Source organism: Gossypium hirsutum, chromosome A10, assembly GCF_007990345.1.
Source record: "Gossypium hirsutum isolate 1008001.06 chromosome A10, Gossypium_hirsutum_v2.1, whole genome shotgun sequence".
Taxonomy (NCBI): domain Eukaryota; kingdom Viridiplantae; phylum Streptophyta; class Magnoliopsida; order Malvales; family Malvaceae; genus Gossypium; species Gossypium hirsutum.
The window spans coordinates 60,359,974-60,432,062 of NC_053433.1; positions in this window are offsets into that span (position 1 = coordinate 60,359,974).

Sequence of the window (72,089 nt, forward strand, 5' to 3'; positions counted from 1 at the left end):
GGGCCAACGGGCCCAATTCGGTAAGAACCCTCGGTAAGTGTTTCTGTTAGTACGTGAAAGGTAGGAATATGCATGAAAACCCTTTAAAACTGATAAAATTACTGAAATACCTTTATAGGTGGACACTTTACAGATTTACCCTTAGGAGTAAAATTATTGATATACCCCTAGGGTTAAGGTTGACCTGAATGCATGTTTGACTGCTATTATTTACTGCATGTCATGTTATTATTATTATATGATGCATGGGACTGGGATATTGATGGAGGAAGTACTGAAAGTGGCTTGTCCACGTACCGGACACTTTGCCTCAACTTACTAATAACTGAGCAGCAATGCTGTAACTGTGGAGTGTAGGGCTGGGTGGGTTGAGTTATTCCCCACATGGAGTGTAGGGCTGGTAGGGTGGAGTGTAGCGGTTGGTTATAGGCTAGGTTGAGCTTACATACACGAATATGTCTGATCTGTTCTGGAATAGGCCTCTGGGCCTTACTGTTATCGAAAATGGGGCTAAGGTCTAGTTTATTGTATTCTGAAAAGGGCTTTGGCCCAATACCCACTGTTATCTGAATGGGCTTAGGCCCAATGGGCTTGAGCTGACTTGGGCTTTGGATGGGTTTTCCTTACACACTGAGTTTTCCAAACTCACCCCTTTCGCTTCCATCCTTGCAGGTGAGCCCTAGTTGGTGGACTTGGATCTGGGCGGGATTCAGAGTGGCCACGAGGATTAATTTCTGTTTTTTTAAGTTTCGCAATTATTATTTTGATTACTTTGTTTCTGGTTTAAGTTGTAATAAGGCCGCTCTTTTTATCATTTTATTTATTTTGGGTTTAGGGCACGTTTTATAAAAGTTTCCTATTTTCAAAATATCACGATAACCGAGCAAAGCTTCTGCAATGTAAACATTTTCAAAGGAAATGAATATTTTAAATAGACTTAACTTAATTAAATATTCATGGACTAGTAACATGCATAAAGTGTGGCAATGGATGTGTGCATGTCTAGGATTGGATCCGTGAAGAGCTTGGTACTTAAGCAGTCCAACAGACTCACCTCCTCTTTTCTGGCTTCCTACCTGGTGCACAGCTTCCGTTCACTTTAACTTAAAACAAAACATTCTTCAAACCCTAAGAAAGATTTTTGGATAAAACATAACTTCTTTAGTAACATTCCCCATAAGACACGCTGAATTCGGCCGTAACGTCTGGGCCAGGTTTAGGGTGTTACAACATTCACATTTTTTATTACTCAAAGTAGATTCATAACTTACTAGTAATCATTAAATTATTTATAGATCATGTTTTTTGAAATTTAACAACATCTATTTGCTTATGAACTTACATCGGATAACAATAATCCGAACGGGACGATATTCGACAACTTTAGTTTTCCCCCGATCCAAATCCGATTTCTTTGGTTCTTGATCTAAACATATTCAAATTAAACTCATTCAAACATAATTTCATTCAATTTAGTCCAAAAAACACATAAATGGGCAAATTACCATTTCACCCCTAACATTTCACACTTTTTACAATTTAGTCCAAATTGCACAAAACACAAAACATGCAAAATATGAGTGCACCATGCTTAGGCCGAATCTTCCTTATGCTCATACGAGTCCATACATTTCATTTATTTTACATTTTAGTCCCTTAAATTATTATTTTTACAATTTAGCCCTAATTACTTAAATTCATCAAAAATTCTAATAGAAAAACATATTAATCCAAAACATATCTTTCATAATTCATCAATTAACATCACAAAACTCAATTATTCATCAATGGCATAACTCAAAATATTCATCAAAATCAAAATATTAAAGCATGGGCTTTGTACATTTCACTGCAACGATCTCAAAAACATAAAAATTATCAAAAACTGAGCTAGTTACATACCTTGATAATGCTACCAAATGGTCGAAACTTTCAAAGCTTATTCTTTCTCTTTTCTTTTATCATTCGATCATAGTGGAAAAAGATGAATGCATGTGTTTATTTTATGTTTTTTTATAACATATATATTATTTAATATTTTACATTTTTAACCTTTACTAATTAATATGTAACCATTATAAAATAAGGTCACAACCGTCCATCACCTTTAACTATGGCCTAATTACAACTTAAACACTTCAAATTATAAAGAAAACCACAATTTGGCCATTACAAATTAAACTATGAAATTTTCATTTTACGTGATTAAGCCCTTTTATTAAATCAGGAACTCAAACAAAAAAATTTTCGAATAAAATTTTCACGTACATAGATTCACACATAATAAACACAGAAAATAATTTTTAAATATTTTATTGACTCGGATTCATGGTCCCAAAACCACCGTTCTGAATAAGGTCTAAATCGGGTTGTTACAGCTATGTTGACAAATAAATTGCCTCCAAAGTTGAAAGACCCAAGAAGCTTCACAATACCTTGCTCAAATGGAAACTAATATATTGGGAAAGCATTGTGTAATTTAGGAGCGAGCATAAATCTTTTTCCCATGTATGTGTTAAAAAATCTGGGAATTGGTGAAGCAAGACCTACCACTGTAACCTTGTAATTGGTAAATCGATCATACGAACACCCAGAAGGTAAAATCGAGGAAGTCTTGGTAAAGGTAGATAAATTCATTTTTCTTGCTAATTTTATTGTGTTAGACTGTAAGGCTAACAAAGATGTGCATATTATTTTGGGATGACCATTCCTTGCAACATGTAGAACTGTGATTAATGTTTAAAAGGGAGAATTAACAATGAAGGTGAATGATCAACAGATCACTTTTAATGTTTTCAAGGCTTTGAAATGTGCTGGTGATATCAAAGAATATCATGTTGTAAGTTTATTAGATTCCATTGTGGAAGAGGAATTTGAGAAAGAATACCATGAAAAAGAGTATAATGAATTAGATTCAATTGATATTGATGATCTATAAGAGTGCCTTTATGCATACAACTAGTAACAGGCTTGTTGAGATCACGAAATAAACAAATTAGCAACTAAAACTATAAAAATTGCAATAACAATAACTAAAGTTGCCAATCGCCAATCCCCAGCAACGGTGCTAAAAACTTGTCATGTGTGAATATGATGTGTGAATTGTGCAAGTGTACATGTTGAATCAAGTAATAAAGTGATAAGTGAGTATCATTCCCACAAGGATTGGATGAGTGCTCTTTTTTCTAAGTTGTCATTATTGAACAAAAAGATAAATGTATCAAATGATGTTTAATGAAATTAAAATGGGATTAACACATTAAAAGTGAGAGTAATGCAGTATACTAGCAGATATTACCATTGTAACAAATCAAACAAGAGTACTAAGGTCTTTAGCAAGGTTGGAATATTGGTCATCAAGGTTGGGATTACTAAAGGATCTATTCTAACCCGTGAACAATGCTGTGGCAAAACTACGACAAACTTACTGTTTGATTAGGTACCAATGTGGTTTACTTCTGTCAAAAGCAAGACCTAGGGTTACTCATCCCTAAGGCACTATATGTTTATAGGCACAGGATTAGCAACTACTACTAAAGCTCAACCCTAAAAATCATATAAGGTAAGGCTCTATGTCTAGAGTTTACACAAGTATTTCGCTCAACACTCACTTATATTACCAAACTTCGGTCCAGGTAACCTAATCCTATCAGTGTCAACCTACCTTAAGACTTATTGAGCATTCATCAACACTCTTTTAATAATTTAAACAAAAAAAAACATTGGGTAAAGTAGTAATATGAACCATAGTAATCCATCAACATTAATTGAAGTTAAAACTTCATCCAAAGCAAACCCTAGCTGTATTAAGTTAGCTTATGGCTAGGCTACACAAATTCAAGTTGTTTTCGTATCATCAATATCCCAAAATATCAATTTAGAATAGAAGAATTGAAATAAAATGCAGAGGAAGAAATTTGGGTTTCAAAGCTCAAATCCCCCCAACTCAGCGTCTTGTTGCTCGTCTTCACCAAAGTTCACAATCAGCTCAACTTGCCCTTCTTGCCACAATGAGGCCTCTATCCAAGCTCAGAAAAGTTATATTATTTTTTTTCTCTCCCTCTCCGTCCCTCCCCTATTTTTTTCCTTTTATACTTGGGTTGTCCTCTAGGGTAAAAGCCATCAACCAATTATTATTTTTTTCCCTAATTTTGAGGTGAATATTATCCATTACATATTCATGTAGGGACCAAATGCTGAGTGCTCTCATTGTTGACTAAGTGTTTGTCATTTTCTTCACGATCATTGCCATGGCAACTTCTCATAGTGCCTCGGGAAACCACCACCCTCTGCTATCCTTCTCCTTTAAACCTTCCATTTAGCTAAAGAAGACTTTTCCACAAGAAATTAAAAGTAAAGATGCAATAAAGAATCACCATCTCAAGTTCTTAGATGCACTGCTCAATTAACTACAAATGATCATGCAATTACCTAAAATGAAGCTAATTTTACTCAAGTACAAGCAACTAATTAAGTCTAAAAGTATGAATTTTAACACTTTTTAAGAGTTATCACACATGCAAGTGAACCTAGATTTCTTGACAATCAAACCTAGCATGAGAAAGACTTGCTTTGGGTGCTACGAACTTGGTTCAGAACAAAGACTTGGTGATAGAATATTCAACAAGGAAATTCTCATGGAATACAGGTCATATCTATAAACCTGCTACCCTACTTGACTTAAGAAAGGTGTTACTTGCATGAAAAGTATACCTACATCCACCATATCTTTATTTCCTAATTTGAGTCTGGCTTAATATTTGAAAAATGAACCTCTAGTTCGTAACTTAACTAGCAAACCCTAGTACGCCAAACACCATGACAAACCAAGTATCGTCACACACACTAGCGAACCCTTGCAATGAATCTAATGAACACCTTTACCTCAACTTTGGTGTACACTGCTTCGCCAAAACACTTGGCAAACTCCTCACTGATACCTTTTTTACGAGCTCCCTAGTTTGTCGAATTACTAGTGAACCCCTAGTTCACCGAACTATTGCTGAACCCCTAGTTCATCGGAGCTCTTGCAAACCCTTACTTGCGAGGCCAAAATTTCCAAGCCCGACCTTGGGATGTTACATCAATGAGTAACACTACTCAATTACCTTGAATGATTCATCTAGTTTCCAAGGGAAACTTGAAAGACTATTGAACCGCAAAATAGCCAACATAGAATAAAATTTAATGATAAGCCATTTCTTGTTAATTAACAAATAGTTCTAAGGCAATTTTGATTGCCGCTTCATTTCTACTAAGCCATATTGACCACAGGAATGAAATAAAACAACCAAACCATAGTTGTTTTGTTATCCCATTTTATAGAGAATTGAAGCATTCTTGAATAAAATTAGAAATTATTTTAGGTAAGTAGCCGAGCAAACCCTACCAAGATTGCATATTATAGCATAAGGGTCAAACTAGTGAGTAAGAAAATAGAAAATGATCTGACGATTCAATTTTGCATCCACACCATGGGCACAAACACTAAGAATGATCAAGTTGGAGTCCTCTTAATATCAAGAATTCCTGAGTGGGAATTGTATCCAACCTCATCATCAAAAGAAAGCATTACACTATAGGAGGAACTTATAAATTCCAAATGAACCTTATCTTACTATCATTGTCTATAGCAACAAGTTTTGATATCAAACCAAAACATTTGTTAACTGAAAATCATCCTCCAGCACCATGCTTCCAAGCAATAGTGTCTTTTTTTTTCTAGGCACCAAAATCATGTTGGCACACCCTCCAATAAATCCTTAAGGTAATTATTTTCATGCTCTAAAAAATATGAGAAAATAAGAGCTCCCAATACTCATGAGAAAATGAATCATTCCTTAAATAATCACACACTTTGGCGCACTTGTCTTAAGCTAGATGGAAATGTGACAGCCCTAATTTGACCCTAGTCGGGAAGTGGTTTTGGGACCACAAAACCGAGTCACGAAAATAATTAAATGTTATATTCTATGTTTATTATATTTGGAAGTGCATGTGTGAAAGTATTGTGTCTTAATTTTGTCATTTGAATGTGGAATTAGCTAAAAAGGACTTTTTTGAGAAACTTTGACTATGTGGTAGGTGAATGTCCAAGTGATTAATTTTGTAAATTACTAAAGTAGAGGATTTGCATGTCTATTTTACCAATTTATTTAAGTGTACGATTGTGGGGTTGGTTTAATGCATCATGTGCTTAATAATAATAAATTATAAACTTAAATTATGGTATAAAATAATATATGTTATTTTATAACATAAAATAAGGTGATAAAAACCAAGTTAAGCTTTATTTTTTTCATCACTTGGCCGAAACTAAAGAAAACAAAAAGAAGAGAAGCTCTTGAATATTCGTTCATTTGGGGGAGATAAATTCAAAGTAAGTTCATGGTAGTTCGGTTGAAATTTCATGTTTTTGAGTTCCTCTCTTGGTTCTACTTTAAACCCATGAATTAATTTGTTAAATGTTGGTCAATTTTGCATTCGGTCATGATAGGAAATTGCAAAAAATTTGTATTGGATGATAGAAATTGATGAATGAAAGTTTGATGGACTATAATGTTAAAATCCATGTGATTGTAAGTTTATAAGTTTAAATTTTGAAAATTGAATTATGTGTGGCTCAATTGTTTAGAATGGGCATTTGGCTATAGTATGAAATGCAAAGAAAATTTGGTGTTGGATGTTTTAAATGATTTAGATAGTTATAAATTAAGTTTGAGGCTTGGTACTTATGTATAGATGGTCTATTTAGATAACTTGGCTTGTAAGTTTAATGGTGAAATTTATGCTTTGTGAGGATAAATGGTTTAAAAAAGAGCATTCGGCCATGATGTAAAATTTTGATGAAATGATGTTAAATGCTTTGAATATTGAGTATATATTGTTATAAGCTGAATTTAAGGTTTGTTAAATTGTCTTTGTCATTGCCGAATGTGTGTATAGTTAAAGAAAATTTGTTAAAGTGCTTAGTTAATTGATATTAGGTTAATGGTGTGTGTATAAATTTTTTAAAATATAAACTTTGTATGAGCATTAAAGGTTATATATGAATTCGGCCTTGGGAGGAATTTTAGTATAAAATGCTTGAATGTTAAATAGGTTATTACTTTAATGATCGAATATGCCAAAGGCTAATGCATGGTCTAGTTGATCAATATGTGATATGGGAACAAGAATAAATATCTATTTGATGAGCTATATATTCAGCTATATGGTTGAGATATGTTTATGAAAATATGATAAACCATATGAGTTTTGTGTTTGTGTATGTGAACTAGGTCTACAATGAATATTCGATATGAAGGTTAAAGGTTAAGTCATAGGAATTTTGGTGATATACATGTTCGGTCATTAGGGTTATATGTACTTTGGCTATGTGGGTTATGTGTTAAGGTTATTTACTTATTTGATATGTGTATTCGGTCATAAAGGTGTACATGAGGAAATATTAAATTAATTGTATTAAATTGCTTAATGTGATTAAAAATGTGTATGACCATTTTTGTATTTGAGCTAAAAGTAACTATATGACCTATTAAATTTCTTGTCATATTCAGCCATAAGCTAGCATGATGGGACTTTAATAATTTAATTTTTTTTGAATTAGCTCAAGAGTATAGAGAACCAAGGTTGGACAGGGGAAAAGAGAAAGTAGTTGAATAGCCGATCCAAGACTGTTCGAAAATATTCGAGGTAAGTTTTAAGTAGTTAAACATAAATAATATTCAATAATGACATGACATATTATGAGAATTAAGTATTACTTGTAATGTATGTATATGGCCGAATGACAAATATAATATGGAAGTAAAATGTGATATGCTTTTATGATCAAATGATAAGTGTTAGATGAATATGAGTGAGATGTTATGTGTAAACTATCAAATGATAAGTATGAATGATGAAATGAAATAAAAGTGAATAAAATGTAGGATGATATATTCGAATGATGCTAGTACCTAATTTGGTGTGATTGTGTTATATGAAACTTGTTGATTTGAATATCGTACGGTACTAATCGGGCCTTTGAGCCTAGCAGGCTATAATGCCGGTGAAATGATATCGGGCCTTTGAGCCTAGTAGGCTATGATGCCGGTGAGATACTATTTGGGCATTCGAGCCTAGCAGGCTATAATGCCGGTGAAATGATATCAGGCCTTTGAGCCTAGCAGGCTATAATGCCGGTGAGATACTATTCGGGCCTTTGAGCCTAGCAGGCTATAATGCTAGTGAAATGATATCGGGCTTCGAGCCTAGCAGGCGAAATGCCGGTGGATGAATTCAGGTTTAAAACCTAGCAGGCTAAATACCGGTGATTTGATAAAAGTCCAAGACTAAGATACCTCGTGTTAGAACGACAAATGAATACATTCAATACATTAAGTTGGCCAGGTACGTATTATGTATTTATTTGTGAGTTTGATTTGAATTGAATCATAATTGTATAATGTGATACATATGTGAATAAATGTTATAACTATATCTATGATCATGAATCATAACCGTTTGTTTGGACTGAGAAACAACAGGATTCTTTTGAGAAGCTGAAGAAAGTTCTGACTGAGGCACCTGTACTGATTCAGCCGGAGTCTGGAAAAGATTTTACCGTATGCAGTGATGCATCACATGTTGGGTTGGGCTGTGTGCTGATGCAAGAGGGTAAAGTGGTTGCTTATGCATCACGACAGCTTAAACCACATGAAGTTAACTATCGTACTCATGATTTGGAGTTGGCAGCGGTAATCTTTGCGCTTAAGATTTGGAGACATTACCTGTACGGAGAAAGGTGTATTATATACATAGATCATAAGAGTCTTAAGCACTTGCTGACTCAGAAGGAGCTGAACCTTAGGCAGAGGAGATGGATAGATTTGCTTAAGGATTATGACTGCGTGGTTGAGTATCACCCAGGCAAAGCTAATGGGGTGGCTGATGCCCTAAGACGTAGAACTGTAACTGATCTGAGAGCCATGTTTGTTCGTTTGAGTCTGTATGATGACGGTAGTCTGTTAGCAGAACTACAAGTTAGGCCGACCTGGGTGGATGAGATTAAGGAAAAATAGTCAAGGGATGAGTCTCTGGTTTCTTGATTCTGGTAGGTTAAGAATGGGGATATGTGACACCCCTAACTTGACCCTAGTCGGAAAGTGGTTTCGGGACCACAAAACCGAGTTACAAAAAAATAATTAATTGTTATATTCTATGCTTATTATTTGTGAATAAGTATGTGTGAAAATTTCATGCTTTAATTTTGTCATTTGGATGTGAAATTAGCTAAAAAGGACATATTTGAGAAACTTTAAAAATATGATAGGCAAATGTCCAAGTGATTAAAATGTTAAACTACTAAAGTTGTGGATTTGCATGCCAAAAGAAGATGAAAAAGGATGAACAAAAGTTTTCTTTTCTTTTCTTTAACTCACGGCAATGGGGGGGAAACAACCACACACTTTTTTTTTGTTTCCATTTCTTTATTACCCATACTCCTTATTTTATTTTTCCTAACATACCTCACTAACATAACATGTTTGTGACATGTTTCCACTCATAGCATGGCCGGCCACTATGCCTTAATTTGGTTAAATTGACATGCAAACCCATCATTTTCACAATATGCATTAATAGGCCACTTTGCATTTGCCTAGCACATTTCAAAATTTTCACACATAAGTCCTATTTGATAAAATTCACTTACAATCAACAAAATTCAAACACGAAATTTTCACACATGCACATGTACATATAATGAGCATCAATTATGACGGTTAATTATTTTTATGACTCGGTTTAGTGGTCCCGAAACCACTTCCCGACTAGGGTCAATTTTGGGCTGTCACATATACTTCTAGTTCGCACATGATATATGCATATCATAAAATTCATTGCATCATTCGGTCTACAGAAGGGCTAAAATTCAAGGTGAATACTTGTTAAATTGACATTAAATTTGATGTTTTGAGTTCCTAGCTTGATGCTACCTTAAACCCATGGATTTATTCTCTTGAATTGGTTATGTGGCATGTTCGGTATTGGATAGGAAATGTCAATTTTGATAGCTAAAAATGGAATTGGAATAAGGAGTGTTTGATAGACTTAGAAGATGAAATTGTAAGTGATTATGAACTTATAATCTTAATTAGGGAAAATTTATGTTTAATATGACTTAATTGCTGAGGATATCATTTAGCCATGGAAATTGAGCATGGAAAAATCTGGTGTGCGATAAATGAAGCTGAAAATTTAGTTTGAAGTGTGGTAATTGTGTTAAAGATGAACATTAAACCTTTATGTTTTATGGTCTTGTAAGTTAGGTGTAAAACCAATGGCCTTTTTATGCTTGGCATGGAATTAGTGGTTAAATGAGTTATGAACCTATTATAATTTGAAAATTTGATGGTTTTATAAAGAAGGGGGCATTCGGAAATAGAGGTTAAATTATAATAACCTCACCTTAGTGAATTGAAGTAAAATTTGACTCTTTATAGGATTAAATTACCTATGACCGAATGTGATGAAATTGTCAAGAAATAAATTTGATTAAATGAGATTCTGTTAATGGTGGGTGTATAGAATAATTGAATGCTAATTTGATTAACTCTCTAATGGTCAAATGTGTTAAACCTTAAAGCATGATTTAGTTTAACCAAGGGAGAACAGGATCGTGTTATTTTGTTTCATATGAGCTTGAAATTTTTATGCAAGAACTCGTTAAATTAAATGGTAATGCCGAATGTGAATTATGTATATTTGTAACCTTGTGTATTCAGCCATATGAATAATGTTCGTATACAAGGATAGAACTTAGTTGGAGAACTTGTATATTTGTAGGAAGGCATGTTTGAACGTGTATTGATAATTTATTTTGAAGGTTCGGCTTTATGCCTTGATAGTTGGTTTTGAAGTATATGATGTCTTGGTATAAATATATGTGCATTCGGTTACTTTCATAACATGCATTTAAAGTGTCCTTTGGATGCAATTGCTTATGCACTTGAGGGTATATGAGTTAATTTTCTTTATGGCAAATTTGGATAAGAAGCTAATTAATAATATGCTAAGGTAGTCATGTGGATAATCGGCTTTGTGAATATTATTAAAGGTGTAATTAGTTATATGCATAGGTCATTGGTAAAATTGACCACATAACTAGTATATGTATATAAGGCGACATGGTGATACCTAGGTAAATGTATTTGGGATGGTTTTAATGAAATACCGAATGTGTGCAGATGTATCGAGGTGTTGCCTTATGTATGAGTTTTATTGAGAAGATTTACCTTGTTTTTAATGATATAACAAGGTGATTAAAATAGTTTAAATTTTGTTAATTAAGCTCAAGAGCATAGAGGGGCAATTTTGGATAAAGAGAAAGTAAACGAATAGCCATGGATATCTAGTCGTCGACCACTTCCGAGGTAAGTTTTAAGTGATTAAACGTTGAGTAAATTCAATCATAATAGGACATGATGAGTTGATTTAATAAGATATGATGTGGCCATGATATGTTCTAAAAACAAATGGTAAGTTCTTAAGTGTTTGAACTTGGAAATTTAAGAACAAAATTGTAATTATCTGCTTAGGACAGCAGCAGTAACGTGATTTTAGAAAATCATTATAAATTGTACAAAAATTCTTATAAGATAAAATTTATATGCTTAGACTCCCTAATGAGTCTAGTTTCAAATGAAATAAACAAGAACGTATTTTGAGTTCTGTATAATGAGAAATTTGCTTCGTAGTGAAGAGTGGTCAGTATAGTCAAACAGTGAAACAAGGGAAACTTTAAGAAAAATCTGGTATTGATTGGCCAAACCAAAAATTATGAACATTTTATGGATAAAAGATATATGAGTCTATTTTCAGGAAAAATTTACGGCACTTCATTTGGAGTTTCGTAGCTCTATTTATGAATAATTTAATGACTGTTGCTCAGAAAAAAAATAGCTTGTGCTGAATTTACGATTATGTTGTAAACCTTGATAAAACTATTTGAGTTGCTTATAAGCTATCGATTAAATATTGGTAATCAAGTACCAAATCCGTACTAAAGTGAAGCTATGAGCCGTAAATGACTAGTATACCTAGTCAATTTTGTTACGATGAATGTGAAAGTGTATGTATATGTGATAAGGCCGAATGGCCAATGTGATGAATGTGAAAGTGTGTGTATGTGATAAGGCCGAATGGCCAATGTGATGAATGTGAAAGTGTATGTATGTGATAAGGCCGAATGTCCAATGTGATGAATGTGAAAGTGTATGTATATGTGATAAGGCCGAATGGCCAATGTGATGAATGTGAAAGTGTATGTATATGTGATAAGGTGATGAATGTGAAAGTGTATGTATGTGTGATAAGGCCGAATGGCCAATGTGATGAATGTGAAAGTGTATGTATGTGATAAGGCCGAATGGCCTATGTGATGAATGTGAAAGTATATATATATGATAAGGCCGAATGGTCAATGGGATGGAAGTGGAAGTGTATAACTGTGATAAGTCGCGAAGGACATTTGTGTCAGTACTATATCCGGGTTAAAACCCCGCAGGCTTTATGCCAGAATATTATCTTGATTAATGTCCGTAAGCTTCGTGCTCGTACTATATCCGAGCTTTAAAGACCCGACGGCTAAATGCTAGGATTCAAGTAAGACTTTGATATTGAGTATCTGCAATAAGTTACCATCAAATAAGTATTATGTATTTAAGATGTTCGGGTACATATTACTTACTCATCGGTGGAGTGATTTCGAGGTGAATTATCAGTATCAAAGAGGTAGGTAAATGTGATTAATATTATAACTCCAAATATGTGAATGATCTAATTGGTAATGGTATGCTTGTATAATGAAGTATGTGATGAAATATTCTTATGTATTAGTGCATATTCTGCCCAAAAGCCTTATGATTTGAGTATGGGTTGGGTTCAGCTAGATGTGCCAGTACAAGGTAAGGATTATGTTTTGTAAGCTTACGTATATGTGATAAGGAATATGTTTGGTTCTTTATGTGCCTACGGTAATTTAGTACTTGTCATGTTGAAATACTTAAAAATATGGATGTGATTATGAACAAGTGGAAAGGATTATTGAAAGTTGAAAATTGATGAAGAATGTGCTTTGGAAATATTTGACCATCTAGGTCATTATTATTCGAAAGTATATATGTGACAGCCAAGTGATGCGTTTATTGATATTATAGTTCGAGATGAAGCTCTAGATTAACTTCATCGAACAGTTGAAATGAATGACCAATGATAGTGAATGAGAACACTTTGTTTTGCTTAAAACTTACTAAGCTTACAAAAGCTTACTCTGTTTGATCATGTTTTGGTTTATAGGTTGTGGATTCTGACTACCAGTTCGGGGATCATCAGCACTTCGTCACACTATCTACCATTACGGCAACTATGTAATTAGACTTAGCTTATGGCATGTATAGGATAGACAATATAGTAGAATGATATTTTGACTATTGTATATAAGCCATATGAAAATGGCATCTTTTGAATGTTTACTTATAGAAGTTTAGATTTTATTCAAAAAAAAAAAAGAAAAAAGAAGAAAAAAAGGTTTAAAATTTTATTCTTCTGATCTGATTCCTAATTTCTGGTAACGCCTCATCCTATTCCGGCGACGGTTACGAGATAGGGGTGTTACATTTTATTGGTATCAGAGCTACGGTTTAGTCGATTCTAGGACTAACGTAGCACGTGTGAGTCTAGCTATACATGCCATAAAGTGATAAAATTATAGTGTGATGATTTCTGGCAGTTAAAAAGTGTTTTTCGTATAATAATAAATTTTGATCCTGAACGAGCTGTGGCAGATGGTATTGAGAGCATTGGAACATGCTTATGATGTGTCAAAATTGAGAAAAGAGTGAATTACGAATATGATATGCTATGTGAAATGTACTTGTTGATTTTGCTATGTGCCTTTTTCGAATGATGCAATGAATTTTATGATATGCATATATCATGTGCGAACTAGAAGTATATGTGACAGCCCAAAATTGACCCTAGTCGGGAAGTGGTTTCGGGACCACTAAACCGAGTCATAAAAATAATTAACCGTCATAATTGATGCTCATTATATGTACATGTGCATGTGTGAAAATTTCGTGTTTGAATTTTGTTGATTGTAAGTGAATTTTATCAAATAGGACTTATGTGAGAAAATTTTGAAATGTGCTAGGCAAATGCAAAGTGGCCTATTAATGCATATTGTGAAAATGATGGGTTTGCATGTCAATTTAACCAAATTAAGGCATAGTGGCCGGCCATGCTATGAGTGGAAACATGTCACAAACATGTTATGTTAGTGAGGTATGTTAGGAAAAATAAAATAAGGAGTATGGGTAATAAAGAAATGGAAACAAAAAAAAAGTGTGTGGTTGTTTCCCCCCCATTGCCGTGAGTTAAAGAAAAGAAAAGAAAAATAAGGAGGAAGGAGTTCTTGCTTCATGTTTGGTTTGGAAGAGGATTAGGAGGAGGTTTGGCCATACTTGTATCTAGATCAAGGTATGTTTGAAGTTGTGCCATGAGATTCATGCATGTTTTTAGTTGCTAGCTTGAGTTCTAATTAGCCCATGGTTCAAATATTTGCTATGTCATGGGGATGATATTCGGCCTAGGTGGATTTTGTGTTAATGCCATTGCATGCTAAATATGAAGCTTGTTAATGATGCATGTGATGGTGGATTGATGATTCTTGAATCTTCTTTTTAGCATTTTTGAGTGAGCACATATGTGCATTGGTTGCTAGATGGAGAAGGATCGGCTAGCAAGTTGTGTGCTAAGGCCGAATATAATTTTTGTATATTAATGAGTAATGCATGTGTTAAATTGATGGAAAGGGAGAGGATGCTTTACTAGTGTATATATGTGTGTATTAGCCAAGTTTTGAACTTGAAACAAAATGGTGTTTAGTCAATACAAGTAACCATACTTGTAGAATGTATTAAGTGTTGCAATCGGCCCCAACATAGACATGTATGTTCGGCCACATGAATAAGTACATAAGCTATGTGTATGTTCGGCCATAGGTAGCCTATTGATGGCTTTAGCTTGACTTAGAAAATTCAGCTAAGGGGAAATATTAGCTAGTATGTTGAATTCGATTCGTGATTTCGTACACATGTGACTCTAATGTCTAATGTATATATTGGCTAAGTACCTTGAGCTTCTCTTTTGATGTTTGAATGAATTGTATTAAATTGCTTGATGTGATTAAAAATACGTATGACCATTGTGTATTTGAGCTAAAAGGGTGGCCATATGACCTATCAAACTCCTTGTCATATTCGGCCATAAGCTAGCAAAATGAGACTTTAATGAGTTAAATTTGTTTGAATTAGCTCAAGAGCTTAGAGGACCCCAGTTGGATAAGGGAAAGGAAAAAGTGGTCGAGTAGCCATCGGAATCGTTCGAGAACATCCGAGGTAAGTTCTTGAGTAAAAGAGCTTAAATTATGATTTCATTAGATCATGTTTTAAGCAAATCAAAATCATGCTCTTTGTGTGGCTATTGAGCCGAAATTGCAAGAATGATAAGTGTCTTGTGTTTGAGTTTTGCTAACGAAAACGAAATACGAATGTGCCATGATTTATTGTTAAATGTGCATGGTTATTTGGATGATGTCCGGGCTAAGTCCCGAAGGCTTTGTGCTAAGTGACCATATCCGGACTAAGATCCGAAGGCATTTGTGCGAGTTACTAAATCCGGGTTAAGTCTCGAAGGCATTTGTGCGAGTTACTATAACCGGGCTATGTCCCGAAGGCATTTGAACGAGTAGCTATATCCGGTTAAATTCCGAAGGTACGTGATTTGGGAATGAATGATCTTGCTGTAAAAATTTCAGTTAATACGCTTGTAACATCTCAACATTGAGGTATGTTTCGTATGTGCTTTGAATTAGTTGAGCCCTTACAAATAAGTATTCGCTCAGTTGATAAATGAGCTACCGGCCTTTGGCTAAGTTGATCTTTGTGTATGAATAAAAGGGTTGGTAATGTGAAGTAAGTATGATATTGAAAAATTGTGCATATGAAATTATCCGTTTAGCTACATGAATGCTATACTTTTGTTGTGCTGGAATCCCTTGCTCAAAACTTACTAAGCATAAATTGCTTACTCCGTCTCCTTGATTCTCTGTTTTATAGATTTTGGTTCTCCAGCTATCGGACTCAGGATTTTGAAGTCGAAGTCGCCCACACTATCAAAGCCCCCCCCCTTTTGGTACAATTTTGGTTGAACTTCGAAATGGCATGTATAGGACTACCCTTTTTGTTGGGGTCATGGACCCTTTGGACTTGTATAATTTTGGATAGCCATGCAAAAATGGCTTATATATGTTTGAGTATAATGTTATAATCATTTGGTATGGATATGGTTATTGAGAGGTGTGGATATGCTTAACAAGGATTGGCCATGGGAATGGTTAATCACTATCATAATTTGTGTTATTTATGCTAAAAGGGCTAGTTGAATCATGGAAACTATGAAATAGGTAAAGTCTACCTTAAAGGCAGATGCTGACAGCAGCAGTGATGTAGATTTGGAAAATCACTAAAAATAGTAGGAAGGGAATTAAATAGTGAATAAATTATGTAAACGAACCTTGATGAATCTATTTTCATAGGAAAGTAACGAAACGATCATATGGACAGTATGTTAAGAGATATTCAGGTTCTCGTAAGACAGGGCCAGAACGGTTTCTGGATTCCCTGTTTCTATTTTGGAAATTAATTATAAATTAACCAGAGATAATTAGGAGTCATGCCATATATGTATCGATTCCTCTTTGAGTCTAGTTTCTATAGAAACAAACGACATCAGTATTGAAGCCCTGTACAAGGAGATATCCAAGTCGTAATGCGCAAAGGTCAGTGTAGTCGATCCCTGTAACATGGGAGACTTTGACTAATAAACTGTACTAATTGGCCCAACCAAAAATTCTAGAAAACAATATATAGATGGGCATATGAGTCTAGTTTCAGGGAAAATTCACGGAACTGGATTCCGAGTTTCTGAACTCAAGATATGATTTTTAAAGCGACTAGTATGCAGATTGGCAGTGTCTGGGAAATTTTTTTTATAAGTGGTTTAAAGTCTGTTAACACCTCATGTTCGACTCCGGTGACGGTCTCGGGTTTGGGGTGTTACAGTATAAGCCCTAAGGTATGTGATAAATTTAGTAAGTTTTGAGTAATTAAGTTTAGTATAAAAGTTAGAATGGCATATTATAAAGGTATGATATATGAATCATGGCCCATTGATCTTACTTTACCCAAATTTGTTTACGAGATAGTTGTATATAAAGCATGTATCCGAATGATCATTAGAAAATAAACTGTGAGAATTAGGTGGATATGTGATCCTTGTATATATAGATCGAATATCAAATGAAAGTTATACATTATGTGCTTGTATACGAATAAAGCAAATGAAATGCCAATGTGATAAATTAGTGAAATGTATACTTGATGGATAAATATGCATAAAAGTTCAGTATGATATATCCGGGCTAAGTCCCGAAGAGCATTCGTGCTGGTGATGTATCCGGGCTAAGTTCCGAAGAGCATTCGTGCTGGTGATGTATCCGGGCTAAGTTCTGAAGAGCATTCGTGCTGGTGATGTATCCGGGCTAAGTTCCGAAGAGCATTCGTGCTGGTGAGGTATCCGGGCTAAGTCCCGAAGAGCATTCGTGCTGGTGATATATCCGGGCTAAGTCCCGAAGAGCACTCGTGCTGGTGATGTATCCAGGCTAAGCCCCGAAGGCATTCGTGCTTGGACAAAATCCGGATTTGAGGTCCGAAGGCCTTTGTGCTGAAATTATTTATGGGTTAAAGTTCTGCAGGTCTTGTACTGGTGATGTGTATTCGGGTGTTCGGGCCTAGCAGGCTCAATGCCAGTGATTCGAGCCAAGTTTAATGTTCTTCATTATATGAATTCAAAGTTAAATGAAAAGATATGTTTAAAAGTGTAAATACTTGATGTTTATAGACTTGGGTAAGTCATTTCAATGTGTGACAACAAATGAATAGGGGCACTATGTGTGCAAATGATTAGAGGCACTGAGAGTGCGAGTTCTTCAACCGAGCACTATGTGTGTGAGATCGGTCAGTAGACATTAAGTGAGTAAAACGAGATTAATGTAAGACCTCGTAGGGAACAAAGGCATTGAGTTAAGATGGTGGATATGTTGTTAAGAAATGAATTCATGTTATAAATGTGTTACGGATTTAGTCTATGGGATGCTTGGTATATGAATTGCTAAATGACCCCAATTTTTGTTAATCATGTTCAAGAAATTATTTCGATTAAGTTCTACATTTGGAAGTCTATAAGAATTTTTGATGAATGCTGATAATTTTGGATATATGGGTTATGTACTAAAATAAGTCCCAAGCCGGTATACTATATGAGGATTTATGCCTAATCGACTGTATACGGATAGCGTTAACGGTGATTGAATGTGCTGAACGAATTAAATGTTCAGGTATGTAGAAGTTGATTTTCTGTCGGAAACAGGTTAAGTTGAATATTGAGATATGATGGAGTTATAAAGGATATTTATTGAGATGTTTGAGTATATGTGTACTTTCGGTCAGGTTACAGCTTATACATGAATGAAAATCTGGGTTACGAATATGTGGGTTGATGATATGAATTATACATGTTAATATGTACTTTTTATGTGTTTGAAATGCAATTGTGAATTAAATTAAGTGATTATTGCTTATGAAATCAAAAAAATGAGATATATGTGCATACTTGTAGAAATGTTTATGTATTTGTTTTAAGGTAAGAAAATGATTTTATAAATCGATGCGAAATTAGTAATGAATTACAATTGCTATCGATGAGCTAATGTTTATATGGATATAATTCCATAAGAGGGCATTGGTAGAAATTTTCGGAGACGAAAATCCCTAAAACAGGGGGGAGTTGTGACACCCCTAACTTGACCCTAGTCGGAAAGTGGTTTCGGGACCACAAAACCGAGTTACAAAAAAATAATTAATTGTTATATTCTATGCTTATTATTTGTGAATAAGTATGTGTGAAAATTTCATGCTTTAATTTTGTCATTTGGATGTGAAATTAGCTAAAAAGGACATATTTGAGAAACTTTAAAAATATGATAGGCAAATGTCCAAGTGATTAAAATGTTAAACTACTAAAGTTGTGGACTTGCATGTCAAATGGCCCACTTTTAATATTAGTGGACGACAATGATGTTATGATTTTGGCATTATGTGTATATTATATTTAGTAAGTAATATTTAATAGTTTATATTATAAAATACATAAATTTTATTAAAGAGGACTTAGTTGTAAATTTTTAAAAGGGTGGTAGATAGATTTTAAAGTGACCAAACCTTAAGGTTTATTATTGTGGAGGATTTGCATGCTTATTTGACCATTTTCTATCCATGTTCACGGTAGTGGGGGTTGTTATGATGCATTATGTGTTTTAAATTAATAAATTATATATTTATAATATGTTATAATTAAAATTTGATAAAATAAAAGTGAATATGGTGATAAAAACATGGTGAGCTTCATAGCCTTCATTTGAGCCGGAACTAAAGAAAACAAATAGGAGAAGAAGCTTTGGATATTCGGTCTACAGAAGGGCTAAAATTCAAGGTGAATACTTGTTAAATTGATATTAAATTTGATGTTTTGAGTTCCTAGCTTGATGCTACCTTAAACCCATGGATTTATTCTCTTGAATTGGTTATGTGGCATGTTCGGTATTGGATAGGAAATGTCAATTTTGATAGCTAAAAATGGAATTGGAATAAGGAGTGTTTGATAGACTTAGAAGATGAAATTGTAAGTGATTATGAACTTATAATCTTAATTAGGGAAAATTTATGTTTAATATGACTTAATTGCTGAGGATATCATTTAGCCATGGAAATTGAGCATGGAAAAATCTGGTGTGCGATAAATGAAGCTGAAAATTTAGTTTGAAGTGTGGTAATTGTGTTAAAGATGAACATTAAACCTTTATGTTTTATGGTCTTGTAAGTTAGGTGTAAAACCAATGGCATTTTTATGCTTGGCATGGAATTAGTGGTTAAATGAGTTATGAACCTATTATAATTTGAAAATTTGATGGTTTTATAAAGAAGGGGGCATTCAGAAATAGTGGTTAAATTATAATAACCTCACCTTAGTGAATTGAAGTAAAATTTGACTCTTTATAGGATTAAATTACCTATGACCGAATGTGATGAAATTGTCAAGAAATAAATTTGATTAAATGAGATTCTGTTAATGGTGGGTGTATAGAATAATTGAATGCTAATTTGATTAACTCTCTAATGGTCAAATGTGTTAAACCTTAAAGCATGATTTAGTTTAACCAAGGGAGAACAGGATCGTGTTATTTTGTTTCATATGAGCTTGAAATTTTTATGCAAGAACTCGTTAAATTAAATGGTAATGCCGAATGTGAATTATGTATATTTGTAACCTTGTGTATTCGGCCATATGAATAATGTTCGTATACATGGATAGAACTTAGTTGGAGAACTTGTATATTTGTAGGAAGGCATGTTTGAACGTGTATTGATAATTGATTTTGAAGGTTCAGCTTTATGCCTTGATAGTTGGTTTTGAAGTATATGATGTCTTGGTATAAATATATGTGCATTCGGTTACTTTCATAACATGCATTTAAAGTGTCCTTTGGATGCAATTGCTTATGCACTTGAGGGTATATGAGTTAATTTTCTTTATGGAAAATTTGGATAAGAAGCTAACTAATAATATGCTAAGGTAGTCATGTGGATAATCGGCTTTGTGAATATTATTAAAGGTGTAATTAGTTATATGCATAGGTTATCGGTAAAATTGACCACATAACTAGTATATGTATATAAGGCGACATGGTGATACCTAGGTAAATGTATTTGGGATGGTTTTAATGAAATACCGAATGTGTGCAGATGTATCGAGGTGTTCCCTTATGTATGAGTTTCATTGAGAAGATTTACCTTGTTGTTTTTAATGATATAACAAGGTGATTAAAATAGTTTAAATTTTGTTAATTAAGCTCAAGAGCATAGAGGGGCAATTTTGGATAAAGAGAAAGTAAACGAATAGCCGTGGATATCTAGTCGTCGACCACTTCCGAGGTAAGTTTTAAGTGATTAAACGTTGAGTAAATTCAATCATAATAGGACATGATGAGTTGATTTAGTAAGATATGATGTGGCCATGATATGTTCTAAAAACAAATGGTAAGTTCTTAAGTGTTTGAACTTGGAAATTTAAGAACAAAATTGTAATTATCTGCTTAGGACAGCAGCATTAACGTGATTTTAGAAAATCATTATAAATTGTACAAAAATTCTTATAAGATAAAATTTATATGCTTAGACTCCTTAATGAGTTTAGTTTCAAATGAAATAAACAAGAACATATTTTGAGTTCTGTATAATTAGAAATTAGCTTCGTAGTGAAGAGTGGTCAGTATAGTCAAACAGTGAAACAAGGGAAACTTTAAGAAAAATCTGGTATTGATTGGCCAAACCAAAAATTATGAAAATTTTATGGATAAAATATATATGAGTCTATTTTCAGGAAAAATTTACGGCACTTCATTTGGAGTTTCGTAGCTCTATTTATGTATAATTTAATGACTGTTGCTCAGAAAAAAAAAATAGCTTGTGCTGAATTTACGATTATGTTGTAAACCTTGATAAAACTATTTGAGTTGCTTATAAGCTATCGATTAAATATTGGTAATCAAGTACCAAATCCCTACTAAAGTGAAGCTATGGGCCGTAAATGACTAGTATACCTAGTCAATTTTGTTACGATGAATGTGAAAGTGTATATATGTGATAAGGCCGAATGGCCAATGTGATGAATGTGAAAGTGTATGTATGTGATAAGGCTGAATGGCCAATGTGATGAATGTGAAAGTGCATGTATATGTGATAAGGCCGAATGGCCAATGTGATGAATGTGAAAGTGTATGTATGTGATAAGGCCGAATGGCCAATGTGATGAAAGTGAAAGTATATATATATGATAAGGCCGAATGGTCAATGGGATGGAAGTGGAAGTGTATAACTGTGATAAGTCCTGAAGGACATTTGTGTCAGTACTATATCCGGGTTAAAACCCTGCAAGCTTTATACGAGAATATTATCCTGATTAATGTCCGTAGGCTTCGTGCTCGTACTATATCCGAGCTTTAAAGACCTGACGGCTAAATGCTAGGATTGAAGTAAGACTTTGATATTGAGTATCTGCAATAAGTTACCATCAAATAAGTATTATGTATTTAAGATGTTCAGGTACGTATTACTTACTCATCGGTGGAGTGATTTCGAGGTGAATTATCAGTATCAAAGAGGTAGGTAAATGTGATTAATATTATAACTCCAAATATGAGAATGATCTAATTGGTAATGGTATGCTTGTATAATGAGGTATGTGATGAAATATTCTTATGTATTAGTGCATATTCTGCCCAAAAGCCTTATGATTTGAGTATGGGTTGGGTTCAGCTAGATGTGCTAGTACAAGGTAAGGATTATGTTTTGTAAGCTTACGTATATGTGATAAGGAATATGTTTGGTTCTTTATGTGCCTACGGTAATTTAGTACTTGTCATGTTGAAATACTTAAAAATATGGATGTGATTATGAACAAGTGGAAAGGATTATTGAAAGTTGAAAATTGATGAAGAATGTGCTTTGGAAATATTTGACCATCTAGGTCATTATTATTCGAAAGTATATATGTGACAGCCAAGTGATGCGTTTATTGATATTATAGTTCGAGATGAAGCTCTAGATTAACTTCATCGAACAGTTGAAATGAATGACCAATGATAGTGAATGAGAACACTTTGTTCTGCTTAAAACTTACTAAGCTTACAAAAGCTTACTCTGTTCGATCATGTTTTGGTTTATAGGTTGTGGATTCTGACTACCAGTTCAGGGATCATCAGCACTTCGTCACACTATCTACCATTACGGCAACTATGTAATTAGACTTAGCTTATGGCATGTATAGGATAGAAAATATAGTAGAATGATATTTTGACTATTGTATATAAGCCATATGAAAATGGCATCTTTTGAATGTTTACTTATAGAAGTTTAGATTTTATTCAAAAAAAAAAGAAAAAAGAAGAAAAAAGAGGTTTAAAATTTTATTCTTCTGATCTGATTCCTAATTTCTGGTAACGCCTCATCCTATTCTGGCGACAGTTACGGGATAGGGGTGTTACAGGATACTTCTGAGTTTGGACTGAAAAGTGATGGAGTTCTGTGTTACCGAGGTAGAGTTTGTATTCCAAAGGACTCTGACTTGAGGCAAGCAATTCTGATGGAAGCTCATGAAGGTCTGTGTGCTATGCATCCTGGAGGGAGTAAAATGTATCGCGACTTAAAGGAGTTGTATTGGTGGTCTGGATTGAAGTGATAGGTAATGGAAGTTGTGGGAAAATGTCTGACTTGTCAGCAAGTGAAAGCTGAACATCAATTACCTTCCGGACTTTTGCAGCTAGTGAAAGTACCACTTTGGAAGTAGGAGAGGGTAACCATGGATTTTGTGAGTGGGTTACCCTTGACAGCATCGAAGAAGGACTCAATTTGGGTAATTGTGGATAGGTTGACCAAATCTGCTTATTTCATACCTGTCCGCACTGATTATTCACTTCAGAAGTTAGCCAAATTGCATGTGACGAAAATAGTGCGACTTCACGAAGTGCCAGTGTTGATTATTTCTGATCGAGATCCTAGATTCACATCTCGATTTTGGAAAAAGTTGCATGAGGCATTGGGTACGAGGTTGAACTTTAGTACAGCCTTTCATCCTCAAATTGATGGTTAGTCGGAAAGGGTTATTCAGATTCTGGAAGACATGTTGAGGGGATGCGTTATCGACTTTCGAGGCAGTTGGGAGGATTACTTACTGTTGGCAGAGTTTGCATACAACAACAGTTATTAGGCAAGTATTTGAATGGCTCCTTATGGGGCACTGTATGGGCAAAGATGTCGTACACCTAGTTGTTGGACCGAGTTGGGTGAACGACAGGTTCTTGGACCTGAGTTGGTGGCAGATACTGAGGATAAGGTCAAGTTGATTAGAGACCGGTTGAAGGAAGCATCTGATAGACAGAAGTCATATGCAGTTTTGAAGCACAAGGAAATTGAGTACTCTGTGGGTGATATGGTTTTCTTGAAGGTTTCACCTTGGAAGAAGATATTAAGGTTTGGAAGGAAAGGCAAGTTAAGTCCGCGGTTCATTAGACCTTATCGGATTCTTAAGCGAGTGGGTCCAGTGGCTTATCAGTTGGAGCTACCTCCAGAGTTGAATAGGATTCATGATGTCTTTCACGTCTCCATGTTAAGGCGGTATCATTCTGACCCTACTCATGTTGTGCCAGTTGCAGAGATCGAGGTCCAAATAGACTTGACTTTTGAGGAAGAGCCTGTGCAGATTTTGGAACGAGATGTTAAGATTTTGAGGAGGAAATCAGTTCTGCTAGTAAAGGTGCTGTGGCGTAATCATGTCAGAGAGGAAGCTACTTGGGAGCCAGAAGTGGCGATGCGTCAATAATATCCTCATCTGTTTAATTCAGGTAAAATTTCGAGGACGAAATTTCTTTAAGGAGGGTAGAGTTGTAACGCCCCAATTTTCAGGTTTTCTGTGTTTCTATGATTTTTAAAATTTGTGTGTGTTCTGGTTGGTTAAAATATATTTTTTAGTAGGTTAGTGGGCCTTTGGAAGGCCCAAACTTAAGTTAAATCTGTGGTAGTCTTCGAAATTTTAATTTTATGAACAGGTGATGCAATTGGCATTTGGGCTTTTAAGAGTAAAGGGGTAAAAGATGACACAAAAAGGAGTGTGGTGTAGTGGCAAGGTGGCGCCACTTAGGGGACAAGGAAGTGACGCCATAGAGGAAGCAAGGGGTCCAAGGTTCAAGTCTTGGCTCTTGCAATATGTTTTGGTTTTTCTTTTCAATAAATCTGGAAGCAAGTAGGTGCGCTTTAAAGTTTAATGTATTGGATTTATGACACAAATGAGTTGATGGCCTAGTGGTGGTGGTGTAAGTTGGCATGTGATAGGACTTTGGTTCGAATCCATTGGCACGCAAAGGTTGATTATTTTGCTATGTTAGGACGGCAAGAGTTGGTGTTGGTTTTAAACTCTGGTGATGGAGGGATCCCACATCGGGAAGCTAACATAAGAGTGGATGGAGAGCTGGCTTTAAATAGAGCAAAACATGAGGAGAGTAGGCATACCCTTCTTGGCTGGTCCCTTTCGCTTTGTGACGTGCTCGTTTGGGTTGGGCGTCGGCTAAGAGTGTTTCGAGCGCGGATTAACTGTAGTCTCCTAACAGGTGTGTATTTCTCATTACTCTAGTAGTAGGACGGCTATTTCGGGCCGCGATGGGCTGAAATGGGCCATGTGGTCCCATTGGGTCCGTAGGCTGAGTGGATAAGTTGTAGAATTATCGAAATACCCCTATAGGGTAGAATTATTGAAATACACCTGTAGGGTAGAATTACCAAGATACCTTTGTAGGGTAAAATTACCATTTTGCCCCTAGGGTGTTAAATGACTATTTTGCCCAACGTGCGTAAATGACTAACTTGTGTGATGATTGGGTAAGTTGACGTGGATTTATGTTAGTTATCGTTAATTCGTAAGTCTAATCTGTTAGTGATCGATTGTAGGATTATCGCGTGGGAGATATAGTCATCAATCGTCATAAACCAGGTGTGTAAACGACACCCTCCCTTAGACTGAATCGGTAAAAGCCGAAATACCGAAACATTGGTATTTTATGATCTCGCGAGCGTGCAAGCGCTCGTGAGACATTTGTTAATGAATATGGTACATTTGGATGATTAGAGTGCAGAGTGTGCATTTTCGTGCACAACGATATTTTTGGGCTTAATGGGCCGAAAACGGGCCAATGGGCCAACTGGCCCACTTTGGTAAAAAGACGAGGTAAGTACTTCTGATTACTTGGTAAACGTTAGAATGAGCATGAAACCTTAGCAATAGGTAATAATTACTGAAATACCCTTATGCATGCAAAATTACGATTTTACCCCTAGGGTTATTTTTTCTGTAAAGCATGATGTTTTGTTTCTGTATACGTCTGCCATGACATATTATTTCTGTTACATGGGACATGGGTTTATATTGATGGAGGAAGCGTTAAGGCAGCCTCGCTGCAATCTGGTGGCCTCATCACATATATCTGTTCTGGTGACTTCGTCACAATATCTGACAGCCTCGCTGCAATTTGATGGCTTCGCCACATATATATATCTGTTCTGGTGGCCTAGCCACAATATTTGTATCTGGTGACTTCGTCACAATATCTGGCAGCCTCGCTGCAATTTTTGTGGTGTGTAGCGGTTGGGTGGGTCAAGTAGTCTCCCCACACGGTGTAAGGCTGGTACGGGGGTGTTATGGATGGCTCTGGGTTGGGATTTCTGCATTCATGATATATTTGTTCTGTATCTGCTATGGGCCTATGGGTTTCATTCTGATTTTTGTACTGGGCCAAGGCCCAGATAAGTCTGACTCTGATGTTTGATCTGTTTTAGGCTATGGTTGGGTTATGTTACACACTGAGTTTATCGAACTCACCCTTTATTTTCATCTCTGCAGGAAATCCCCAACCATAATGGGCTTGGAGCTGTGAGGGATTCGGAGTGGCCACATCATCTGCAAAGTTGGTTTTTCTAAGTTAGTTTATTTTTATTATTTTTATATTCTGATTTAATTTTGGGTTTTAAGTTGTAATAAGGCCGCTATTTAAATTTCTTTTTTCATTTATGGTTATATTTTCTGATTATATTTATACTATGACGAAACTGCTACTGTTAGGCTGCGCGGGTTTTCAAAATTAATGAACATTTTCAAGACTCAACAAGCACAACAAATGGATAGCCTAAAGATTGATAAACCGGCTTTTCATTCAACCACTGTTTTTACAAAGCCCACCCCAATCACTTAAACCATCAAATGCATACTAAGTTGTAAGTCCATGTGACACGTCAGATCTGGCCATAATGTCTGGGCCGGGTTTGGGGTGTTACAAACTCAATGATGGCTCATAGGTGTGTGAGAAAAGGATATGGAGTCTACCTTGCTTTTGTGTTAAATACTAAAGAATCTGAGTTGAAATTGGAATCAGTACTGATAGTATGTGAGTATTCGAATGTGTTTCCTGAATTACCTCCCGTTAGAGAAGTAGAATTTGGTATTGAGCTAGTGCCTGGGATAGCTCCTATTTCTATTGCTCTGTATAGGATGGCACCAACCGAGCTGAAAGAGTTAAAAGCACAGTTGCAAGAACTGAAAAATAAAGGTTTTACAAGACCGAGTTTTTCGCCTTGGAGTGCTCCAGTGTTATTTGTAAAGAAGAAAGATGGTTCTATGAGGCTATGTGTAGACTACTGACAACTCAACAAGGTAACTATCAAGAACAAGTATCTGTTGCCGAGGATTGATGATCTATTTGATCAATTGAGGGGAGCCACTGTGTTTTCTAAATTAGATTTGAGATCCGGTTACTACCAGTTGCGAGTTAAAGAGTTAGACGTGCCTAAGACTGCTTTTAGGACGAGGTATGGTCATTTTGAGTTCTTGGTCATGCCTTTTGGGCTGATGAACACCCCAACTGCGTTTATGGACTTAATGAATCGTGTTTTTTAACCATTCTTAGACAAGTTTGTTGTTGTATTTATTGATGATATACTGATTTATTCCAAGGACGAGACTGAGCATGCAGAACATTTGAGAACGGTTTTACAGATCTTACGAGACAAACAATTGTTTGCTAAATTTATCAAGAGTGATTTTTGCCTCCGAGAGGTTTGATTCCTCGGTCACACTGTGTCAGGAGATGGCATCCGAGTTGATCCAAATAAGATATCTACTATTGTTGAGTGGAAGCCGCCAAAGAATGTAACTAAGGTTAGAAGCTTTTTGGGCTTAGCCGGTTACTATCGACGCTTTGTAAAAGGGTTTTCGATGATTGCAACTCCTTTGATGAGGTTGCTGCAAAAAGATGTTAAGTTTTAATGGTCAGAGAAGTGTCAGCAGAGTTTCGAGAAATTAAAGATGTTGCAAACCGAAGCTCCTGTTTTAGTGTAACCAGAGCCGGGAAAGGAATTTATGGTCTTTAGTGATGTGTCCTTAAATGGATTGGGTTGTGTGCTTATGCAAGAGGGCAAAGTAATAGCATATGCTTCGAGGCAACTAAAGTCGCACGAGAAAAATTATCCAACACACGACTTAGAGCTAGCTGCCATTTTATTTACCTTGAAGATTTGGAGGCACCGCTTGTATGGCGAAACTTGTCGTATATTCATGGATCACAAGAGTTTAAAATATTTGATGACTCAAAAAGAATTGAATCTGAGACAACAGAGATGGTTAGAGTTGATTAAAGATTATGAACTGATCCTTGACTACCACCTGGGAAAGGCGAATGTGGTCGCAGATGCACTAAGCAGAAAATCCTTGTTTGCTTTGAGAGCCTTAAACACATAGTTGGTCTTGTTAGATGATGGTTCAGTTTTGGTAGAGTTAAGAGCGAGACTAATGTTTCTACAAGAAATTTGTGCAGCTTAGATCAATGATAGTGATTTACAAGCCAAGAGAACTCAATACGAGATTGGCACCGAATTAGATTTTCGAATTGGTCTCAACGGTTGCTTGATGTTTAGAGATAGGGTCTGTGTACCAAGAGATGAAGAGCTGATTCAAAAAGTTTTGCAAGAAGAACATGATAATTGTTTGTCTACTCATTCGGGAAGTACCAAGATGTACAACGATTTGAAGAAAATGTACTGGTGGAATGACATGAAAAGAGACATCTCCGAATTTGTATCGAAATGCTTGAGATGTCAACAAGTCAAGGTTGAACACCAAGTACCTTTAGGTTTATTACAACTCGTTATGGTTCCTAGATGGAAATGGGACAAGATTACTATGGATTTTGTGACAGGGTTGTCGTTAACACCGAAGAAGAAAGATGCCATATGGGTTATAGTTGATAGACTAACGAAGTCAGCTCATTTTATTCCTGTATGAACAGATTCTCTCTTGACAAATTGGCCGACTTGTATGTATCTGAGATTGTGAGATTACACGAGTACCGTTATCGATTATTTCAGATAGGGACTTGATATTCAGTTCGAGATTTTGGAAGAAGTTGCAAGAAACCTTGGGTACAAAGTTGAGTTTTAGCACGGCTTTTCATCCGCAGACTGATGGTTAGTCTGAACGGACGATTCAGACCCTCGAGGACATGTTAAGGTGTTGTGTCCTTGAACGTCAAGGCAGTTGGGAAAAATATTTACCATTGGTAGAATTTTCCTACAACAACAGTTTCCAGATGAGTTTAAAAATGGCACATTTTGAGGTATTGCATAGACGAAAGTGTCAGACACCATTGTACTGGACAGAACTCAAAGACCACCAGATTCATGGAGTTGATTTGATTAAGGAAACTGAAAAAAAGGTTAAAGTGATACGTGATTGTTTGAAAGTGGCATCGGATAGGCAAAAGTCATATGCTGATTTGAAAAGAAAAGAGATTGAATTTGAAGTTAGAGACAAAGTGTTCTTGAAACTATCTCCATGGAAAAAGGTTTTGAGATTTGGTCGAAAAGGCAAACTGAGTCCAAGGTTTATTAGACCCTACGAGATTACTAAGAAAGATGGACCGTTAGACCACTATTTAGCATTGCCACCCGAATTGGAAAAAATTCATGATGTATTCCATGTATCCATGTTGCGACGATATCAATCAGACCCCTCTCATGTGATTTCACCTACGGAAGTTGACATTAGACCGGACATGACTTATGGTGAAGATGTAACAGTCTAATTTAAACCCTAATCGAAATGGTGGTTTCGGGACCACGAATCAGAGTAAAAAAATATTTAAATATTATTTTTTATGTTTATTTTTTGTGAATTTGCATGTGTGAAAATTTCGTACAAAATTTTGATTGTTTGAGAGCTTAATTTGATAAAATGACTTAATTGTGTAAGTTGAAAACTTGATAGTCTAAATTATAAAGGTTGAATTGATAGTGGCTTTTTAATATGGAGTATTTATGTTGCAAATAGTCCACTATCTAAGTGATGGTCGAATGTAGACTTATTGTATATGTTTATGTTATTATTATTATAAGGTTAAATAGGTAAAATATGTTAAAAGTTAACATAGAATATATTAAAACATAAAAAATAAAGAAATCCATACATTCATACTTGTTATTGCCGAAGCTTGAGAAAAAAAAAGAAAGAAAATTTAGCTTAGGGTATTCGGCACTTTTGAAGCTTGATTCAAGGTTAGTTTTTGTTTGATTTTTGATAATTTTTACGTTTTTGAGATCGTTGCTTTGAGTTCTATTTGACCCATGTTTAATTTTTTTATTTTGATGCATATTTTGAGTAATGCCATTGATGAATATTTGTGTTTTGTGATGTTTGATAATGAAATATTAAAAATATGTTTTAGATTAACATGTTTTGTATTTGAGTTTTTGAAGATTTTGAGTAATTAGGACTAAATTGCAAAAATAATAAATTGAGGGACTAAAATGTGAAATAAATGAAATAAATGGATTAGTATGGGTATATAGAAGATTCGGCTCAACTATGTTGTAATGAGATTTTGTGCAATTTGTGTTTTATGCAATTAGGACTAATTTTTAAAAATATGAAATATCTGGGGTAAAATGGTAATTTTCCCATTTCTGTGTTGTTGGATTAAATTGAATGAAATTGTATTTAAATGAGGTTAATTTGAAATTATACAGATCAAGAACGAAGGAAATCGGACTTCGATCGGGGAAAAATAAAAATAGTCGAATAGCCGATCCGTAACGTCCGTCGATATCCGAGGTAAGTTTTTAAGCAAGTAAACATGGTTTATTTTGAACATAAAATGATTTACTATGATGATTCAAATTTTATAATGTATTAGTTGATAGCCGAACTGAATGATATATGTGAATGAATTAATGTGATTAAGTTGTATTTCAATGATATCGAAGCCTCTGAAAATGTGTATGTGTTACATGGAATATTATACGATTTGATATGTGTGAAATGTTGTGGAATGATTTTTGTATTTGTGATATTTGGGCCTTGAGCCTAGCAAACCTTGTGCTGGTGACTTTGATCGGGCTTTGAGCCTTGCAGGCTCAGTGCCGATGAATAAATATCAAACTTCGAGTATAACAGACCTTGTGCCGATATGTGATTTAGGCTTATGCCTACCAGGTTTATACCGATGATTTGTTTTCAAGTTTTAGATGATAAGAATTCAAGTTATTGTGGATATTGAGCAAGTGAAATTGAGCTAAATTGCATTGTATATATTCGGCCAAGAATTTAAGTACAAGTGAGCTTATATTGAACTTGAATATTCGGTTATATGTGAAGTTATCTTATATGTGCATATTCGGCCATAAGTGATGTTATATTGAATTTGAACTATAGGTTATATGTGATGTTTTATTTAACTCATATATTCAGCCACATATGAAGATATAATGAATCTTGTGTATTTGGCCATATATGAAGTGACTATGGGATGAAAGATTTGATCTTGTATAGTCGCCTTATATGAAATATTTATCTGGTATTATATAATTGATGGTGAACATTCGGCCATGGTAATTTATTAAGATGAAGTATAATATTACGGATATAATTTGGTTAGTTTGAATGTTTTGATTATTCATTGAGTTGCTTAATTTGCTTAAGGCTTACTAAGCTAAGTTAGCTTACTCTGTGTGTTTTTGTTACTCTGTTTTATAAATTTTGGTTGTAAGTTACAAGCTCGAGGATCGCGATTGAAGTCATCCACACTATTGTCAATTTTTGGTATTTTTCAAAGTTTATCTTCGAACTTTTGGCATGTATAGGCTAAGTCGTATTTTGATTGACCTTGAATATGTATAACTTTAGCCATGCGAAAATGGATTAATTTCCATGATAGATTCGTTCGTACTTGGATATGGATTGAGCTTAATTTTAGTTGATATGTTATATATTATATGCGAATGAAATATGTGATATGTATATGGTATGATTAAAAATGATTTATTGATGTTAGATCTGAAAATAGATTGATGTAATGATTATATATATAAATTTCATGATATAATTATTTGTTTAGATTTAGGTTTTTGGTTTGGATAAAATAAATTTGAATGATGAGTTTAGAATATGTATCTTATAAGAGGTATATACATGATTTCATGTGCGAATGTATATTTGTTTGTGATGTAATAAAGTTGAAAGGAATATGACGATAAGGATTTGCCTATTCTGTTAATGAGAAGAAAATTTACCAAATGAATAGTTTTTTGTATAATAATATATTTGGTAATAGTTTATTTTGTTTTGATTATAAGGTTAAGCATGATTAATGTAAATTTGATAATGCATAGTATGAGACATGCATATGTTCGATTACGCATAGGTTAATTTAGTTAGGTTTGCATGAAAAATGTATGAGTTTTATATTTGGTTATGAGGTTAAATAATGATTAATTATTAAGATTGTTTTGTTTAATAAGGCTTGTAAATGAAACATTGATAAATGACCATTTGAATAGTGAATTTATGTAATAGTTCACCATGGAAATTATATGCATTTTTACAAAAATGATAATTATGTGTACACATATATATGTATATGTTTGTGAATTCGAATGATGTTTGGTTATATATAAAGAAAGTATTTATGTAAATATATATTTGCTAATGAACAAATGATTCATGATAATACACTATGTTTAAATTTGTGAAAGTTCAAAATTTTGTTTTTGTACTGTAATGCCTCGTAACCATAGTCCAGCGACGGATACATGTTAGGGGTGTTACATTTTATTGGTATCAGAACTACGGTTTAGTCGATTCTAGGAATAACGTAGCATGTGTGAGTTTAGCTATACATGCCAAAATTTATACTGCGATAGTGTGATGACTTCTGACATTTAAAATAATGCTTTCATATAGTAAATGGATCCCGACAGAGTAGTAGCTGATGATGTCGAGAGTGTAGCAACTGCTCCCGTGCATGGGATAGCGCCAATTGAATCTCGACCTATCTCGAGTAGCCATGAGGGGGAGGCTAAGCAAGCCTTCTATCAAATGATGAACGATTGGTTTACTCAGTATATCTGGACTAATCCAGCTGTACAACAACCTCCACCCCCGAATAAACCTCCGATGATTGATCCGATGAGATTTAATAGGCCTCCTATAGAAAAAATCAAAAAACATGGGGCCGAAGAATTTATGGCTAATGATGATGATGATGCTGAACGGGCTGAGTTGTTGCTCGGTAATACTATCCGTGTGTTCGATGAGTTATCATGTACTCCAGATGAATGTTTAAAGTGTGCCATATCTTTATTACGAGACACTGCATATCACTGGTGGAATACACTAGTATCGGTGGTTCCGAAAGAAATAGTGACTTGGGAATTCTTTCAAGCGGAGTTCCGTAAGAAATACATCAGCCAGAGATTTATCGACCAAAAATGTAAAGAATTTCTAGAATTGAGATAGGGTCGTATGACCGTAACTGAGCACGAGCGGAAATTTGTAAGACTTAGTTGATATGCTTGTGAATGTGTTTCAACCGAAGCTATCATGTGTAAAAGATTCGAAGACGGTTTAAATGAAGACATTAAATTGCTGGTTGGTATACTTGAAATTAAAGAGTTCGTGGTACTTGTTGAGCGAGCTTTCAAAGCCGAAGAGCTCGGGAAAGAGAAAAGAAAAGCTGATTTTGAAGCCAGAGATTTTAGTAAAAGATCATCGAGCAAGACATTTCAATTAGCATCGAAGAAGTTTCAAGATGATTCTAGTCAATTTAAAGCTACTTCAGACTTTTCTAGACGAGATCGAGACCGACCCCCTATGAGTTCATGAGCTACTTCGATTGCTAGTGTTGGCAATGATCGGTAGAACAGACTCGAGTGTCAACATTGTGGCAAATGGCATTCTGGAAGTTGTAGATTGCATGATCGGTCATGTTTTAAATGTGGATTGATGGATCATTTCATCCGAGATTGTTCGATGTTAGCCGAGCAAAACACTGTTTAGAATGTGAGCCCAAGTGACATGTCAGCACGAGGCAGACCACCCGACATTCGGGTAATGTGAGTGGTAGTCAGAGAGGGACAAAAGATACAGTAGTTCGATCTGAGGCTCGTGCACCTGCCAGAGCATATGCTATACGAGCTCACGAGGAGGCTTCTTCCCCAGATGTTATTACCGGTACTTTCATTCTTTATGATACTAGTGTTATTGCATTGATTGATCTTGGTTTGACTCATTCTTATGTGTGTGAAACATTAGTACCCAGTAAGACTTTACCTATTGAGTCTACTGAGTTTGTAATTTGAGTATCAAACCCCCTAGGCCAGTGTGTTCTGGTTGACAAAGTGAGTAAGAATTGCCCGTTGATGATTCAAGATTCATGTTTTTCGACCGATTTGATGTTGTTACCCTTCGATGAGTTTGATATAATTTTGGGTATGGATTGGCTGACTTTGCACGATGCTATTGTTAATTGAAAAGAAAGACCATTGATTTGAGATGTCAGAACAACGAGATTATTAAGATTGAATCTACTGATCTAAATGGTTTATTGGCGGTAATATCTTTGATATTAGCTCAGAAATATGTGAGAAAAGGTTGTGAAGCTTACCATTCTTATGTGCTTGATAGTAATGTAACTGAAAAGAAGATTGAATCTGTACCAGTTATGTGTGAGTATCCGGATGTGTTTCCTAAAAAATTGCCGGGTTCGCCACCTATTCGAGAGGTAGAGTTTGGTATTGAGTTAGTTTCGGGGATGAATCCAATTTCAATAGCTCCGTATCGGATGGCACGTACTGAATTAAAAGAATTGAAAGCACAGTTGCAAGAGTTAACAGATAGAGGTTTTGCACAACCGAGTTTCTTTCCCTGGGGTGTGCTAGTTCTATTTGTGAAAAAGAAAGACGGAACCATGAGAATGTGTATTGATTATCGCCAGCTAAATAAAATGACTATAAAGAATAAATATCCGTTACCATGGATTGACGACTTGTTTGATCAGTTAAAAGGGCCTTCAATGTTTTTGAAGATAGATTTGAGATCAGGTTATTATCAGTTGCGAGTCAGAGATTCTGATGTGCCAAAAACTACTTTTTGAACGAGGTACGGACATTATGAGTTTCGAGTTATGCCGTTCGGACTTACTAATGCACCTGTTGTTTTTATGGATTTGATGAATCAGATTTTCAGGCAGTATTTGGATCGGTTTGTGGTTGTGTTTATTGATGATATACTGATATACTCTCGTAATGAAACTGAACATGCTGAGCATTTGAGACTTGTGTTACAGACTTTGCGAGAAAAACAGTTGTATGCGAAGTTTAGTAAATGTGAGTTTTGGTTACATGAACTTAGCTTTCTTGGACATGTTGTTTCAGTATCAGGTATTCGGGTTGATCCGAGTAAAATTTCAGCAATACTTGATTGGAAACCTCCGAAAAACATTTTTGAAGTCAAAAGTTTTCTAGGACTTACTGGTTACTATAGACGGTTTGTGAAAGGTTTCTCTATAATTGCAACCCCGATGACGAAGCTGCTGCAGAAGGATGTTAAGTTTGAATGGTCAGAAAAGTGCCAGAAAAGTTTTGATCAGTTGAATGTTCTTTTGACTGAAGCTTCAGTGTTTGTTCAGCGAGAATCGGGTAAAGAATTTGTTATATATAGTGATGCATCTTTAAATGGTTTGGGTTGTGTTTTGATGCAGAAAGGCAAAGTTATAGCTTATGCCTCGAGACAGCTAAAACCGCATGAAAAGAATTATCCGACGCACGACTTAGAGATGGCAACTATTGTATTTGCATTGAAAATTTGGCGTCACTATTTGTTTGGTGAAAAATGTCATGTTTATTCTGATCACAAAAGCCTGAAGTATTTAATGACTCAGAAGGATTTGAATTTGAGTCAGCGTCGATGGTTAGAGTTGTTGAAAGATTATGAACTTGTGATTGGTTATCACCCAGGAAAGGCTAATGTTGTTGCTGATGCTTTAAGCCGAAAATCACTGTTTCCTTTGCGTGCAATGAATGCGTATATGACTATGTCTGATGATGGTGCGATAACATTTGAGTTAGAAGCCAGACCATTATATATTCAACAAATTTGTGATGCCCAGAAAATTGATAACGAGTTGATAGTAAAATGAGCTTAGTGTGATTCAAATGCTGATTCAGAGTATCGAATTGATGTTGATGGCTATTTGAGATTCAGAAACTGAGTATGTGTTTCGAAAAATACAGATCTAATTCAGATGATTTTAAATGAAGCTCACAACAGTAGGCTATCTGTTCATCCAGGAAGTACAAAGATGTATAATGATCTAAAGAAGCACTATTGGTAGCCAGGTATAAAAACGAGACATTTCTGACTTTGTATCAAAATGTTTGGTCTGTCAGCAAGTAAAAGTTGAGCATCAGGTACCTTCTAGATTACTTCAGCCGAACATGGTACCTAAATGGAAATGGGACAGAGTTACAATGGATTTTATATCCGGTTTACCGTTGACACCGAGTAAGAAAGATGCAATTTGGGTTATTGTTGATAGATTAACCAAATCTGCTCATTTTGTTCCGGTTCGTACAGATTAGTCACTTGATAAACTGGCTGAATTGTATGTTTCTCAGATTGTGAGGTTACATGGTGTACCTATATCTATTGTGTCTGATAGAGATCCAAGGTTTACATCACGATTTTGGAAGAAACTGCAAGATGCATTAGGTACTAAATTGCATTTTAGTACTGCTTTTCATCCCCAGACAGACGGTCAGTCCGAGCGAATTATTCAGATACTTGAGGATATGTTGAGATGTTGTATTCTCAAGTTTGAATGTACGTAAGAGAGATATCTACCTCTGATTGAATTTGCATACGATAATAGCTTTCAATCAAGTATCATAATGGCACCCTATGAAGGATTGTACAGTTGTAAATGTCATACACCTTTGTACGGGACTGAGCTCAGTGAAAATAAGATATAAGGGGTCGATTTGATCAAAGAAACTGAACAGAAAGTAAAAGTAATCCGTGAAAGTTTGAAAGCAGCATCAGATAGTCAGAAATCATACGCGGATTTGAAATGAAAAGATATAGAGTTTCAGATCAAGAATAAAGTATTTTTGAAAGTCTCACTGTGGAAGAAAATACTCAGGTTCGGTCGTAAAGGCAAATTGAGTCCAAGGTTCATTGGGCCATATGAGATTATCGAGAGAATTGGGCCAGTTGCATATAGACTGTTGTTGCCACTTGAAACAGAAAATATTCACAATGTATTCCATGTTTCGATGCTTCGTAGATATTGATCCGATCCTTCACACATAATTAGTCCGACCGAAGTTGAGATTAAGCTCGATATGTCGTACGAAGAGGAACCAATTCGTATTTTAGCTTGTGAGATTAAAGAGTTGCAAAATAAGAAAATTTCATTGGTCAAAGTATTGTGGAATAAACACGGAGTTGAGGAAGCAACGTGGGAGCCAAAGGATACAATGAAAGAACGTTATCCGAACCTAATCACTGGTAAGATTTTCGAGGACGAAAATCCCTAAAGCGGGAGAATTGTAACAGTCCAATTTAGACCCTAATCAGAATGGTGGTTTTGGGACCACGAATCTGAGTTAGAAAAATATTTAAATGTTATTTTTCGTGTTTATTATATGTGAATTTGCATGTGTGAAAATTTCGTACAAAATTTTGATTGTTTGTGTGTTTAATTTGATAAAAGGACTTAATTGTGTAAGTTGAAAACTTGATAGTCTAAATTATAAAGGTTGAATTGATAGTGGCTTTTTAATATGGAGTAATTATGTTGCAAATAGTCCACTATCTAAGTGATGGCCGAATGTACCCTTATTGTATATGTTTATGTTATTATTATTATAAGGTTAAATAGGTAAAATATGTTAAAAAGTTAACATATAATATATTAAAACATAAAAAAAAATAAGAAAGCCATGCATTCATACTTGTTCTTACCGAAACTTGAGAAAAAAAAAGAAAGAAAATTTAGCTTAGGGTATTCGGCACTTTGGAAGCTTGATTCAAGGTTAGTTTTTGTTCAGTTTTGATAATTTTTACGTTTTTGAGATCGTTGCTTCGAATACTATTCGACCCATGTTTAAATTTTTTATTTTGATGCATATTTTGAGTTATGCCATTGATGAATATTTGTGTTTTGTGGTGTTTGATGATGAAATATTAAAAATATGTTTTAGATTATTATGTTTTGTGTTTGAGTTTTTGAAGATTTTGATTAATTAAGACTAAATTGCAAAAATAATAAATTGAGGGACTAAAATGTGAAATAGATGAAATAAATGGATTTGTATGAGTATATAGAAGATTCGGCTCAACTATGTTGTAGTGAGATTTTGTGTAATTTGTGTTTTATGCAATTAGGACTAATTTGTAAAAATATGAAATATCAGGGTAAAATGGTAATTTGCCCATTTATGTCTTGTTAGATTAAATTGAATGAAATTGTATTTAAAAGAGGTTAATTTGAAATTATATAGATCAAGAACAAAGGAAATCAGACTTGGATCGGGGAAAAATAAAAATAATCAAATAGCCGATTCGTAACGTCCGTCGATATCCGAGGTAAGTTTTTAAGCAATTAAACATGGTTTATTTTGAACATAAAATGATTTACTATGATGATTCAAATTTTATAATGTATTAGTTGATAGCTGAATGATATATGTAAATGAATTAATGCGATTAAGTTGTATTTGAATGATATCGAAGCCTCTGAAAATGTGTATGTGTTACATGGAATATTATACGATTTGATATATGTGAAATGTTGTGGAATGATTTTTGTATTCGTGATATTCAAGCCTTTAGCCTAGCAAGCCTTATGTTGGTGACTTTGATCGGGCTTTGTGCCTAGCAAGCTTAGTGCCGGTGAATAAATATCAGACTTCGAGTCTAGCAGGCCTTGTGCCGGTGTGTGATTCAAGCTTATGCCTAGTAGGGTTATACTGGTGATTTGTTTTCAAGTTTAAGATGATGAGAATTCAGTTATTGTGGATATTGAGCAAGTGAAATTGAGCTAAATTGCATTGTATATATTCGGCAAAAAATGTAAGTACAAGTGAGCTTATATTGAACTTGAATATTCGATTATATGTGAAGTTATCTTATATGTGCATATTCGGCCATAAGTGATGTTGTATTGAATTTGAACTATAGGTTATATGTGATGTTTATTTAACTCATATATTCGGCCATATATGAAGATATAATGAATCTTGTGTATTTGGCCATATATGTAAGTGACTATGGGATGAAAGATTTGATCTTGTATAGTCGCCGTATATGAAATATTTATCTGGTATTATATAATTGATTGTTAACATTCGGCCATGGTAATTTATTAAGATGAAGTATAATATTACGGATATAATTTGGTTAGTTTGAATGTTTTGATTATTCATTGAGTTGCTTAATTTGCTTAAGGCTTACTAAGCTAAGTTAGCTTACTCTGTGTGTTTTTGTTACTCTGTTTTATAAATTTTGGTTGTAAGTTAAGAGCTCGAGGATCGCGATCGAAGTCATCCACACTATCGTCAACTTTTGGAATTTTTCAAAATTTATCTTAGAACTTTTGGCATGTATAGGCTAAGTCGTATTTTGATCAACCTTGAATATGTATAACTTTAGCCATGCGAAAATGGCTTAATTTCCATGATAGATTCGTTCATACTTGGATATGGATTGAGCTTAATTTTAGTTGATATGTTATATATTATATGCGAATGAAATATATGATATGTATATGGTATGATTGAAAATGATTTATTGATGTTAGATCTGAAAATAGATTGATGTTAGATCTTAAAATAGATTGATGTAATGATTATGTATATATAAATTTCATGATATAATTATTTGTTTAGATTTAGGGTTTTGGTTTGGATAAAATATATTTGAATGATGAGTTTATAATATGTAACTTATAAGAGGTATATACATGATTTCATGTGCGAATGTATATTTGTTTGTGATGTAATAAAGTTGAAAGGAACATGACGATAAGGATTTTCCTATTCGGTTACTGAGAAGAAAATTTACCAAATGAATAGTGTTTTCTATAATAATATATTTGGTAATAGTTTATTTTGTTTTGATTATAAGGTTAAGCATGATTAATGTAAATTTTATAATGCATAGTATGAGACATGCATATGTTCAATTAAGCATAGGTTAATTTAGTTCGGTTTGCATGAAAAATGTATGAGTTTTATATTTGGTTATGAGGTTAAATAATGATTAATTATTAAGATTTTTTTGTTTAATAAGGCTTGTAAATGAAACATTGATAAATGACCATTTGAATAGTGAATTTATGTAATAGTTCACCATGGAAATTATATGCATTTTTGCAAAAATGATAATTATGTGTACACATATATATGTATATGCTTGTGAATTCGAATGATGTTTGGTTATATATAAAGAAAGTATTTGTGTATGTAAATATATATTTGTTAATGAATAAATGATTCACGATAATACAGTATGTTAAAATTTGTGAAAGTTTGAAATTTTGTTTTTGTACTGTAATGCCTCGTAACCCTAGTCCGGCGACGGATACAAGTTAGGGGTGTTACAGAAGAACTGGTCAAGATTATGGCTCAAGAAGTCAAACAATTGAGGAATAAGAATATAGCCTTGGTGAAAGTTTTATGGAATGGACACGGAGTAGAAGAGGCCGCATGGGAACCTGAAGAAACCATGAGAAGTCAATATCCGAACCTGTTTTCTGTTAAGACTTTCGAGGACGAAAGTCCCTAAGAGGGAGAAATGTAACATCCCAAATTAGGGCCTAGTCAGAATAGTGGTTTCGGGACCACAAATTTGATATTAAAATAATTATTTTATGATCATTATGAGGTTTAGAATATGAAAATAAGCATGTGTTAAAGTTTCATGAAGAGATTCTATGTGTAAGGTGTGCAATTGGAAATTAAGGACCAAATTAAATAAATTGCAAAACTTGAGTTCTAGAAGCAATTAGTATGAATTTGCTATGGATTATTAATTACAGGTCCTTAAAGAGTAATTTTCCCAATTTCTAAGTTTTTGGACAAAAATGGGCAAGCATGAAAGATTTTGGAAGTTTAGTAAGGAAGGGCATTTTGGTATTTGGTAATAAACTAAATAAAAAAGGACAAATTAAGCTAAAATCAGCTCATTTTCTTCTCCATGTTGCTAAAATTCTAAGGGTCTCCATAGCTAGGGTTTTCAATAATTTCAAGCTCAATAGTAAGTGCTCCCTAGCCCTGTTTTTAACGCTCTTCATATTTTTGAGATCCTCGTAACATGCTCTCTCTATTTCTACTAATATTTCAAGCTAGGGTTCATGTTCAAAAATTTACTCATGCATGAGATGTTGTGTTTTGATAATTTATGGAGGAATATGATGATTTAAAGGATAGTAAACAACTTTTACTAAGTAGTTTTTCATGGAAATGGCTTAAGGGATCATTTTGTAAAAGTTGTGAAAATGGGTAGAAAAATGTGAAATGAAAGAAAATGTGGGCTGCTATAAGCAAGAAAAATATTCGTCTAGGCTTGGGTAACTTAGAAATTTCATGTATTTCATTATACGAGCTTAGGACTAATTGTAAAAGTGTGAAAGGTTAGGGGCAAATTAGTTGTGTTGCCCGGGGGTGAGTTTTAAATCCTAAAATGAAAAATGTGATTTATTAATAATCTAATTTTTATTGATATAGACCCCGAGGAACTAATTCCAGAGGTCGACCGTGGAAAATGAAAGGTTTCAGAATAACTGAAATATGAAACTAAAGCAATTACCAGGTAAGTTCGTATAACCCAAAGTAAACTCTTAATATACTTAAACATGCATGTTCTTGAATGTATGAAAATTTAGATATTCATGGCATGATAATTCATGAAATGTGCTTGTGTAAATGAAAGATGATAAATGTCCCGGTTGAAATAGAAAGGGAGATCCAATGGATAAATTATGGCTTGCATGACATGGGATCCTGCATGTGTTGCAGAAAAGGATTTAGCCCGGACGGGTAATTCGGTGATCTCAAAATAGAAAGGATCTAGCCTGAATGGGTGTTCTTTGAGTGATAGAGCCTCCCGAAGAATATGGGTGCATTAAGGATTTAGCCCGGACGGGTAATCCGATTGAGGACTGAATTTAGCCTGGACTGGCAATTCAGACCCGAGCTTATGAGAGCAATTGTCATTAAGAGGGATTTATCCTGGATTGGTTATTCCGACATTGCTCTACAAGTTACTACTACGGGGGATATAGCCTGGACTGGTAATCCCGTCGTAAGATATAAGGTTCACGGGAGTGCGTACTTAAGATGATCACTTGTATGACTTGACAGTAATTGGGCTATCCATCGAGATTTCCGAGAAATTCAACAGAATTAACATGAGAAATAGGAATGGGAATATGGAATCGATGAGCTCATCTAAGACTAATGATATGATGCATTGTTATGAGACTAACTTGATGATTGGGTGCATGTGATAGGGAAACTAATTCATGCTTGTTGGAATTATTACCTAATATGGTTGTATGTTAATTAACCGGTAAGTCTACTTTCCAGTTATCTGGACTTACTAAGCATATAAATGCTTACCCCCTTCTGTTTTCCTTGTCTTACAGAGCTCGTGGACTCGTGAAGATTGGAAGACAGTTGGAGAATCAACACACTATCAACTTGTTCTGCTTTGGTATATAGATGCTTCTATTTGGTTTAATGGCATGTATAGGATTTTTGGTTATTTTGTTAGATGTGTCATTTGGCTAGCCAATGTAAGGGCCTAAATGGTATACTTATTCTTTTGTATATGGCTATGAGATATGGCTCATATTGACATAGGTAGTAAACCTACCAACGATGCATGCCTATGTTTAAATGTTTCATGAGACATGATGATCAGACTTATCTTGACTGGATGATTGAAATGGAACCTAATAATTTTGGAGTGGACATAGCATATAATGGTATATGGTTATAATATGGCCTAAGTGTAAAAAGTAAAATGTGCTATGTTAATCCCTAATACGAAAAGGATAATTTAGCATGTACTGATGAGATGAGGTTAACATGAAGTGAGTTATGTCAAGGTTGTTTAGGAGTATAATTAGGCCATGTTAAATACCATTGAAGTCTCTAAGTGTGTATGGATGTTAGAGGGTGACTAAAGGCTTGGAAAATAGCCCTAAAAAGGTCCACACAGGTAGACACATGGGCATGTGTCTAGGCCGTGTGTAACACACGGTCAGCCCCAATGGGTGTGTTGCCCGACCATGTGTCCCCTGCACTTAAAATTTTAGGTCAGTTTGCATGGTAGTAAACACACAGGTAGAAACACGGTCGTGTGTCTCAATCGTGTAGAGGACACAGCCTAGTACACGGGCGTGTACCTTGGCCGTGTGCGTCAAAATGAATGATGACATCATAAACAGAATGTCCGGGTTTTTGGACACGGGCATTTCTAGGCCGTGTGAGAGACACTGGCCAAGGACACGGGCGTGTGCTTGGCCGTGTGAAAATCCCTATAGGTTCGAAATGAAAAATAAATCCAAATAATTCAACAGGGTGGGACACATGGGTGTGTCCTTAAGCACACGGGCGTGTGCTTTGCCTCCACACGGGTGTGTAAGGCATAACCCTAGTAATTTTTCTAAAATTCTCTATAGTTCTCGGTTTAGTCTCAGATCACTTTTAATGTATGTTTTGGACCTTGTAGGTCCATAATCGGGACACTATGATGTCATTTAGTCAGTTTTAAATTAGAATGAAATTTTATAACCTATATTTTTCGAAAGTGTCCGAGTATATTCTGGTAAAGCCTCGTACTTGTCCCGGTCTCGGGTACAGGTAAAAGGTGTTAAAACCCTAAATGCAACTGCCATTTTCTATGTATATTTATCGAATTAATATTAACCTATTCCATTAATTAAGTCTTTACTATACCAATTCACATGTTATGCATATTTTTCTAGATTTAAACATCCACACGGTATAATATGCATGCGTAAATAATGCACATAAACAAGCATCTCCATTTATCCACATACAAATATGATTATTACCAATTTTAAACACTAGTACCGAAGCAAATCATACCAAAGTACCTATCTATCATATACCAAATTATTTAACCACAAATTTGATAAATTTTCAACTCAAATATTAAACCTAACATTTTAATCTTTCATTACCGAACTTCAAACAAAGCATATAAACCAAAACAATCATATAACATAATCATTATTTACCTTCACGAACTGTACCTAATTAGCCAACCATTCAAGCATAATATATGTACATACATTGCCATTACAAACCGAATCAAAATAACCAATACACAATCCAATATATAATCATCATTTTACCCCATTACTAAGCCGAATTATAAAACCATTCACAAAGATAAAACATACCATGCATCAAGCTTACCAAAAATGAGCTAATCATAAGCTATTCCTATCATTACTCAATTAAGCCATATAACCAAAACACTATACTTACATGCCATTAATCACACTTACCAAAATGAGTTTATACCATGACCGAATATTCACCACACTAGCATCATGATCAAGCCATTTTTTTTCATATCTATATATATACAATTCAGAACCAACCATATAAAGCTAGACTATACATGCCATATGTCATAAACACAAGTTTTCTTTCAAGATACCAAAATAGATATTGATAGTGTAATGACGTTCCTTGACACAGAGAAAGAATATACAAAGTAAGCTTTGAAAGCTTAGAAAGTCATAAGCAAATAAATTAACACAAGAATATTCATAATTCATTTCGGAACAACCAAACCTAATAAATTCCATATACATATATAATTCCAATTCTCATAAAGTTCACATAATCACTTTAATCATCAACACTTGCCTTTTCTTTCAAAGTTTGTATAAACTTACTACATTCCTAAATCGTTTAAATCGAACTCAAATCCGGTCTTGCCACGTCTTTGCCCATTGAACCACTTGAAATTGTAAAGGATAAACGGAAATCATAACATGCTTGTACATTGCTATATGCCAGATATGGTCTTACATGCGATCACATATCGATGCTATTGTCCCAGACAAGGTCTTATACGAATCATATACAATGCCAATGTCCCAAACATGGTCTTACATGAATCACACATCGGAAGTCCTAATGTCATGACAAACGTATCCTATACTATTCAATGGTTCGTACGGGGCTTCCGGACGTCGTAATTCAATTAATTCAAGCTCAATACAAGTCATACCATGCTTATATCAATTCAGCAATATGTCAAATATATACACACCAATTCAGTAATATTTAAAACATATACATTTGAATTTAACAACTTTTATTTACTTATGAACTTACCTCGTACAGACACGAACGGACCGAAATGACTATTCGACAACTTTTGATTTCCCCTGATCCAAATCTGATTTCCTCTTTTCTTGATCTAAATTAATACAAATTTCACTAATTTAAACACACATTTGATCAATTCAATCGACAAATACATAATTAGGCCTTTTTACTCTTTGGCCCTTATAATTTCACACTTTGACACTTTAGTCCTTATTTCACAAAACATAAAATATACATAATTTCCTTATACACATGCTTGGCCGAATATTCCATATAATTCATATAAGTCCATATCTTTCATTTATTTCACATTTTGAGACCTCAATTTTCAAATTTCACAATTTAATCCTTAATACACATTTTTATCAATAATCACATAATTAAACATAATAATTTATTAACAAAGATTTATTTTTCATCATCAAACCACAAAAAATCTCAAGCTATCAATAATGGAAAATCACAAAATCCACAACCAATTTAAAAATTCAAGCATGGGCTAGCTAGTATTCGAAGCAATGATCTCAAAAACATAAAAATTATTAAAACCCGAACAAAATCGATACCTTAATTAAAGAAAACCAAGGCTGACCTAGCTTACTCTTTTTCTTTCTTTTTCTTTTACAGTTTCGGTCAAAAGATGAACAACATTCATGACCATTTTAATTTTTTTGTTTTATTATATTATCATTTATTAACTTAATTACCTTATTAACCTTAATGAAATAATATAAAAGCTTTATAATGGTTGTCCACTACCATCCATGCTATTATTTAATGGCCTAATTTTATTTCAAGGCCTCCACTTTAAAAAGAACACAGCAATTTAGCACTTTAACAAATAGCAACTCATTTTTGCATTTTGCGCGATTAAGTCCTTTTATCAAATCGAGCACACAAACAATAAAATTTTCACACGAAACTTCCACACATATCAATTAACATACTATAAACACCAAAAATAATATTAAAATAATTTTACAACTTTGGATTTCTGATTTTGAAACCACTGTTCTGATTTAGCTAAAGTCGGGTTGTTACAACTCTCCCCCCTTAGGGATTTTCGTCCCCAAAAATCTTACAGACTAATAGGTTTGGGTATTTCTCTCACATAGCATCCTTGGGCTCCCACGTAGCTTCTTCAACCCCATGTCGATTCCATAAGACTTTCACTAAAGAAATTTTCTTATTTTTCAATTCTTTAACCTCACAATCTAAAATCCGGATCGGTTCTTCTTCGTATGTCATATCAGGCTTAATTTCAATCTCAGACGGAGAAATCACATGCGAGGGATCAGATCGGTATCATTGAAGCACCGATACGTGAAATACGTTATGAATCTTTTCTAGCTCAGGTGGCAACAACAATCTGTAAGCAACTGGCCCGATATGCTTAATAATCTCATATAGCCCAATGAATCTCAGACTTAATTTTCCTTTACGACTGAATCAGAGTATTTTCTTCCATGGAGATACTTTCAAAAACACTTTATCCCCGATCTAAAACTCAATATCTTTTCGTTTCAAGTCTGCGTACGATTTCTAATGATCTGACGCTGCTTTCAAACTTTCACGAATCAGTTTTACCTGTGTATCTTATTCTTACTGAGCTCAGCCCAATACAAAGGTGTTCGACATTTGCGACCGTACAAATCTTTGTAAGGTGCCATTTTTATACTCGATTGAAAGCTATTATTATATGTAAATTCAATCAATGGCAAATATTGTCCCCATGTACCTTCAAACTCAAGAATGCAACATCTCAACATATCCTCGAGTATCTAAATAATCCGTTCGAATTGGCCATCCATTTGTGGGTGAAAAGCAATACTTAAGTGTAGCTTCGTACCTAATGCATCTTGCATTGTTTTCCAAAACCGTGATGTGAACCTCAGATCTCTATCCAATACAATAGAAATAGGTACTCCGTGTAATTTCACAACTTGAGAAATGTACAACCCAACAAGCTTGTCAAGTGAATAATTTGTGCGTACCGGAATAAAATGAGCTGATTTAGTTAGTCTATCAACAATCACCCATATCGCATCTTTTTTACTTGGTGAAAAAGGAAATCCCGATACAAAATCCTTTGTGATTCTGTCCTATTTCCACTCGGGAATCATAATCAGCTACAGTAATCCAGAAAGTACCTGATGCTCAGCTTTGACTTGTTGACAGATTAAACATTTCTAAACAAATTCTGAGATATCACATCTTATACCAGGCCACTAGTAAAGCTGTTTCAAATCGTTATACATTTTCGTACTTCCCAGATGTACAGATAAACGACTGCTATGAGCTTCATTCAAAATCTTCTTAATCAACTCTGAACTTCTCAAGACACAAATTCAAACTCTGAATCTCAGACAATCATTAGGATCAATCTGAATTTCTGAGTCAGTATTCAAATCACACTAAGCCTGTTTTGCTAACAATCCATTCTCAACTTTTTGAGCTTCACAAATCTATTGTATAAATAACAGTCTCACTTTTAACTTGGCTACAATCGAGCCATCATGAGACAAACCCAACTGAGTATTCATTGCACAAAGGGCAAACAAAGATTTCTAACTTAAAGCATCAGTAACAACATTGGCTTTCCCCAGATGGTAGTCAATCACCAGCTCGTAATCTTTTAACAACTCTAACCATCTTAACTATCGTAGATTCAGGTCTTTCTGAGTCATCAAATATTTTAAGCTTTTGTGATCTAAATAGACGTGACGATTCTCACCGAACTGATAATGGTGCTAGATCTTCAACGCAAACACAATAGCTGCCAATTCTAGACCGAACAGTGGTTTTGTAACACCCCTATAACCCGTATCCGTCACCGGAGTGGGTTATGAAGAGTTACCAATCCAGAAAACTACATTTGTACCTTCACATTTACATAAGTTCATTAGTAATTATATGCATAGCCAAACATAATCAAAGATCGAAATTCAGACTTATATCGACATTCAAAAGTTTCCATATTCACATGGCTTATATACAACAACATCTCAAAATATCATTCACTTAAGTTTATTCTATACATGCCATACTAGCTCCAAAACATAGTAGTACCAAAATGATAAATAGTGTGACGAGTTACTGATGATTCCCCCGAGCAAGTGACTAGAGTCAACAATCTATAAAATAGAGAAACGTAACAAACGGAGTAAGCTTTCATAAGCTTAGTAAGTTTTAAGCTATGCAAACAAATAAACTCAATTATACTTCGATCATTCAATTTCTCAAGAGGCCATTTTCTAGGTATATTGCCATTTGGCCGAATATACACAAGCACATAATGCACATTTAGCATCTTATTTCACTTAATTTGAATTCATATAACATAAATAAATCAAATACTTTCACATACTTTCACACCTTGACCAAATGTATCATGATCATGATATAGTTATAACATTTATTCACATATGTATCACATTATACACTTATGATTCAATTCAAATCAAACTCACATATAAGTACATAATACGTACCTGGCCAACTTAACGTATTGAATGTATTCATTTTTCATTCTAACACGAGCTATCTTAGTCTTAGACTTTTATCAAATCACCGGCATTTAGCCTGCTAGGTTTTAAACCCGAATTCATCACCGGCATTTCGCCTGCTAGGCTCGAAGCTCGATATCATTTTACCGGCATTATAGGCTGCTAGGCTCGAAGGCCCGAATAGTATCCAACCGGCATTATAGCCTGCTAAGCTCAAAGGCCTGAATAGTATCTCACTGGCATTATAGCCTGCTAGGCTCAAAGGCCCGAATAGTATCTCACCGGCATCATAGCCTGCTAGGCTCAAAGGCCCAAATAGTACCGTACGATATTCAAATCAACAAGTTTCATATAACACAATCACACCAAATTAGGTACTAGCATCATTGGAATATATCATCCTATATTTTATTCACTTTTATTTCATTTCATCATTCACACTTATCATTTGATAGTTTACACATAACATCTCACTCATATTCATCTAACACTTATCATTTGATCATAAAAGCATATCACATTTTACTTCCATATTATATTTGCCATTCAGCCATATACATACGTTACAAGTAATACTTAATTCTCATAATATGTGATGTCATTATCGAATATTATTTATGTTTAACTACTTAAAACTTACCTCGAATATTTTCAAACAGTCTCGGATCGGCTATTCAACTACTTTCTCTTTTCCCCTGTCCAACCCTGGTTCTCTATGCTCTTGAGCTAAAATCAACAAATTTAACTTTTCAATCAAACACATACATACGACAACCATATGCATTTCAAAAGCTAATTCGTTCGCATCATTTTTCCACTTAAGTCTATCACCATTTCATTTTCAAATTCATGTACTTTGTAATTCACATTCGAACACTTGATTATACCTTAACTTATCCATTTCTTTCATTTAAACAACCCATATAACTCATTCATTCATGAACACATTCGGCACTATGCATTTTTACAAATATTTCATTTAAACAATTTTGGCCACCTTAAAATCAATTCATGCACTCACAATTTAAATAGATTCACTACTCCACAATCGGTCAATTAATTATACAATTAACCATAGCCGAATACCAATCAAGTAGATATTTGTTCACATTTCTTTAACACATATTTATCAACTAGTCTATGTATTAGCTTTTAGCATATTCGGTCATGAGAGCAACCTATTTAATTTTCATGCATTCTTTTCTAAGGTTACCAAGACCATCCTATGATTAAATATATACATCATCTTTCATAATACACGAAATTCCTATTAAAACTCTCATACATATACATTTCATGCTAGCACATAACACCATGACCGAATGCTCTCATCTTTTATTTATTCAATTAAACCATTCCTTGACCAAATATTACTTTCGACCATGGAATAAGCTAATTTAACAAGTAAACACATACTTCCAACAATTAACAAGAATTTTTGCAACTTAACACCAATACCCGAATAACATTTTAAACACTTATTCAATTCATTAACTATTTGATCATTCGGCAATTATATCTCCCATTCAAGCCTTATTTTAAACTACCATGTACAATTCTTGCATTATACTCTAATAGCCAATTACCATCTATCTATCTAACCACAACTATCCTTATTCATCAAGCTCAACTCATCTATCATCACATTTAATACCAAAAACATCAAACACATTCAAAGGCACTCAAACAACCCATAGCCGAATGTATCACTTCAAACCAATAACAAAAATTGAGTCATGGGCTATGAAAGGAGCTTAGAAATTAACTCAATTTCGCATAAATTATCAAGAAATAATATCAAACATACCTCCAATTAGATTCACCAAGGCCGAATATCAAAGAGCCTTTTGTTTTACCTTGTTCTTTAGATTTTGGCAAATGAAAGAAAGAATGGATGAAAACTTTGTTTTCATCACCTATTTACTTTTATTAATTATATATTTCCTCTTATAAAACCATTAAATATTATAATACTAATATAGAATGCATATAATATCCATTAAGTTATTATTTTACTAATACAAAATACATATATTACTTATCATCTATCATCATTGACGTCCACTAATTTAATAGTGGTCCATTTGACATGCAAGTCCTCCTTGTAATATACCATGCATTATTCGACCCTCTAAATTCTACCTATCACATTTTTAAGTTTTATCACACAAGTCCTTTTAACAATTCCACATCCAAATGACAAAATCAAAGCATGAAATTTTCACACATGCAATTTCACATATAATAGACATATAATATAACATTTAATTATTTTTTTCACTTGGTTTTGTGGTCCCGAAACCACTTCCCAATTAGGGTCAAATTAAGGCTGTCACAGGTTTCGGGACCACAATCTGAAATAGTTTTACTGGTGGCCTGGTATGAAGCATGATATCTCTGAATTTGTTTCGAAGTGTTTAATCTATCAGTAAGTCAAAGCTAAGCATCAGGTACCTTTTGGGTTACTATAGCCGATTATGATTCCCAAATGGAAATGGGATAGAATTACGATGGATTTTGCTTCGGGTTTGCCTCTGTCACCGAGTAAGAAAGATGATGTCTGGGTATTGGTTGATAGACTGACTAAATCTGCCCATTTCATTTCGGTACGTAAGGATTATTCACTCGATAAGCTTACTGAGTTGTATATCTCTGAGGTTGTGACATTGCATGGAGTACCTATTTCTATTGTTTTAGATAGAGATCTGAGATTCACATCGCGATTTTGGAAGAAGCTCAAGATGCATTAGGTACGAAGCTATATTTTAGTACTGCTTTTCTTCAGCAAACAGATGGTCAATCCGAGTGGATTATTTAGATACTCGAGGATATGTTGAGGTGTTGCATTCTTGAATTTGAAGGTACGTGGGGACGATACTTGCCATTGATTGAATTTGCGTATAACAATTATAACAGCCTGATTTAGACCCTAGTTAGAATAGTGGTTTCGGGACTACAAATATGAGTCAAAAATATTTTAATTTTATTTTTCATGCTTATTATATGTGAAATGATATCTGTGAAAATTCTGTACGAAAATTTGATCGTTTGTGTGCTTAATTTGATAAAAGGACCTAATCGCATAAAATGCAAAATTGTCCTTCTATTTGAATAATGGTTGAATTGATGTGTCTCTTTAAATATGAGGTCCTTATGATATAAATAGACCATGGTTATAATTAAATGACATTGATGGACATTAGTTAGTGGAATTTTAATGATTTTATAAAGGTTAATTTAGTAATTATATAAATTAATGTTATTAATTATAACAAAACATGCATTTTGTGTCCATATTTTTCCTTTTCTTGCCAAAAATAAGAGATTAAGAACACCATTTCTAGGGTTCAAGCATTCGGCATTCACATTGTTCAATTAAGGTATGTTTGAGCTCGATTTTTAGTGTTTACGTTTTGGTGATCATTGCTCTGTATTCTATCAAGCCCATGAAGTTTGATGATAGTAAATGAAATATATGCGTTAGATTACTATGTTTTGTACTGGAATTTTTGATGAATTTGAGTATTTTAGGTTAAATTATAAAAATGAGAAATTGAGGGACTAAAATGTGAAATAAATGAAATATATGGGCTTATACGGGCTAGAGGAATATTCGGCCAAGCATGTATATATAGAAATTTTGTGTATTTTTTGATTTTATGAAATAGAGACTAAAATGTTTAAATGTGAAAATATGAGGGCTAGTTTGTAAAATGCCCTAAATATGTAACACCCCAAACCCGGCCCAGACATTATGGTCGGATCCGACATGCCACATCGAAGCATTCAAAACATTTCATATTGTTGATCGAGAAAAACTTACTTAGTGTTTTAAAAGATAATTTGATTGTAGGTTAAAGTGAATGAAAGCTGTGCACCAGGTAGGAAACCGAGAAGGAGGAGGTGAGTCCATCGGACTGATTAAGTACCAAGCTCCCTTCGGATCCAATCCTAGACATGCACACCACCATTTCCACACCTTAACGTCATGTATATTTCCAGGAAACCAATTTGATTAAGTCCTTTTTAGGAAAAGTGATTAATTTTGGAAAATATTTTCATTGCGGAAGCTTTGCTTGTTGTCGTGTTATTTTGAAATCAATTACTGTTTTTGAAAACGCGCCCTAAAGCTATTCAATTTCATCAGTTAAATATAAGTAATACCTACCTTAATAAAAACAAATTTAAACCATCAAAAAAAATAATTAAGCTACCTTATTACATTTTAAAAAAACCTAAAACCTTAAACGTAAATGAAAAGATGTCCAGTTCACCAGAAGAAAATCAACTTGCAGAACATGTCACCACTCCGAATCCCTCACAGCACCAAGCCCACTATGGTTGGGGATTACCTGCGTGGATGAAAACAAAAGGGTGAGTTTGGGGAAACTCAGTGTGCAAATTAATCCAACCATAGCCTATTCGGTTCAACCCACAGAAAACAGAATAAGTTGGCCTTAGCCTAGAACAGAATTCAGAATAAAGCCCATAGGCCCATAACCGAACAGAACAAATATTACATGTTTATGCAAAACCCAACCCAAATCCAACCACATGCACTCCCATACCAACCTTCCACCATGTGGGGAGACCACCCAACCGCTACACGCACCAGAAATATGCAGCATGGCTGCCAGAACAGATAATATGACAGAGTCACCAGATACAAATAATCGTGGCAGAGCCACCAGAACAGATATATGTGGTAGAGCCACCAGAACAGATATATGTGGCAGAGCCACTAGATCAGATAATTGTGGCGTAGCCACCAGGACGCTTCCTCCATAATATAACCCATGTCCCCATGCAACAGATATACAATCATGGCATACATTATACAGAATCAGATCGTCATGCTTTTCAAACAAAAGTAACCCTAGGGGTATAGTGGTAATTTTGCAGCTAGGGGTACATCAATAATTTCCATACATAGGGGTATTCAAGTAATTTCACTATTCTTAAGGTTTTCATGCATAGCATAGCCATTTACGTACGACCAGAAACACTTACCACATTTTCTTACCGAATTGGGCCCGTTGGCCTACTATCCTGATTTTGGCCCATTAAGCCCAAAAACATCGAAATTCACAGAATCGTACACTTTGCAATCTTATCACTTTAATTTACCACATACATCAAACTATTAACCTCACGAGCATCCGCACACTCGCAAATTCTCAAAATACCAGCTTTTCGGCATTTCGGCTTTTCGGCTTTTGCCGATCTAGTCTATAAGAGGGTGTCAGTTACACACCTATTTACGACGATATGCTGACAAGATCCACACACAATCTGCATACAATTGGATTACTATCACATTAATCTAACTATCGAAAACGAACTACGTATTAACCCCTTACCACATTCGGCCAACCATGCCTAAAACCCTATTGCTCTTACCTTCTTGCCGAAATATGGATTAGATCCAAGGATCCAACTGAATAGTCTTCAAGTCCTTCGTTGCACGCTCTCTTGTCCATGCTAATGCTTACACATTCAAAAAAAAAGAGGCATAATGCCCTTAGTCCAAACGTTAGCCAACCCTTAAGGGTTTCAGCTTTTTCTTAAAACATGTATGATTAACGGAAATTACTTCAGCAACTTACCTATCATTGTTCGGATTAAAAGAGTGCGCCTATCCACGATCCTAACCCCAATCTACCGTACTCGTGAGAAGAAATAGATTCCAACAACCCAAGTTTCAACTTCCTCCACCATAGGTTTATAGATTTCAGTTTTTATAAGTAAGTAAGAGAAGAGAAGTTCGGCTACCACAAGATTCGGCTCTTGGAGAATGTGGGAGATGGTAACAATAATGGATGCGATAGAGAAGGAAGGGTATGAGTTCGATTATGAGGAAAAGAGAAGATAGAAGAAGGAAAAGGATGAGAAAAGAGGTAGGATTCGGCTATGGAGAAAACGGCACAGTGAGGGGTTTCTAGGTTCGGCTAAAAGAAAAAGAAAAGATGAGCAAAAGAAGAGATGAGTAGAGAATTCAGTTTTGTGGTTGTGAAGTCAGTACAGGTGTAGTCTTCGATTTTTTAGCAAAAATAAAAGGGAAGAGAAGAGAACCCTAATTTTCGAAAGAACAACCTAAATAACCTAGTCCCGAAATACAAAAGAATTCGGCAGCCCTAGACCAAACGACGAAATTCACAATATAAGGTGCCCTAGCCGAATGTGCACTTGCAGAGTCCCCTACACGGCCAACTCCTACTTCCTACTTAGATTCCTTGATTTTCTCCCCTTATCCCTCTTTTTCCCAATCCCCTGAACAACTCAAACTCCTCCTAACAGTCTTTTACTTCAGTTCCATTACTTACCCTTTCTAAACATAAAAAATAATTCCTTTAATATGCTCCAATTGTGACTTGAACCTTGGTTCTCCCTAGCATCCACACACCACTTTTATAGCCTTCCCAGTGGCGTCACATGCCACTCTGCCACTTGCTTCCTTGTGTTTTATTTTACCCAATTAATACTTAAAAGCCCAGTTAACCAAAACCCCTTTTTCTATGGAACTAAAATTAACTAAAGTTACCGAGTTTTAACTTACGCTTGGGCCTTCTAGAGGCCGACTAACATAATTAAACCTACGCCAAGCAGACAGAACATAGAAATTTTAAATTTTCCAACATACACAAAATTCCCGAAAATTGGGGCGTTATAACTCTACCCTCCTTAAAGAAATTTCGTCCTCGAAATTTACTTGATCCAAACAGATGAGGGTATTGCTGTTGCATCGCCTCTTCTGGCTCCCAAGTAGCTTCCTCTCTGCCATGATTACGCCAAATCACTTTCACTAACAGGACAGATTTCCTTCTGAGAACCTTAACATCTCGAGCCAATATCTGCACAGGCTCCTCCTCAAAGGTTAAATCAGTCTAAACTTTAATTTTTGCAACTGGCACGACATGAGCAGGGTCAGAACGATAACGCCTTAACATGGAGACGTGAAAAACATCGTGAATTCTGTCTAACTCTGGAGGCAATTCCAATTGATAAGCTCCTGGGCCTACTCGCTTCAAAATCCGATAAGGCCCAATGAACCGCGGACTCAACTTGCCCTTCTTACCAAACCTTAATATCTTCTTCCAAGGAGAAACCTTTAAGAATACCATATCACCTACTGAGTACTCAATCTCTTTACGCTTCAAATCTGCATACGGCTTTTGCCTATCAGATGCTTCTTTTAACCGATCCCTAATTATTCTGACCTTATCCTCAGTATCAGCTACCAACTCTGGTCCAAGAACTTGTCGTTCTCCTAGCTCCGTCCAACAACTAGGTGTACGACACCTTCATGCATACAGTGCTTCAGACGGTGCCATTCGAATACTCGCCTGGTAACTGTTATTGTACGCAAATTCTGCCAACGGTAAGTACTCCTCCCAACTACCTCGAAAGTCCATTACGCATCCCCTTGACATGTCCTTCAAAATCTGAATAACCATTTCCGACTGACCATCAGTTTGGGGATGAAAAGTCGTACTAAAGTTCAATTGCGTCCCCAACGCCTCATTCAACTTTTTCCAAAATCGAGATGTGAATCTGGGATCCCGATCAGAGATAATCGAAACTAGGACTCCATGAAGTCGCACAATCTCCGTCACATACAACTTGGCTAACTTTTGAAGTGAAAAGTCAGTACGTACAGGTATGAAATGGGCTGATTTGGTCAACCTATCCATAATCACCCACACCGAGTCTTCCTTCAATGGTGTCAAAGGCAGCCCACTCACAAAGTCCATGGTTACCCTCTCCCACTTCTAAAGTGGTATCTTCACTGGCTGCAACAGTCCAGAAGGTAATTGATGCTCAGCTTTCACTTGCTAGCATGTCAGACATTTCCCTACAAACTCCGTTACTTCTCGTTTAAGCCCAGGCCACCATTATAATTCTCGCAAGTCGTGATACAATTTTTTCCCTCCAGGATGCATGGCACAAAGTCCCCCATGAGCTTCCTTCAATATTGTTTTCCTTAAATCAAAGTCCTTCGGAACACAAATTCTTCCTCGGAAGCACAGAACTCCATCGCCATTTAACCTAAACTCCGAAGTTTCCCCTTCCTTAACTTGTCGAAAACGAGCGACCAAAGACTCATCGTTCAACTGCTTTTCCTTAATCTGATCTACCTAGGTTGGCCACACTTGCAACTCCACCAACAGACTTCCATCATCATACAGACTCAGACGAGCAAACATTGCTCTCAGATCAGATACAGTTCTACGACTCAGAGCATCGGCTACCACATTAGCCTTGCCCGGGTGATACTCGATCAAATAGTCATAATCCTTAAGCGACTCAATCCACCTTCTTTGCCTAAGGTTCAGATCCTTCTGAGTCAACAAATACTTAAGACTCTTATGGTCTGTGAATATAATACACCTTTCTCCGTACAAGTAATGTCTCCAAATCTTAAGTGCAAATATCACAGCTGCCAACTCCAAATCATGAGTAGGATAGTTCCCCTTGTGAGGCTTAAGCTGTCGTGATGCATATGCAACCACCTTACCCTCTTGCATTAACACGTAGCCCAAACCTACATGTGATTCATCACTATACACGGTAAAATCCTTCCCAGACTCGGGTTGAATTACCACAGGTGCTTCAGTCAGAACTTTCTTCAACTTCTCAAAAGCTTTCTGTTGCTTCTCAGTCTATACAAACGGTATTCCTTTCCTTATGAGTTTTGTCAGAGGTGCTGCCATCACAGAAAAACCTTCCACAAACCTTCTGTAGTATCCTACCAATCCTAGGAAACTCCTTATTTTTGACACTGACCTAGGCGGCTTCCACTCCAAAATTGCTTCAATTTTTCAAGGGTCCACCCTAATCCCCTCTGTAGAGACCACATGACCTAAGAAGGTTACCTCCCTTAACCAAAATTCACACTTGCTGAACTTCACATAAAGTTCATTCTCCCTTAACACTTGCAGCACTATACAGAGATGTTCATCATGCTTCGCTTCTATTTCAGAATATACCAGGATATCATCAATAAAGACTACTACGAATTGATCCAAGAATGGTTGGAACACACGATTCATCAGATCCATAAACACTGCTGGAGCATTCGTCAATCTAAATGGCATAACCAGAAACTCGTAATGACCATACCAAGTCCTGAATGCCGTCTTATGGATATCTGCCTCCTTGACCCTTAACTGATGATATCCAGATCGAAGGTCGATCTTGGAAAATACAGAAGCTCCTCTAAGCTGGTCGAACAGATCATCAATCCTCGACAGTGGATACTTATTCTTAATCGTCAGTTTATTCAACTGGAGATAATCAATGCACATCTAAAGGCGCCTTATGCTTAACAAGCTAGTCCATTCCCAGATTGAGATCAAACTCTCCGAATGGTAACTCCATCAGATCTCCAGGGAAAATCCTACCTTGAGTTTCTAAGGGTACATCCCTATACAGTTTGTCTACCCTAACCAAGTGACCCAAAGGACTTAGCACAGATACCCCACTCACAATCTTCTCAGAGTGCACACCCAACGACCCAGATATGGCACATGCAACATAGGAATGAGTAGATCCAATATCCACCAAAGCAGTATACGGCATGCTAGAAACCAAAAACATACCAGTTATGACATCAGGTGCGCCGCCCCTCCTCTCGACGATGAGCTGCATACACCAACGCTGGCTGTCGAGCTTCAGCATTTTTGGCACCCCTGCCAGGTGCCCCTCAACCTCGACCATTTCCATTTCTGCCCCTACCTTGTCCACGTCCTCTCGGTGGTTGTGGTCCACCTCCCCTGGGTTGAGCAACCCTCTGTACAGCAATTTGAGCCTGATCAGCTCTCTGAGGACAGTCTTAACTCTATGCTCCATAGATCTGCATCGAAAACAAGCATCGAAGCATTTCCTACACTCGTCCAAATGTACCTTACCACAGTCTCCACAGATTCGTGGTCTAACAACATTCATCGGCACTGCTCGAACTGGTTCCTCCACTCTTGCTCTCTTAACATTTCTATTAGCACCACCCGAGGGTCCTGAATCCCTCTGAAAACGGTTTCGATCCTTCTCCCAATTCTGCTTTTCAGCATGCTTAACCTCCTCAGCTATCTTTTCCTTCTCTACCAAGACCGCAAAGTCCCGCTCCCTCTGCAGAGCAATTAACACCCTAAGGTCATCTCTAAGACCATCCTCGAAGCGTACACTTCACTCATATTCCGTAGTGACTATGCCAACGGCATACCGACTCAGCCTCAGAAATTCGGCCTCGTACTCAGCAACTGTTTTACCTCCTTGCACTAGATTCAAGAATTCCTTTCTGCGGGCGTCCACAAAACTTGCCCCAACATACTTCCCTTTAAAGGTCGTCTTAAACAGTTCCCAAGTTACCCTATCAGCTGGGGTCCCTTCTCTCACAGTGAGCCACCACTGATAGGCCTCGTCCCATAGCAACGATACGGCTCCCTTCAACTTCTGCTCCACAGAGCAGCCCAAGTCATCCATAATCCGTTCTGTGGCCTCCAACCAATATTCCGCCACATTCGTGGCTACACCAGACACGCCCTTAAAGATCTCTGCTCCGTTAGCCTGAAGTCGTTAAGAAATAGATCCCTGAATTCCGTTGCCTATACTTGCCCCGGCAACCCTTTCTAGAACATGAAGCATTGCCTGCGATAGGGCATCATCCCCGTCACCGCGGTCATGAGACTCCACCTCCATTGCCTGTGGTACCGGTGCATCCGCCACTGGCATATGTCCCAAAGACAAAGATCTCGCTTGAGCACTTCCTCGGCCCTGTCCACGGCCTCTTCCACGAGTGGCTCTTGTACTCATATCGTATTATCTGATTTCAATTTTTTATGCATTAATTCAATATTGCAGTGTTTATTACAGATGTTTTATGAATCAGACAGTAATTCAAAGTTTGTTTTCGCAGAATCAAAGTCTATCTACAGTTTCAATCAAATTTCCTATGGTTTCCGTATCATCCTATCTAGAGTATCCTAGTAGGGTTTCAGTACAGATAGATAATTAAGGAAAATATTTAGAAAAATTCAGAGTAATACTTACAGGCTTGGGCCGGAGATTCAGAATGCCACATTCTAAAGATCTAAATTTTCAAAACTGAGTTTTTTTTAAAGTTTTGTTTTCAAAAATCTTTGTTTTTGTAAACCCATTCCACAGCCGAGTTGTTGCAACTTGGCTCTGATACCACTAAATGTAACACCCCAAACCCAGCCCAGACGTTATGGCCAGATCCGACATGCCACATCGAAGCGTTCAAAACATTTCATATTCTTGATCGAGAAAAACTTACTTAGTGTTTTAAAAGATATTTTGATTGTAGGTTAAAGTGAATGAAAGCTCTGCACCAGGTAGGAAACCGAGAAAGAGGAGGTAAGCCGATCGGACTGCTTAAGTACCAAGCTCCCTTCGGATCCAATCCTAGACATGCACACCGCCATTGCCACACCTTAACGTCATGTATATTTGTAATATCCTGATTTAGGGCCTAGTCGGAATAGTGGTTTCGTGACCACAAAATCCGAGATAGAAATAATTATTTTATGATTATTTTGAGGTCTATGATATGATTGCATGATTGTTTGAAAATTTTGTGAAGAAATTTTATGCATAATATGCTTAAATTGAAATTAGGGACTAAATCGAATAATTTGCAAAACTTGCATTCTAGAAGTTTCTAGTATGAAATTGTTTAGCAATATTAATTAGGAGGTCTTAAATAGAAATTTTACCAATTTCTAAGTCTATGGACAAAAATTGGACATGGATGGAATTTTTGGAAAGTTTAGTAGTAAGGGCATTTTGGTCATTTAGGGATAAATGAATTAAAATAAAAAATTAAAAGCCAATTTTGCTCATCTTCAACCCCATGGCCGAATATAGCAAGGAGAAACCATGGCTAGGTTTTTTCAAGCTTCCAAGCTCGATTGTAAGTCCGTTTTAGCCTCGTTTTTAATGATTTTTACGTTTTTGGAGTTCCAGTAGCTCGATTAAGCTTCTGCTAGCAATAATTTAACCTAGGGTTTATATTTGGAAAAATACCCATAGGTGAAATTTGTGTATTTTGGTGTTTTCTGATAGAATATGAGGTTTTAAATTATGTTAGACAACTTGTGCTACTCGGTTTTAAGCAAAAACGAGCAAAAGGGCTTAATCGGTAAAAATACCTAATAGTCATAAGTACATGTTAGAGTGAGAATTTGATGTTGCCATAGAAGGGAAAAATGATCAGCATGTCATAAAACATAAGAAACTAGGCTAAAGTTTAATTTACAAGCTTTGGGGAAAAAGTGTAAATATGCAAAAGTTTAGGGGCAAAATTGTAATTTTTCCAAAATATGATTTTGGGTCAATTCGAATAATGTGAGTCCTAATTAGACTATATTTTATATGATAGAGCAAGGAAAACTGAAATTCGGACTAAAATGGGGAAAATACCAAGTTGTGGACGAAATGGTAAAAGTAGCCATTTTCGCATACGAGGTAAGTTCATATGTAAATGTTGGTAACATAGTTATTATTTTAAATGTTTTTATGTTATTTAAATGATATGATAATTATTATGAAATATTATACTTGTGATAATTGTTTGATAATATGTCAAATTATGTGATATACTTGGAAAATGTGAAATACTACCGAGTATCGGTATCGGCATTCCGTAGAAGATGGTTGAGACACATGATTGGGAAAAAGGTCCCGTTGAACCTTAGGAATGGATTAGGATACAAGTGACATGTCACTAGGATGGTTGAGCATCCGAACTCATTGAGTTGAGTCCGAGTTCACTTATGGATGCAAATGTCCGAACTCGTTGAGTTGAGTCCGAGTTCGTGAGATGTAACTAGGCATCCAAACTCGTTGAGTTGAGTCCGAGTTCACTCATGGATGCGAACACCCGAGCTCGTTGAGTTGAGTCCGAGTTCGTTTATGGGCGGGTTACATAGTAGCTTGGCTACATATGTGGCACTTATGTGCAAACTTTCCATGTATCCGAATTATATTCCGATGTGTTCAATGGGTAAAGTTCTACTCAAATGGAGGAATACTCAAGATGAAAGGGACGTATTGGTAAGTGTTGTGAAATGGATACTTTGAACAGGTATGTACGTAACCCTCGGGTTGAAAACTCGATATAACAACAATATGGTAAGATGATAAATGAAAATATGATATGAATGTCTTGGTGATGATTATGCAAATATGTTTTATGTTTGCTTATATGGTTATGTTACTTGCTATTTGCATGTGAACTTATTAAGCATTTATGCTTACTCCCTCCTTTTCATTCCTTGTAGTTTTGACAAGCCAGCTCGGAAATCGGGAACGGTCGGAGGCTCGCTCACACTATCCGTATACCATCTTGGCATAATGGCTTGTATATTTTGAGTATGGCATGTATAGCATTATAATCATTTTGTATATATGGTCTTATGATATGGTTATTGAGTGGTATGGAAATGCTTGGTAATGATTAGCCATTGGAATGGCTAATCATGATCATATTTGGTGTTATGTATGTCAAATTACTAGCTAATCCATGGAAACCATGAAATAGGTAAAATTTACCATAAAATAGATTCAGACAGCAGTAGTGACGTGAATTTGAAAAATCACTAAAAATAGTAGAAATGGAATTAAATAATGAATAAGTTATGGAATCGAATCTTGATGAGTATATTTTCATATGGAAGAAGCGAAACAAGTATATGAGCTATACTTTATGAGATGTTTAAATTTTTATGAAACAGGGCCAGAGCGATTTCTGGATCCCCTATTCTGACATTGGAAATTCACCATAAATTTTACATAGATAATTAGAAGTCATTCTTTATATTTAAATATTCCTTATTGTGTCTAGTTTTATTAGAGACAAACATTATAGTCATTGAAGCTCTGTACAGGGAGATATCTGATTCGTAATACACAGAGGTCAGAGTAGTTGAACCCTGAAATAGGGGCAACTTTAACTAATAAACTGTACTAATTTGCCCGACCAAAAATTCTAGGAAAAAATTAGTAAATATATATATGAGTCTATTTTCAGGGAAAATTTACAGAATTAGATTTAGAGTTTTGGAACTCGAGATATGAATTTTTAAGCGACTGTGATGCAGATTGTTAGCTTGACTGAAAATTTTAAAAATAAATTGTTTGAGCTGTTTAAGTAATGAATTAAGTCTGTTAACACCTCGTGTTCGACTCCAGCGACGGTCTCGGGTACGGGGCGTTACATTTGGTGGTATCAGAGCAGGTTTAGTCGGTTCTCGGACTAACCTAGCATGTGTAAAGGTTTAACTATACATGCCACTGATCTGTGATAGTGTGATGTCTTCCGACGCGTATGAGTACAGTACCGTCTTATTTAGACAGGGTACTCTCCAACCGAGCTGCGCCGACCATGTTTAATGTTATGTGAAGTTATTTGAGTAAAATTATGATTATGATAAGTCTCGGTTTAGAAAAGTATGAATAAAGGTTTATGACACATATGTGATAAATATTCATATTTGCTTAATGCTCATATGATGTAGTGTATGTGGCTTACTTGATAAGATGAACGGAAAAAATAGAAAGTAGTAGAGGTATGAATAAAGATCATAATATTATGATACGAATGAAAATGTCCTTGTCTTGATTTGGACGTCGAATGTTGATGAATGTTAATGATATATAATTTTTATGAGATAAAGGAATATAATGAAATGAACTTATCTATGTTAAATTGTTGGACTGAATTATATGATTGTAATGATATGTACACGATGATGCACGAAATGAAAGTTGTGATTGTGATGCAAATATCTATGTTTGTTTGGCCTTATATGATGTCATGAGCATGAATTAAATTAATTAAATGAATGGATAAGTAAAGCTATCTAGAAAACATAGAATGTATGCATAAGAATATTGTCTAAATGGGACAATAGGAAAATTGGTGTTAGCCAACATGAATGAATGACATGATTTTGATGATGTTACTATGATGATGGAAGTTGTGTCATATGTGTATGTATAAGAAAGTCGAGTCAGAGGTCCTACAACCCCTCCCCCTTACCGAAGTGGTACTTATAATGGAATTTCATGAGATTTGTATTGAATAAGTTTCCGGTTGAGAACCCAAAGAGTACAGTGATAGAATAATTATAAGTATGATTAGAGATTGAAAATGAGCTGATAAGTAAAGTCAGAGCCAGTAAAGTATCGGATTGACGTAAAGATTATTGGAATTATGCACTGTCCCAGCTAGAGAAGGAATTCTCTTTGGTAAATCGAATTACTCAGGTGCAAAGTCGAGAAAAGTGTAAATTGAAATTTATTCAGAACTGGCATTCTTTAGTGAATGGTTTCATATGAAATTTGTGATGGCAGAACTAGTTGGGGAAATGATATTTGAAATGTGAACTATTTGAGTGTGACAGTTATGACTGGACAGATTTAGCAGTCTCTTTTAAGATGTTCTATGTGTTCACCGATTCTCAGAAATATTTCTATGGCTATTGATCTTCTGAAGAAATTCTTGTTATATGGGAATGTCTTCTAATTCTGGTGTTGGATGAAAGCATTGGTAGTCTGACTGGTTTATAATTTATATTGCTCTATTTCATCGGGTATTCTATTTCATTTCGTCTGATAAGAATTGATGAGAGAATACATATGATATTATGATTCTGTTTCTTCTACTTGATGCTTCATCTGATATATATGTATGGGAAGATATATTGATCTTGCTATATTTGATTTCAGTGGGATTAAATGATGTTTTCTTTTGGACTTTCTTTCTTTGAAGAATTATCGGGGTATTCTGTATTTTCTCTATGAGTTTGGTTTTCGATTCTCCGGCATAGTATCGTATCTTGGGTTTCTTTATTCTGGATTTCTTTATTCTGGATTTCTCTATCTTGGATTTCCTTATTCGGTTTCCTTGTTATCTTTGTTCCATAATTTGTCAATTATGACTCGTGTTCAAAGTGTGTTCTTCAGCTCGTGATAATCATGTCAAATATGACTATACTTCTAATTTGTCTTGGTAATGTGGTGATTTTAGTATTGGGGTTTTTTTTTTCTAATTTCTGTGTAAGGATTTGACATCAGTAAAGGCATAAGTGATAAAAGCGCGAGTTTCAGTTGGTATGGTGAATTATCTATTTGAAAGATTTCATGTGACAATTATTTCAGGATTATTTTTCCCAAGTCTGATAATAGAATTTCATTTTGTACGAATAAAAGAGTAAATAGTCTGAACGAGAAATGTATATTTATTAGAAAGAGTTTGATATTAGTTAAAGTCACTACGAATGATAAGGTTTTCGTCTTGTGAAAGCTGAAAAGTTTATTACATGTTGACAGAGTTCGGATAGATGAGAATATTGGTAACCGAAGTGCCTGAACTAGACTAGTCTACATTGAGTAAAGACTTCCTGACTTTCAGTAATGTACTGTTGTATGAATTGTGATGTGTTTCAAGACAGTGAGGTAATGTGATAGTTTAGAGCATCTGATGTTACATAAAATCGGAGTTGTTAAAGGGGTTAAAGCTGAGCATTCGGATCTATCAAAATTATCCTTGTCAGTGTTGATATTGGGATGGAAATGAGAAGGATTATTCTTGAGGCCATATAAGAATTATTTCTACGGCGGAAAGAGGAAAATGTGATGTATCCTATTGTTAAATGTTTGGCGAGATCTATAAATCATATCGGTATTGAATAAATTTCTACTCATCAGATCTATGGAATTTCAGGTCTCTTTGATTGTTGGATTTCTTGGAATTCCGGTTTCCATTAAATCAAGTTGAGATCCGGGTTTTATGTCATGATATCATGGGAAACTGAGAAGGGTTGAAATTTTAAGAACAGTTGAGAGTTGAGACTGTAAGCTTTCAGATCATATGAGAAATTAAAGAGATCTATTGGAGGTACAACCTAAGTGAAAGTTCTTCGGCACCGAATATGAGATTAAAAGTGAAGACCACTTTTCTAGTAAGATTTTCGGGGACGAAAATCCTTAAAGGGGGGGAGAGTTGTAATATCCTGATTTTGGGCCTAGTCGGAATAGTGGTTTCGTGACCACAAAATCCGAGATAGAAATAATTATTTTATGATTATTTTGAGGTCTATGATATGATTGCATGATTGTGTGAAAATTTCGTGAAGAAATTTTATGCATAAAGTGCTTAAATTGAAATTAGGGATTAAATCGAATAATTTGCAAAACTTGCATTCTAGAAGTTTCTAGTATGAAATTGTTTTGCAATATTAATTAGGAGATCTTAAATAGAAATTTTACCAATTTCTAAGTCTATGGACAAAAATTGGACATGGATGAAATTTTTGGAAAGTTTAGTAGTAAGGGCATTTTGGTCATTTAATGGCAAAATGAATTAAAATACAAAATTAAAAGCCAATTTTGCTCATCTTCAACCCCATGGCCAAATATAGCAAGGAGAAACCATGTCTAGGGCTTTTCAAGCTTCCAAGCTCGATTGTAAGTCCGTTTTAGCCTCGTTTTTAATGATTTTTACATTTTTGGAGTTCCAGTAGCTCGATTAAGCTTCTGCTAGCAATAATTTAACCTAGGGTTTATATTTGGAAAAATACCCATAGGTGAAATTTGTGTATTTTGGTGTTTTATGATAGAATATGAGGTTTTAAATTATGTTAGACAACTTGTGCTACTCGGTTTTAAGCGAAAACAAGCGAAAGGGCTTAATCGGTAAAAATACCTAATAGTCATAAGTACATGTTAGAGTGAGAATTTGATGTTGCCATAGAAGGGAAAAATGATCAGCATGTCATAAAACATAAGAAACTAGGCTAAAGTTTAATTTACAAGCTTTGGGGAAAAAGTGTAAATATGCAAAAGTTTAGGGGCAAAATTGTAATTTTTCCAAAATATGATTTTGGGTCAATTCGAATAATGTGAGTCCTAATTAGACTATATTTTATATGATAGAGCAAGGAAAACTGAAATTCGGACTAAAATGGGGAAAATACCAAGTTGTGGACGAAATGGTAAAAGTAGCCATTTTCGCATACGAGGTAAGTTCATATGTAAATGTTGGTAACATAGTTATTATTTTAAATGTTTTTATGTTATTTAAATGATATGATAATTATTATGAAATATTATACTTGTGATAATTGTTTGATAATATGTCAAATTATGTGATATACTTGGAAAATGTGAAATACTACCGAGTATCGGTATCGGCATTCCGTAGAAGATGGTTGAGACACATGATTGGGAAAAAGGTCCCGTTGAACCTTAGGAATGGATTAGGATACAAGTGACATGTCACTAGGATGGTTGAGCATCCGAACTCATTGAGTTGAGTCCGAGTTCACTTATGGATGCAAATGTCCGAACTCGTTGAGTTGAGTCCGAGTTCGTGAGATGTAACTAGGCATCCGAACTCGTTGAGTTGAGTCTGAGTTCACTCATGGATGCAAACGCCCGAGCTCGTTGAGTTGAGTCCGAGTTCGCTTATGGGCGGGTTACATAGTAGCTTGGCTACATATGTGGTACTTATGTGCAAACTTTCCATGTATCCGAACTGTATTCCGATGTGTTCAACGGGTAAAGTTCTACTCAAATGGAGGAATACTCAAGATGAAAGGGACGTATTGGTAAGTGTTGTGAAATGGATACTTTGAACAGGTATGTACTTAACCCTCGGGTTGAAAACTCGATATAACAACAATATGGTAAGATGATAAATGAAAATGTGATATGAATGTCTTGGTGATGATTATGCAAATATGTTTTATATTTGCTTATATGGTTATGTTACTTGCTATTTGCATGTGAACTTATTAAGCATTTATGCTTACTCCCTCCTTTTCATTCCTTGTAGTTTTGACAAGCCAGCTCGGAAATCGGGAACGGTCGGAGGCTCGCTCACACTATCCGTATACCATCTTGGCATAATGGCTTGTATATTTTGAGTATGGCATGTATAGCATTATAATCATTTTGTATATATGGTCTTATGATATGGTTATTGAGTGGTATGGAAAAGCTTGGTAATGATTAGCCATTGGAATGGCTAATCATGATCATATTTGGTGTTATGTATGTCAAATTGCTAGCTAATCCATGGAAACCATGAAATAGGTAAAATTTACCATAAAATAGATTCAAACAGCAGTAGTGACGTGAATTTGAAAAATCACTAAAAATAGTATAAATGGAATTAAATAATGAATAAGTTATGGAATCGAATCTTGATGAGTGTATTTTCATATGGAAGAAGCGAAACAGGTATATGAGCTATACTTTATGAGATGTTTAAATTTTTGTGAAACAGGGCCAGAGCGATTTCTGGATCCCCTGTTCTGATTTTGGAAATTAACCATAAATTTTACAAAGATAATTAGAAGTTATTCTTTATATGTACAGATTTCTTATTGAGTCTAGTTTTATTAGAGACAAACATTATAGTCATTGAAGCTCTGTACAGGGAGATAGCTGATTTGTAATACACAGAGGTCAGAGTAGTTGAACCCTGAAACAAGGGGCGACTTTAACTAATAAACTGTACTAATTTGCCTGACCAAAAATTCTCGAAAAAAATTAGTAAATAGATATATGAGTCTAGTTTCAGGGAAAATTTATGGAATTGGATTTCGAGTTTCGAAACTCGAGATATGAATTTTTAAGCGACTGTGATGCAGATTGTTAGCTTGACTGAAAATTTTAAAAATAAATTGTTTGAGCTGTTTAAGTAATGAATTAAAGTCTGTTAACACCTCGTGTTCGACTCCGGCGACGGTCTCGGGTACGGGGCGTTACAATATTTCCAGGAAACCAATTTGATTAAGTCCTTTTTACGAAAAGTGATTAATTTTGGAAAATATTTTCATTGCGGAAGCTTTGCTTGTTATCGTGTTATTTTGAAATCAATTACTGTTTTTGAAAACGAGCCCTAAAGCTATTCAATTTCATCAATTAAATATAAGTAATACCTTCCTTAATAAAACATATTTAAACCATCAAAAAAATAATTAAGCGGCCTTATTACATTTTTTAACAAAACCCAAAACCTTAAACGTAAATGAAAGGATGTCCAGTTCACCAGAAGAAAATCAACTTGCAGAACGTGTGACCACTCTGAATCCCTCACAGCACCAAGCCCACTATGGTTGGGGATTACCTGCGTGGATGAAAATAAAAGGGTGAGTTTGGGGAAACTCAGTGTGCAAATTAACCCAACCATAGCCTATATCGGTTCAACCCACAGAAAATAGAATAAGTTGGCCTTAGCCCAGAACAAAATTCAGAATAAAGCCCATAGGCCCATAACAGAACAGAACAGATATTACATGTTTATGCAAAACCCAACCCAAATCCAACCACATGCACCCCCATACCAACCTTTCACCATGTGGGGAGACTACTCGACCCACCCAACTGCTACACGCGCCAGAAATATGCAGCATGGCTGCCAGAACAGATAATGTGACAGAGTCACCAGATATAGATAATCGTGGCAGAGCCACCGAACAGATATATGTGGCAGAGCCACTAGATCAGATAATTGTGGCGTAGCCACCAGGACGCTTCCTCCATAATATAACCGATGTCCCCATGCAATAGATATACAATCATGGCATACGTCATACAGAATCAGATCGTTATGCTTTTCAGTAAAAGTAACCCTAGGGGTATAATGGTAATTTTGCACCTAAGGGTACATCAGTAATTTCCATACATAGGGGTATTCAAGTAATTTCACTATTCTTAAGGTTTTCATGCATAGCATAGCCATTTACGTACGACCAGAAACACTTACGCATTTTCTTACCTAATTGGGCCCGTTGGCCCACTATCCCGATTTTGGCCCATTCAGCCCAAAAACATCGAAATGCATGGAATCATGCACTTTGCAATCTTATCACTTTAATTTACCACATACATCAAACTATTAACCTCACGAGCATTCGTACACTCGCAAATTCTCAAAATGCCAACTTTTCGGCATTTCAGCTTTTCGGCTTTTGCCGATCTAGTCTATAAGAGGGTGTCAGTTACACACCTGTTTGCAACAATATACTGACAAGATCCACACATTAACTACCTACAATTGGATTACTATCACGTTAATCTAACTATCGAAAATGAACTACGTATTAACCCCTTACCACATTCGGCCAACCATGCCTAAAACCCTATTGCTCTTACCTTCTTGCCGAAATATGGATTAGATCCAAGGACCCAACCGAATAGTCTTCAAGTCCTTCACTGCATGCTCTCTTGTCCACGCTAACGCTTACACATTCAAAAAGAAAGAGGCATAATGCCCTTAGTCCAAACGTTAGCCACCCCTTAAGGGTTTCGGCTTTTTCTTAAAACATGTATGATTAACGCAAATTACTTCAACAACTTACCTATCATTGTTCGGCTTAAAAGAGTGCGGCTATCCACAATCCTAACCCTAATCTACATACTCATGAGAAGAAACAGATTCCAACAACCCAAGTTTCGGCTTCCTCCACCACAAGTTTATAGATTTCAGTTTTTATAAGTAAGTAAGAGCAGAGAAGTTCGGCTACCACAAGATTTGGCTCTTGGAGAATGTGGGAGATGGTAACAATAATGGATGCGACAGAGAAGGAAAGGTATGAGTTCGATTATGAGGAAAAGAGAAGATAGAAGAAGGAAAAGGATGAGAAAAGAGGTAGTATTCGGCTATGGAGAAAACGGCACAGTGAGGGGTTTCTAGGTTCGGCTAAAAGAAAAAGAAAAGATGAGCAGAAGAAGAGATGAGTAGAGAATTCGGTTTTGTGGTTGTGAAGTTGGCACAGGTGCAGTCTTCGGTTTTTTAGCAAAAATAAAAGGGAAGAGAAGAGAACCCTAATTTTCGGCAGAACAACCTAAATAACCTAGTCCCGAAATACAAAAGAATTCGGTAGCCCTAGACCAAATGCCGAAATTCCCAGCATAAGGTGCCCTAGCCGAATGTACACTTGCAGAGTCCCCTACACGGTCAACTCCTACTTCCTACTTAGATTCCTTGATTTTCTCCCCTTACCCTCCTTTACCCAATCCCCTGAACAACTGAAACTCCTCCCGACAGTCTTTTACTTGAGTTCCATTACTTACCCTTTCTAAACATAAAAAATAATTCCCTTCATATGCTCCCATTGTGACTTGAACCTTGGTTCTCCCTAGCATCCACACGCCACTTTTATAGCCTTCCCAGTGGCGTCACATGCCACTCTGCCACCTACTTCCTTGTGTTTTATTTTACCCAATTAATACATAAAAGCCCAGTTAACCAGAACCCCTTTTTCTTATGGAACTAAAATTAACTAAAGTTACTGAGTTTTAACTTACGCTTGGGCCTTCTAAAGTCCCACTGACATAATTAAACCTACGCCAAGCAGACAGAACACAGAAATTTTAAATTTGCCAACATACACAGAATTCCCGAAAATTGGGGCGTTACAAAATATGTGTTTATGGATTGATTTGAATGAATGTTTGATTGAATAAGCCAAATTTGAGTGTGTTTAGATCAAGAACCAAAGAAAATGGAATTAGACTTGGGAAAGTCGAAAGTCATCGAGTAGTCAATTTCGTTCGTTTGAATCCATACGAGGTAAGTCAATATACAAATAAATGTGTTTTGGAATTAAATTATTATTGTTTATATGCTAATGAACAATGATAAATGGCTATACTAGTTGAATATGAGAAATCTGAGAAAGTTTCGATAATGTGACAACATTCGAAAGCCCCGTACGAACCATAGGAATAGTTAGGATACATATGTCATGACATAGGATTTTCGATATGTGATTTTGTGTAAGACCACCTCTAGGACATTAGCATCGATTTGAGATTACATGTAAGACCATGTCTGAGATATTGGCATCATATTTGATTTTTTTAAGACCTTGTCTGGGATAGTGGCATCGATATTTGATTACATATAAGACCACGTCTGGGATGTTGGCATTGTATGAGCTTTTTGAGTTATCTGTGTATCGTATTTGATTTTGTATGGTTCAACAGGCACTCCGAGAAATGGATAAATATATGAATGTAT